At 43.6% G+C, this 72,089-nt stretch overlaps 1 protein-coding gene across 2 annotated transcripts; it reads right to left on the reverse strand.

Annotated features, from left to right (window-relative positions):
• Positions 1-1,254: 1,254 nt before the first annotated feature.
• Positions 1,255-46,869, reverse strand: LOC121567759 (serine/threonine-protein kinase ULK2-like). Of its 2 annotated transcripts, XM_041878014.2 has the most exons (26): positions 45,558-46,869; positions 38,153-38,245; positions 36,303-36,344; positions 22,083-22,115; positions 20,017-20,053; positions 17,979-18,152; positions 17,429-17,502; positions 17,155-17,256; positions 16,900-16,958; positions 16,714-16,796; positions 16,548-16,598; positions 16,319-16,407; positions 15,824-15,992; positions 15,242-15,296; positions 11,655-11,801; positions 9,674-9,822; positions 9,455-9,538; positions 8,335-8,606; positions 8,024-8,205; positions 6,680-6,789; positions 6,171-6,314; positions 5,509-5,723; positions 5,230-5,408; positions 4,861-4,979; positions 4,368-4,661; positions 1,255-3,917 (listed from the first exon to the last, which is right to left on the reverse strand). In XM_041878014.2, exons 1-26 carry the CDS (start codon positions 45,645-45,647, stop codon positions 3,853-3,855), a joined length of 3,111 nt encoding a protein of 1,036 aa, XP_041733948.2. In that variant the 5' UTR covers positions 45,648-46,869; the 3' UTR covers positions 1,255-3,852. The 2 variants fall into 2 exon arrangements, with proteins under 2 accessions (XP_041733948.2, XP_045074575.1); XM_045218640.1 differs by lacking the exon at positions 6,171-6,314.
• Positions 46,870-72,089: the final 25,220 nt, after the last annotated feature.

Below are 72,089 nucleotides of genomic sequence, written 5' to 3' on the forward strand. Positions count from 1 at the left end.
TGTTGATAAAATATGAAACCCCAAATAGCCTACTGTCTCTGCCTACAGTATCTATTATCTATCTAGAAACACTATTATTAAGGGAATGCCTAACAGAATTGAACAATGTTTGTAGCCTTTAGCCTAAATCTCAAGATGGCATTTAGGAAACCAAAGTAATAAAAGGCAACATATTTAGTTTGGGCAATGGCAAATGGCCAATAATGCAGACTAATGAATTCCATGCTTTTAGTTCTTTATATCTACTGCAGCCTCAATGTGGTGATGAAGGCCATCCATAGCAACTGACAAATGGTTGATGTAGACATAAACAGCAACGGGGGCACTGGGTGTTTACAAAGCTTTAAGAGGAAGAGGGAGGGAAAGGAAGGCCAAGTGGGAGAAATGATGATCAACATCTGCTGCTGCACAATATTGGTCGCCACGCTGTTCATCTGTGGGTTCTGGGCTACATTCAGTGTTTTCACAGTATGATGACAGAGAGTGGGTCCCAACACACGCACACACACACAGATGAAGAGGTATGAAAAACACTGAAGTGGAGAGAGAAAACAAAACAATGTCTATTCAACTGTGGGCTTACCTTCTCCTTTTTCTTCACAGAAGTGGTCCTGTTGTCAGAAGAATTTGGGAACCTGGCCGCACCTCTCCTCTAACTGAACTGGACTGGTCTGTAAAAATAAAACAGCTGAAGTTGAGATTAGAAGGTTGCCACAAACAGTTTGTGTACTAGATCCATTTGTATGCAGAATTTGTTTCAAAAATGTGTCCTCAGAAAACATAGGCAGTAACGCTGTCCTAAAATATCCCTCCCTCCCCATCTGTCACTTTCTCTTTGGCAGTAAATGTCTGGAAGAGTTAGAATAGTTCCATAGAGAACTGTGTAATTTTGGAATCCTGTTAATTTATTAGGTTCAGAGAATGAGCCCCTTGTGTAGCTATTTATGTTATCAGAATCTGTAGGGATGGGGATGCTTGCTTGTTATAGATGATAAAAAGTTACCCCAGCTGAGTGCTGGAGAAATTTAACCACCATCATAACTATGGACTGATGGTCCATGAGATTGACATGATGGTTTGAAACATATGTTGAAGCTGTATATTGATGTTTTGCAAAAAAATGATTTTGGCTCCATCTATTGAATGTTAGAACGTTTGAGTCAAAATGACTGCCCATTGGCTCAAATGGGGGTCCCTCGAGGACCCACAAATGTTATATTAGTATTTTCCATGAAGTAAGACAGACCATGCATGTAGTTCCAACTTTTCATTTTAATTAACAAAGGCTGCATTTGTAGAGTTCCATGAAGAAAGATGCCCTTTAACACACATCAAGTAAAACATCAACATTTCTCATTGAAAAATAAGTGTGTGGAAATTCAGTTGCATTTTCATGGTCGTTCCATCACAAGGGTTGGTATGCATTCAGCTTGAGGTGCAAATGACAGGGAGGGTAAATACATTCACTCTACAGGATATAACATGTGCTTACTACCAATGTGTTGTCTCTAAAACAGCCCATCGTTAGTACTCCATTCTTCCTAAACTAATGCTAGTGAGGGAGTGTGGCCTAAAACTACAGCGCTATAAATACATTTAGTAAGTTCAGACAGTTTCTGACTATTGTTTTAATGTATTTGTCCCTCAACTCACTGTGCAGAAAAGGCTTTTTGTGGTGCGGAGTGCTCACCAGCAGGAGAGAGAGGGCACAAGAAGAACAAAAACAAAATAAATCACAGAATATGGATATGTTTATGAAAACAGAACTTTACATCATAAAAAGAGCTAGTGGCCACCAGTTGCAAGTCTATGCATTTACACACTATTCACACTTGTACAATAGGAAATCAAAGGAGTCTGCCCACTTTTCAAACAGGCTTATGAGGCAGCTCTTCTTCTGTAATGGACTTTCTGTGATCACTGGCCATTTGCATACCTGACGTGTGCAGACTCACTAACACTATTGGATTGCGAGCACAGCGGATGCTTGGGGAGAGAGAGGAGCAGACTTGAATGGATGCTAGGCAGTGCCTTCTTTACTTCCAATACACAGTAGATTTGATCTCTCCACACAGAATCCCCATCCGGATTAGTATATGAACAGTCCTAGTATAAAGAGGAAGTTGTGTGGAGATGTTTGGAGCAGCTGCCTTGTGGTTGGCACCTTCCTCTGTGCCAGGGACCTCTAGCGGAGGTAGGTTGACTGAACCCGTGGCAGGCGTGGGTAAAAGGACGTATCAAATCTCTATGTACATAAAAATGTTTGTGCTCTTTGATTGAGAGGCAGGACATCCAATGGCATCAACTCGCTCACTGATCCCCTCACTCTCTCACTGTGCTCTCTCACACACACATTCACTCAGGAAAACAATATAACAAAATCACATGCACAACATACAAATATTTACACTCTTGCAAACATCAATTTACTTGGAAATTAGCTACAGTTATTCATGTATGAACATAAAAAAAGCTTGTTTCTGTATTATTTAGCGAAAATTAAACTTAAGGTACCTACTCAAGTAATTTGACTGTTTTGTCTTGATTAACCCTGGAGAGGGGGGGTGCTCCCTTGGTTAACCGATCAGGAACCCCTCCTCCCCAAATGCCTAGGGGCCTGTGCTGGTCACCACTAAAAGTTACAGTGGCAAAGAAAACATCAATTTGAGTATGATTCTCTGTCACCCACAGGCTTCTTCTTACCATAGCATTCTAAAAGCCCACCAGTAGTGTGGAGATGTGTAGAGACTGGATGTTTCTTACGACCCCTCACCCCATTTCCACGGCAGCACTTAGTCAGAGAGAATGCGAGCAGGTTGCCCAGCAATGAGAGGGAGAGCTGTGGCAGGACAAGTGGTGTTGCGGGCTGAGGAGGGTGTGAGAGACCCCCCCCCAACCCACCTGAGCTACAGCTCGCAGCCTTCACGCTTCTCTTTCCTAACCTGTCAGGGCAAAGTGTCCCGCCCACTTTTCACAATAAAGTGCTTCAGCTAACAAATGAACAAAACAAAAAGATCTAATTACAAATCTACAGGTTCCTTTGCTCTTCAGGCTTCTTTCCATGTGTGTAACAACGGTATGTGTGTATTCTTGTATGTACATGTACTGTAAAGTTTGTGTTTGGGCGTTTGAGTGTGTGTGTATTTGTTACAGTGTTGGCCAGACTGCCTGCTTTTAAGTTGACGAATCTCATATACTCCTTCCTTCCACTTAAATACTAAAGACTATGTCAGACGGGCATCACAACATCCTCCTTCACAACATCCTCCTTCTATCCCAAACCAATAAATAATCACAACAGCAATAATAATACAGAGTAAAAACCTTTACATTATAATAACAACTGTGATTTGCATTAAAAAGTTGTATTTTTCATGGGTGTATAAGTCTCTGGGCCCACAATAGATTGTCATTGTCCTCATGTCAATCTCTTTCTTCTGGTACAAAATTAAAAAATCCTGCAAGTCGGAAACAAAAAGCTGGGTAATTTGTGTCCTCCTCCCACTCTCTTCAAGGAGTCGGTTGACAGACCGCACGCGAGAAGATGCCTGCGTCTTGTTCATGTCCTGTGAATGTCTCAGTTCCAGGATCATTGGATCATCTTTGGTAGTGAATGTGTGCATCATCTCTCGCACACTTCAGCGTTCAGTCTGTGATGCCAAAGAAGGTGTAATACTATCTGTCGTGTTGTTGTTTGCTTAAACTCAGAAAAATAAAAGAAAATTGAAAGGTGCTTGGACTGCTACGTGCTTGTTCTCAAGGTTCTATTGTTAGGGTAGAGAGTGGTCCCTCTGGGCAGAGAAGGAGGGCAGGGAGGTCACAACTGCCCCTGATATGTGTGTGTGTGGTCTGCTACTCGTACAGTGTGACGGTGCAGTAGCAGAGGGCAGAGATCCTCCGGTCCACACTGGCCTTGTCTGTTGAGGAGACACAAACACAGTCAGATCACAGTGACTGGAGCTGCTGTTCTATGTCACAATGCCCTGGCTGCCATGCCACACTCTTTCAGAGCACCATAGTGCACTCTAAACCTCATCTGATTGAAGCCTTATCTGAATGCAGCTCAGAGCTAGACTAAGTGGTTGAAGTAAGCCTGTGAGTGCCGGTCTTTACCATTAATGATAAGAGGTCAATGAGATTGTTCTCAAGAGACTCTAGTTAACACACTTTACTTTCCATATTAATATCCATGTCCACTACACCAGAGTCTCTGATACACTACAATGTGATGAGCTGGTCTGGTCTCTGACAGAGCCTGTTAGGGGAGCCTGGTTGTCAGATGAATTTGTGCTTTGGCCATACATTACATAACAATGGCGTAGCAGAAACAGACAATCTACAGTTGAGGATGGCAGGTGGATACTTACACTTGGCCACATTTTCGATGTCTGCAGGGTCCTGCAGGATCTTGGACAGGCCATCTAGCAGCATGGCAGCCTTGTTGTAGCGGTAGGCTATGTCCTCCGTCTGCTGAAACATCTCATCCAGAGCTGCAGACTGCACCGTTTCCACAGCGTGGTTGTAGATTAGTTTCTCTGCAGTCACGCTGTTGATCTCGTCTACGAAGCGCTGCTTGTCTGAGAAGAAGTGGTTCAGCTTGTCTGTGAGCCGCCGACACAGGGAGATGCAGCTCTTGTAACGCTCGTTCAGACTCTTCACCACTGAGGAAGGGGAGGGAGAAAAAGTTAGTTATGCTCAAAATAAACTAAAATAATGATATCTAAGTATTATACATGCATATGGATACTATTGATATTTAAAGTGTATTAAGTTAGTATGCTGTTTTTTTTCCTGTTTTTTTTTTCTCCATAAATACTATAGTGTTTTGCCACTGTACCGGTCTGGGGACTTTTGTCTTACCCTGCTTGACGGCGCTGGAAGGGTTGAGCTTGGCAGATTTGATCTGGGCCTTGGCCAGGTGGAGCGAGGAGGCCAAGAGCTGGGCAGCCTTCATGTACAGCACCAGCTGCTCTACCTGCCTGTAGAGGACACCACAGCACACATTACTAACCTATACATCTTACTTCTCTCCATGGCTTTTCTTTCTAAAAAACATCATTTTCTTTCACAGCAATAATTTTTGAGACAAACTAAGTTTAAATTGTGATGAAACAACGTTTTTTGTGCATCACTATGATGAAATGCTACAGGTTTGGGTCCGAACTAAAACCAAAATACTTTCAGTTAAACTGTGAATGCCATCTCCCCCATTTTTGGTCTCTCCCTTACCCCCACTCCTTGCTGAGCTGGCTGATCTGGTCCACTACCACACTCTCCTGAGGGGGGTAGAGGGAGGCAGCCGATACACCCAGGTCTGCCCCTCCTGCTCGCACTGCTGCGATCTCCAGGACACAGTCAGTGAAGGACAGCATCATCCGCAGGTGCATCAGAGTGTCTGTATGCTCCCGCTGTAGTCACAAACAAATGATACAGGTCAGATATCACATAAAGACGTGTGCAAATAGAAATGCCCCACACACACACACACACAAGGGTCCCCTCTCTCACCTCCATGAGTGTCTCCTCAGGCAGCTCTGGGGCCTCGAAGGTGATGAATCCGTCCAGGCTGGGGGGAGAGGTACCATAGGGGACATAGCGTAGGCTGCTGGGACCTGCCTCTGCCCCCCCTGGGGGAGGGGTCCCGATTGCCATGCCCGGAGGAGAGCCCACGTACACCCGCCCACTGGTGGAGCACAGGGAGCCTGCCGAACTGTTGGAGCCCACTGAGAGAGAGAGAGAGAGAGAGCGAGAGGGATATAACTTTATTGTTAATGTGTGTCACTATGTAGACCTATCACTTTCACATCATTTGATTGCTATTTTCATTGGTTGAATTTGAATTCTAGAGAATTTAAGATAACAGATATTTTGAGAATTTTCCAGAACAAAGTTCAGTCTACTGAGACAGAGACTATTATCGATAGTACCCACTAAGATGGACAGCCCAAGGAGAGGGAGAGAGATTGCCCACTAAATAGCAGTTATGCACCTCAGGGGATTGGCATTGGAACCACTTCCACTGAGTGAGCGCTTCACTCCAGGTAGGCAACATTGAGTGGAGTCGTAATAATTAGCATTAGCAGGTTAGCTAGGAGGGTGTAGCTTTGGGAAGTGGGGTTTAGCAAGTGGTTAGCCTAGCAGTTAGCCGCTGGCGCAGTGAGCGGTCTCACCTGAGGTGGTGCGCGGCCGGGTGCCCAGGTGGCTGCACGTAGGGGGGGTGCTGCTGTTGGGGGGCGAGCCCACGGTGAAGAGAACGGTCCGGGGACTCGCCACCCCGCCATGAGGCTGAGCCAGCCCAAACGGTCCTGCCGGGGCTAGGGAGGGAGGGAGGGAGGGAGGGGGCGGTGATTCACACTAAGCCAATCAAGCTCTCTGTTACACAGGAAGTGCCTGTCAGAGCAGCCAATCCAAGCAGTTCATGCAGGGCGAGAAGCCATGAAGCAGATAGACTGGTGTGTGTTTGTATTTGTGTTGTTCTTTGGGACAACGATAAGTATCATCTACTAAACCATTGTTGTCCAGGTCAGTTTACTAGCTAGGTTATTTCTTACTACGCTCACTAATATCACAACACATTTTCTGTCTCCAGCTCTTTTCTAATTAATGGTAAAAACATCTGTTCCATTAATTATACATGGGAGGACAAACTAGGACAGTGTGTGTGTGTGTGTTTATTTACCTGTATCCATGGGCCGCTCTGTGTTGAGGCTGTCTGTGCTTCCCTGGTAGGGCTGTCCCCCTAGAGTGATTCTGATTGGCTGTTCAGACAGACGGCCAGTACTGACAGACCTGGGGAGAGAAACACATGGAGAACACATTGAGATGAGCAAGAGATACACTATATAACCAAAAGTATGTGGACACTGCTTCAAATTAGTGGATTCGGCTATTTCAGCCACACCCATTGCTGACAGGTGTATAAAATCGAGCACACTGCCATGCAATCTCCATAAACAGACATTAGCAGTAGAATGGCCTTACTGAAGAGCTCAGTGAATTTTCAAACTTGTCAGTTCATCAAATTTCTGCCCTGCTAGAGCTGCCCCGGTCAACTGTAAGTGCTGTTATTGTGAAGTGGAAACGTCTAGGAGCAACAAGGCTCAGCTGCGAAGTGGTAGGCCACACAAGCTCACAGAACGGAACTGCCGAGTGCTGAAGCGTGTAAAAATCGTCTGTCCTCGGTTGCCTCTAGAAGCAACGTCAGTACAATAACTGTTTGTCGGGAGATTCATGAAATGGGTTTCCATGGCCGAGCAGCCACATACAAGTCTAAGATCACCATGCGCAATGCCAAGAGTCGGCTGGAGTGGTGTAAAGCTCACCGCCATTGGACTCTGGAGCCGTGGAAACGCGTTCTCTGGAGTGATAAATCACGCTTCACCATCTGGCAGTCGGACGGACAAATCTGGGTTTGGCAAATGCCAGGAGAACGCTAGCTGCCCGAATGCATAGTGCCAACTGTAAAATTTGGTGGAGGAGGAAAATTGGTCTGGGGCTGTTTTTCATGGTTAGGGCTAGGCCCCTTAGTTCCAGTGAAGGGAAATCTTAACGCTACAGCATATAATGACATTCTAGACGATTCTGTGCTTCCAACTTTGTGGCAACAGTTTGGGGAAGGCCCTTTCCTGTTTCAGCATGACAATGCCCTCGTGCACAAAGCGAGGTCCATACAGAAATGGTTTGTCAAGATCGGTGTGGAAGAACTTGACTGGCCTGCACAGAGCCCTGACCTCAACCCCATCCAACACCTTTGGGATGAATTGGAACGACTGCTAGTCTGGTCTAATCGCCCAACATCAGTGTCAGACCTCACTAATACTCTTGTATTAGTGAGTCCCCGCAGCAATGTTCCAACATCTAGTGTAAAGAGTGGAGGCTGTTATAGCAGCAAAGGGGGGACCAACTCCATATTAATGCCCATAATTTTGGAATGAGATGTTCAACGAGCAGGTGTCCACATACTTTTGGTCATGTAGTGTATATTACCCACACAGAGAGAGAAAAACAATAGTGCTCACTTTACCTGCCAAAGGTGGTCCTGCTGGCCTCAGGGGCAGGCTGGCGCCCACTGGGGTAGGGGTTGCCGTGGTGGGCACAGATGTCCCGTGCGTCCGCCAGGGTCTTAATGGGTGTGGGACTGTCTGCCAGGGCCATCAGGTTACAGGACGCCTGCGTCTTAGGGATCTTGAATGGGGCCGAGATGGGCTGAACAGGGACATAGAGGTCAACAGTTACTGGGAATACTCACTCCAAGGTTGTGGTAAGTAGGACCGTAGCAAAACAGAATTGGTCTTATGATTAAAATATGCCAAAATGGTTATCAACTCAACCAACCTTGGTGGGGGAGCCAATGATAGTGGGCAGCGGTGACTTTGTCAGCCAATCAGAGGAGCGGGGGGAGGAGCCCAGGTGTTTGGTGGGGGAGGTGCCCAGGTTGCCAGGGCGACCCATGTGGGGGGAGTGGCTGAGGGGGTAGTTGGAGGTGGAGGGCTGGATGGGGTCTGACAGCTGCTTGTGGAGCTTCTGTCTGGTCTGGTAGACCTCGGTCAGGGTGGGGGCACTCTGCAGGCGAGCCCCCAGTAACTGGGACGACGACACTGGATAACCTAAAGGAGACGCACAGAGTTATTCATACAAGTAATTTATTTATCACTTAATGTAAAAGTTTAAGTTTCACATGAATAATTGTTTTAGTGGCGATCATTAGTTACATTAGTGTTAGTATAGTGTAAGTGGAGTTGGCTGCAACTAATCTAGAGAAGATGTACAATTCACCACTAGATGGCTCAACAGTCTTGAAATTTGTATTTTTCCACTTTAAACCAAGTCAAAAATAGCAGCAGTGAAGGGCCACTAGGTTCATGTTTTTATGAGCCTCTTGTTCATTCACAGTGTTGCTGCTGAGAAGTTCAAAAATTTCTGTTTTTTTCTTTAGTAGGTCATCAAGTGTGTGTTGTTAATCTCCAGGTTTTCCCGAAGGAGACAAAGTACTAACTGTATCTGCATTGTTTTGCTCAAGCCAAGTCCTTCCCATCACACGGTGGTTGCCATGGATACTGGCCCCTTGACACAAACAGTGACACACTTCTGAAAACTGCGTGGACGGGTGAGTGAAAGGCTTCAACTCCCATACACACAACCTCCCTCCCAGAGTGTTATTGGAACAGCTGTTATTTAAAAAAAAAACCTGACTCATTGCTTTTGTCAATCATATACATCCGCCTCAGGGGAGGAGGGGAGAGAGGGAAGAAAATGTAAACACTTCTGTAGATGCCTTTGTCTGTCTCTCTTTAAAAGTAATCCTGGGCTGGGTTTCCCAAGAGCATTGTAGCACTAAGATCATATTTTGTCCATTTAGTTTCAATGGAATTAAGATGATCTTAGTGCTACAATACTTTTGGGAAACCCAGCCTTTTTCTATCTGTCTGTATGTCTGTCTGTCTACTGAACTCACCTCCTGAGGAGCTGCGGCTGCGGGACTCGTGGCCCTGAGGGTGTCCACAGCAACAGTGACCCAGCTGCTCTGGGATGGTGCCCACTTAAAGAGAAACACACACAGACATATTAATGCAGTTTTGCATTAGATGTCAACAGAAGGTTTCAATGTAAAAGGATTATGATGCCAGGCGTGTTGAATGATATGAGATGGGGACATGTTGGGGCATGTTCTTACCCAGAGGTGAGGGGGAGTATGGGCGGGAGCTGCCTATAGAGAGACGTCTGCCTGTCATCTGAGGGCTGCAGTCTGCAGAGCTGGGGGACCCAGAGCCAACCTTAGGGAAACCCATGGGACTGGTGTTGGACCGCCTCACTGTACCAGACCTGCATAGACAAGCACACACAATGGAGGTTTAGATATCACAAATATACAGTACATACATAACAAAAATGTTACACACATTCATTGTTAGTCCACCAGAACCAACACTACCTACGGTTCATGAACCCCCTTTTTATTGCAGCTTACAGCGATGCTCTAGTTTCCAACCACTATTCTTCATGTTTATCATCACATAACACTTGAATAACCTTTCTAAAACATCTGAAAACATTAACTTATGTTTAATAAAACTTTTGGCAATGAGCTTAGCTAGATTCCAATCCCTCAGCTCAGTGTCTAACGGTTGCCTTTATTCGCTTGGCTCTAATTTCAACTTCCTGAGTTATTCAGCGACCGTCAGTTTGCTGCCAAAACAACCCTGTCACGCTGCAAGCACTTCAAACACGGCTGTTAGCCTACTCCCGCTAAAAACAAGCATGTTGGAACATTGGTTGAGCAACTGTTGTGCTGATAGCGAGTACTCTTCCACTCTCTCTCTTTCTGCCTCACTTCCTCTCTTGAGCTTTCTGGAGTTTCAAAAAAGATATGTCTGACAGAGAAAGAGTAGGCAGCAGGCGGGCACATATGGAAGCCAGTCCTCCCCTGAGATGTCTGCACACTGTCTGTCTGCTAGCCTGCTGTGCTAGCTCTCTGCATTCATCTCTTCTTGATCATAAAGAACCAGCGCTAAACGCTAACTCGTTAACTAGCCCAGACACATCAAGTGACAGGGTAGTCTGTCTATGACAGAGAGCTTAATCCTTCTTGAAGGACACAGAGTAAGACCCATGGCCAATGGAAATGGGGCAGCAGTTGGGGGAGGCTGGCTACTAGTACCCGCTGTCCAGGCTTTGGGGCCCTGTGGTGAGGGTAGGTAGAGGGTTCACTGTGGAGCTACTCCAGTACCGCATTCCCATTGTGGATTTAGCCCAGTGTTTTACCCAAAAAGCTCAGACTTTTCTGTTTCCATCAATGCGGGCCGGCACCCATGTCTCACTGGGCTCCGGTGGACCTGCTCTAACTTGTAGCCAAGGCAAGGCCACAATAACATTAGAGCTAACATTAACATAAAACCCTGGCGGCCCACTGGTGTGGGGGTAAATCTCATTGGAAAAGCACCACAGGAACATTTTACTAATCCCTGTGGCAATGTTCTTATCTCATCTCACAACAGTCAATAGAAGAACAACAATACAACTAATTTGCCTCTAAAGGATATTCGAAACCGCTTCCTATTTCCCTCCCTTTCTATATGTATTGAAAAACTTCCCCCTACCACACCACAATATAACACAAGCAATATCCACTGACTGAACTGATGAAACTTAGTGAAACTTTACCTGATGCTATAACTGACAGTTGTAGGTTAATTTTCCTGTTCCCACCCAAAGCTTAGTCAGAGATCCAACAACATGAAAGACTAGTCTCTGATCAGCCAGGTGTGAGGACTGTATGTACCCACAAAACAAAAAACTTCTTAACCATGACAGTTGTACTTCGAGAACCACCCAGGACAGGGGCACCTCAAAAAGTTATACAGCTGCACCATTGAGAGCATCTTGACTGGCTGCATCACCGCTTGGTATGGCAACTACTAGGTATTCGACTGCAATGCGCTACAGAGGGTAGTGCGTATGGCCCAGTACATCACTGGGGCCGAGATCCCTGCCATCCAGGACTTATTATACCAGGCAGTGTCAGAGGAAGGCCCAAAAAATTGACAAAGACTCCAGCCACCCAAGCCATTGACTGCTCTCTCTGCTACCGCACGGCAAACGGTACCGATGCACTAAGTCTTTTCCCCAAACCCTTTTCCCCAGACAGTGTCTCTTACCTGGGGGAGCCGTAAAGTGTGGTGGTGGGGCTGTTGTAGAGGTTCTGCTTGATGCGCTGGTAGTTCCGCACCTGGGTGGGCACAGGGATAGGGGTGGTCTCTGCCCGGGGGGACACCATGGGGGTCTGTCCGGTGGTCTGTGGCTGCCTGGAGGGGTGAAGTGGGAAGAGCAGGCCCGTTAGCCAGTCTGTCTGCTAGTTCTGCCAAAACTGCACCAACTGTTCAGAAATATCAACACCCATAGAACTCAATGTTAAAAATTACTTCAGTCCTTCCGAGACGACATTTGTATAAATAGAACGCGGGGAGCGCAACAGTTGGACTAAATGAAATACTAGGCTGACTAGAAGTTTATAGCTAGGCTATGTCTCTGAGTTCTTTGTTTACTTTTACAAATACAGCATTTTCAACTGAGGCTGGGTGAGTCACTAAACTTCAGTCCTGCTGGAAGGGGCTGGCCCAACCCAGAGGGGGCAGGGCCGTTGTGTAAACACACATGTGTCTGCCCAATCAGTGGGGAGTAGTCTGTGCCAAGAGGAGGAGTTATGGGCGGACCTGAAGAAACTGTGGTTTGTGGGCTAGGCCAATAGCATGTGCTGAGCCCTCCTCCTTTCTAACAGACACAGAGGAACAGGAGGAAAAAAAGCCAGGCTAATTTGCATTCCTTTGTTATTCGAATGGTACAAAATGTTCCCAGAGCAAAAGTCATACACGGGTCAACCATAGGGGGTTCACTTGGGTTTAGAATGAAAAAGGGAAAGAGAACAGAAGGGGAGGAGGAATATAAATGTTATAGAACAGGGCAGATTCAGCAGTAGCAGCGTTATGTAATAAGATGATTAGCGAGGGAGGGTCTAGACCAGAGAAAAGGGAATAGACTGAGGGATACACGTGAGGCACGCGACCATCCGTCTGTTCTGTACAGCAGAAACACAGACAAAGAGGGCTTTCTTTGTTTGCTTTCCACTCTGAGAAGCAAAGAAACACATTTTAACACAAGACACACATTGACATAGCTTTCCATTAGACACAATTGCCCTTCTAGTTCCAACGATGAGACAGCCTTTGGGAGGAGGTCAGAGACATGGCAGTGTGGTGCCAGGACAACAACCTCTCCCTCAACGTGAGCAAGACAAAGGAGCTGATCGTGGACTGCAGGAAACGGAGGGCCGACCACTCCCCCATTCACATCGACGGGGCTGTAGTGGACCGGGTCGAGAGCTTCAAGTTTTTTGGTGTCCACATCACCAACAAACTATCATGGTTCAAACACACCAAGACAGTCGTGAAGAGGGCACGACAACGCCTATTCCCCCTCAGGAGAAGGAAAATATTTGGCATAGGTACCTAGATCCTCAAAAGGTTCCACTCCAGCCACCCAAGTCATAGACTGTTCTCTCTGCTACCGCACGGCAAGCGGTACCGGAGCGCCAAATCTAGGTCCAAAAGGCTCCTTAACAGCTTCTATCCCCAAGCCCTAAGACTGCTGAACAATTAATCAAATGGCTACCTGGACTATTTGCATTGACCCCCCCCCTTAGTTTTTTAAGTTTTTACACTGCTGCTTCTCGCTGTTTATTATCAATGCATAGTCACTTTACCCATACCTACATATACATTTTACCTCAATTACCTTGACTAACCTGTACCGCCGCCCATTGACTCAGTACCGGTACCCCCTGTATATAGCCTCGTTATTGTTATTCTATTGTGTTACTTTTATTAACTTTAGTTTATTTAGTAAATATTTTATATTATTTTCTTAAAACTGCATTGTTTGTTAAGCGCTTGTAAGTAAGCATTTCACTGTAAGATCTACACCTGTTGTATTCGGCGCATGTGACAAATCAAATTGGATTTCATTTGAACCAAAAGTAGAAGGGCCATAAAGGTTCATCAAAGTGGCATTTAAAAAGGGAAAACAAACCAACTATTCCCGTGGTTTATTCTCTAACCTCAGTGCACTGTATTACCTCATGCAGTCATTCAGTTTAACACATTCATTTCTCCCCAGAGCAGGTCGTTAAAAGCTGATGTGTTCTAACAACAGAAGCTAATGGGGACATTGGAGCTACACAGGGTGCTCCCCCTAACAAAAGGCAGTTTGTAGGTCAGTCGTGAGTGTCTTCTTTGAGAAGAGAGAGGGAATCTGCAACCCAGTGTTGCTTTACTGTTGACCCGTTTGTCTTTACTGCATCTACCCAGAGGGGAATGGAAACACAGCACTGTCTTTTGCCTCTCCTTCTCTGTGTGCACTCCCACTCTCTCTGTGTGCACTCTCCACAGGGGAAACAAACTATGGAATAGACTAAATGAGGGTGAATACAAGACAGTGAGAGAGAATGGAAACGGAGTGATAGAAAACAGCATTACTGGAGGCTGTTTACAAAGACAGAAACAGGGAGAGGAACAGGGGGAGTGAAAAGAAAAAGCGAGTTATAGATGAGGGTGGAGAGCATTGTCTTGCTGCAGGTTATTTACAAACAGAGAGAGAGAGAGAGAGTGTGGGGGTCACAAGAGATGAGGAAGTGGTGTTTGTGTCTCTGCTCTCTCTGTGTGTGTGTGTGTATGTATGTATGTGTGACAGTCATTTAAGATGCCGTGACAACAACAGTCACGTTTGCCTACCGCGATTTCCTGTGTGTGTGTGTAAGAGATCTATTCTCATACCACAGGCCTGTCTAGTCTGGGTGGCTCAGGATATAACGGACAGTAGCCGTTTATCTGCGACGTCTACACAATATAAAAACGAATCAAATTGATTTTGACATGAACAAAATGCCTTATTTAGCTTCATAGAAATGGAAGAGTGATATTGCTTTCAGACACAAACAGCATGTCATTTATGACTAAAGAGTATAAAATAAACACAGCTGCTGTGCACACTGACAGACACACATGGACAGACACACGGACAGACACACTGAGCTGACAGCAGTAGACAGAATGCACTTACTCATGCAGAGCTCATTCACAGCTGACGCACGCACGCACACTCACACACAGACACACACGATATCTGAGGCTGAAATAGCAGCATGCACATCAGACTGGCTCATATTCCCATCAGCTATTCAGTCTGTTTTTAACCTTAATCCTTTCACCACACATATTTATTGTGTTACGTTTTGTGACAATCATTATTAGATCTGTTCAATGTGCTATAAATCAAATTGATCAAATACATTAAAAATAGTCGGACCGTGGAAATGTTCTGAAATATCCCGGCTTAGGGACACAGGTCAGACAGACTGTTTATTAATCCTCTCTGAGTTTAGGTTACATTTCCATGACGCAACAAGTCAACAGTGAAAGAATGATAGATTTCCATGGAGCATGGAGCAACACAGTCAAACACAGGGGAGCCAACAGAGAAACCAGGTCAGGTCATCTAGATATTCTGTTCCTGGGAGTTATTTTGTGTTCTGGTATTCTCTAGTAACTAGAGGAGGTGTAGGGACAGGGTTTATGTTCCTTTCTGAAATGGTGGCCGGCCAAAATCAGAAAATAAAGAGTTGGATAGCTTTAAATACTTCTTTCTCATCCATAAATACATACGCACACACAAACACATGTTAAGAGCTCACCCTCCACACCACTCTCCGGACGCCCGACGCCCCACTGCTCCCATTGGGTGGTCATCTGAGGAAGAGGAAGAGGAGGGAGAGGGAAGTGAGCCAAACAGACAAGAGTAGAAACTATGGCACATTAGTGAATTAACTGACTACCCATACTGCCACTCAAAATGTGTATATTTGGTCAACTGTCTGTGTAAAGTGTGAGTAGGTGCTCAGTGTGTGTGTTTTATAGCAAATCAAATCAAATGTTATTTGTCACATACACGTGTTTAGCAGATGTTATAGTGGGTGTAGCGAAATGCTTGTGCTTCTAGCTCCAACAGTGCAGTAATATCTAACAAGTAATATCTAACAATTTCGCAACATATCCCTAATACACACAAAACTAGTAAGGAGTGGAATTTAAGAAAATATACATATATGGACAAGCAATGACAAGGTGCTTAGTGTAAGTAGATGCTCATTGTATATGTAGTGCTACCAGTAGGCCTAATTAGTGTAATAAGGAGTAGCAAGTGTCCAGTGTTAGTGTGTGTGTGTGTGTGTGTGTGTGTGTGTGTGTGTGTGTGTGTGTTGTTCCTGCAGACTCACAAGACTCTGTGGAGAGGTGTGGCACCAGGACAAAGTCGTCCGTGTCGCTGGAGGAGTTCTTGCTGCTGGTGCTTCCTCCAGACTCCTTAGACAGCTGCAGGTAGTTGGGAGGGCCCAGGGGGGGTGACGACAGACAGTCCTCAGGTAATGTCTGCATGTCTGGGAGAGACTGGAGAAGGGAAGGGGTAGGTGGTGTGTGTGTGTGTGTTAGGAGGGTGGGGCAAGAGAAGGAAAGCGAGAGGGCTTGGGCTGTACAATTCAATTACAGCCAGACTGGGCTATGTAGACTGTCTGAATAATGCAATCACAGTGGACAGAGAGATAAAGTACATCCCTGGGAAACTCAGTTTGTCCGTTTTCCCACTGAGCTACTGTACAAAGTCTGGATTCTTCAGTGCTGAGTGTTGTGGTGTGGTGCTATGCCTTGAGGTACAGATAAACACACTTGCTGTGGAATGCAACTATGAGGTGTATAGGCAGTCAGGATGAACTTACGGGAGGAGAGTTGTAGCGAACAGAGGGCGAGCTGCCACAGGTGATGTCGGTCAGAGCGCTAGGGCACTTGGGTACTGGAACAGGACATGCTGGAGAAAAACATACAAATACACGTTTTCACACAAGACCTAAGTGCTCTCAACATCAACGCCATCTCACAATACAGTTCTGATACTACAACATGTATTTCCCTGTTATTGATGAAGGAAGTTCTCATCTATCTACTCACATTTTTTGACGGCAGACGCTGGATCTAAGAAAGGATGGCTGAAAAATGCATCTGCAGGAGAAACAAGACAGAAGTGTGAATGTTAGAGAAGTAATATCAAATTTATGGATAACAAACATGTTTTAAATAATTTCCTTTCTAGAAGGGAAGTGACGTCAGAACTGACCGAAGTCCATCCTGTCCTTCTGGTTCCTCTGCAGCAGGCCTAGCAACAGGTTGCCAAGGGGAGGAGACGTCTCCCTCGGGATGCTGGGTAATAGAGGCACAGACATACGTTCTAGTTAAAAACACGACTTTTCAGCCCAAAAGGCCTTGATCAGATAGTTAATCATTCCTAAATCCTATCACCTACATGGGCAGCAGCGACTTGTTCTTCTCATAGAACATCCTCAGGTCCTGGGGACTGTTGGCCTAGAGAGTGAGAGAGAAGAGAGAGAATAGAGAGAGAGATAATGAGAGATCGAGAGCACAGAGTGACAGGGGGTTTGTATACCATATCTATAAACACACACCATGGGTGACATTTTTGTCTTGCAGAGAAAGAGTTTAATTCTGCTTTGTGTGAGGAAAAAAGTTGCCCCATATCAACTCTCCCCCTCCATCCTACCTGGAAAGGCGGCTTCCCTACGAGACACTGGTAGACGACCGTCCCAATGCTCCACAGGTCTGCCTTGGCGTCATAGTTCTGTGACATGATCACTTCCGGGGCCTGGTTAAAGGACAGTGGTTAGAGGTCAAGCGCTGAAAAGACCGTTCCAGTTGCAGGTTGCTGAGTAAGCGGAGCCGTTGTCACAGGAGAACAAGAGACTGCAGACACGACACCCTTACACACACAACAAACACTAACACACACGCTTGCACACCCACCCGCACCCACTCACCATGTACATGGGGGAGCCACAGAGCGTGGCAGCCATCATGTTGCTCTGGAGGTATCGTGCAAAGCCAAAGTCAGCTGAAATAGAGAAGGCTGTCAAGTCAGTCTGTCTGTCTGTCTGTCTTATTAATAACGACTAGTGTCGGAGTGTCACAACTCCTATTCCCAAGCCTCTCAGGCACTAGACAATTGGGCACTCAACACACAACATGAGAGTCACCACACCTTATGGATATAGCGCTGTAGCAAACTAAATATAGCTGTGGGGTTCAAAACAACTAACCATGACCTGAGCTAGCGATCATTGTGGTGCATCGTGATACATAACATTTGATATATGACACTTGTGTGACACATTAAGACAAATCATATGATGGCTAACAGTTCATAGATAGGCCATCTCTAGATATACAGTATAAACACTATTTATATCATCTAAACATTATGAAGTTGTGTATATACAGAAAGAACACTATATACAGAATGAAAGGGATAGTTCTCTTTTTGAAGGTTTGTGTGTGTGTTGTGTTTGAGGGGCTGGGTTGGTCAGTCACCTATTTTGATGCGAATGCCGTTGATGCTGGATCTCTTGCGGCTCGTGTATGACAGTAGGATGTTCTGTGGTTTCAGGTCTCGGTGGATGATGCCTTTACTGTTGAGGATCCTCATGGCTGCTGCTATCTGCTGGAGGAACACCCTCAGGGTGTCTTCTCTCAGTGTCCCCTTGGCTAGGGAGAGCAATCCTTCATTATACAGTATCAATGTATTGGCACATAATGTATGATGACCAGGGATGTAGTGGTAAAAGACTACAACACCAACACTGGCTATTAGCATATTTTATCTATACAAAACTACATTACCCATACTGCACTGAAATCTCTATAAAGGACATTACCCACCCACTATGCACTAGTCTAGAGGCCACAGAGACAACTTTTTATAACACTAACGTTTAACCCACACTGATCATTAACATGTATTTACATTTTTAGATTTACATTTGAGTAATTTAGCAGATGCTCATATCCAGAGCGAGTGCATACATTTTCATACTTTTCCTTCGTGGAAAACGAAGCCCACAACTCTGATGTTGCAAGCGCCATGCTCAACCAACTGAGCCACATGGGACTCATACAAAACATTTGCCAGCAGTTACACACACTCAATACCCATCTCCCTGATGCTTTGCATTAATGACTGATTGCCTCAGTTTACATTTAAGTGATTGAGATGCACCGATATCAATGAGAGAAATGCATTAACACTTCTACATCAAGATGCATTGGGAGAGCTCTGTCACCACAACTACACCCTGAATCCAAGGGAAAACAGCCTGCACAAAATGCTTATTCTGCAAGTAGTCTACATCTTTTATGCAAGCACAACCGATTAGGGTAGTAATTGTTTGAATATTAGCAGCCTAAGTAATAAAAGTATTAACAGTGAATGTTAGCTAGCATAAGAGGTTGGCCAGTGGAGTGTGCCTGGTCCCTGCCTGTACTGATTGTAGTGAAACAACAACAACATTAGCTAATCCAGTGTGCTGCTAGCTAAGAGGATTTCTGGGTAAACCAAACCATTATGGTCACAATGGATCTTATTTCAATCTAACCGTGCTTACACACATTAATCAGGGATTTAACAACACTCTCTCTAAAGTACAACAGTGGCAATTTCTTCTAACGCAGCAAAGTTGTGCAATTAGTGAAATAACATAACATGGTTGTGTGGTGCCATTATACCAGGGTTTAAAAGGGAGAGAGAAAGAGAAAGAGCTAAAAGAGAGAGAGAGAGAGAAAGAGGGCGAGAACGACAGAGAGAGAGAGCGACAGAAAGGGGGAGAGTGCGACTGTGCGTGTGTGCTAGAAGAGAGAGGTACAGACACTGTACCATGCTCTGAGGTAACGTGAAAGCGTGCGCCTGTACAACAACAGTTCCCCTGATAACAAGTGAATCAGAACACAACTTGAGGACTTTCCTCTGTACACCAGTATCTACACTAAACCTGGTGCACCAGGACATTCTGTTCCTCAGTGCCTCTTAAGACTCCCCATTGACCTCTTGTTATGGTGTCCATTTCATGATGACCTCTCTCTTTCTCTGTTACTCAACTGTAGCTCTGCTGGGATTAACACATAACTACCTGCTGTTGACATTGATATACATATGGAAATATGATCCATATCAACAGGGAGACAGGTGTGTGTGTTATGCAATTCACTGCTGTAAACTGCTATATCCATAAAGTCAATTATATACCATGTAGACCTCCACAAGCAGCATCGTATTAAGACATTCAGTGGTTGGTGCTTTCTTGGGAAGCATTATGAGAGATGAGTGACCTTTGAGATGGCAGATTTCTAGACTGGCGTCAGAGCTGTGCTGACCTCGGTGCTAAATAAGGAACCCATTGTGTCATATCACTGTGACGGCTCCTACACACAGCACTCCCTTGCATTGGGAACACACACCACACACAAAAGGCAGACAGAGATGCACACAAAAGTACCCACAGTGCTCTCCACTGCTAGTTACTTTGTTTTGATGAATAATACCCAGTGTGTGTGTTGAGATTAGTGTGATGCTTACCTTGCAGATAGTCAGCCAGATCGCCACCATTGCAGTACTGTGGGGAGGAACAAAACAAACAAAACCATTCTATTAGCAGGCTGTGTAAGAACAACACGGATTAACAGTATCAAGCTGTGTGTGTGTGTGTGTGTGTGTGTGTGTATATGTGTGTGTGTGTGTGTGTGTGTGTGTGTGTACATGTGTGTGTTGTGTGTGACCACAAAGCCCAGATAATGATGGTATCATCAATTAATCTGATGAATGACTGTTGTTATCAGTACTGACAGTCTCTGTTAATCCTGGCATTAGTCAACACAGAGCGAGGGAAGGAGAGAGTGTGTGGGAGAGTAGTACATGAAAGACAGAGAGAGTTAGTGAGAGAGAGTTAGGGAGAGAGAGTTTGAGAGGGAGAGTTCGGGAGGGAGTTCAAGAAAAGGTGCGAGGGAGCAGGGGAGAGAAAGTGGAGGAGAAAGAGGGGCGCTAAGTAGTAGGCTAATTTATGCTAGCATCTACCCCCTGTCTGTCCATCATTTTCCAGTTCTGTCAGTTGAACCACCAATTAAGTCCTGTTGGTTACCAGAGCTTCCTCTGATCAAAGCAAAGACCCTCTGCTCTTTAAGGCCAGAGGCATTGAGCAAGGGTTTCAATAACACATTCTTAGGGGTCTGCCATAACCACACAGTGCTAGTGTAACGTTAACATATTTCACTGTTATGGGGGTGCCCACATTGATTGCTGTAAGGTTATGGGCTGCCATGATTTGTTTAGGGGCCATAATTCGATTCTAGTGAATCTATCTTATTCATTTCCGTGTGAGGACAACAATTTTAAAATAACATACTGCACATTAATAATGTTCGCTCAAATAAAGAGACTGCTTTGCTTCATACAGAAAGTCAATGTGGCAGCTGAAAGGGCATTGTTTCCCCTAAAACAGTGTCCTTTTCAATGTTTTCCAACCAGTGCCAAAATGCTGGAGCGTGAGCCCTGAGCGCTGACTGCTTAATAAGTAATAATTCATCTGATCCTTCCTCTAACCTTTGAGTAAGACAATACTTTCTTACTAAGCAAAACAAGCAGAGTCTGGCAAACACCAGCCGGATTAGCATCCATGCTAGCCTACTGTCGATGCTATCTATGCCCATCTCTCTGGTAGTGGTATAGCATTGATTAAGCAGCCTGCTAGCTATAAGACCAAAGCCAGATTTATGTCTGTTTCTCCTCCTGTGACAGCAGACCCTGTCTCCTTAGTGTCAGTGTGGCTCTCAGAACAACAGCCCTGTCTACAACAACAAGCTAGAACACCCCCTAGGCAGGCCAAGGTAACAGGTACCAGGGTCCCATGACACTTTTCACAGCCAGTTAGCTTAACAACAGCTAGAATATGAGAAGGGGCAGAATAAGTATTGCAGGGCTAAATATAAGGCAAACAAACAAAGTTTTGCTCTTGGATAACAGGATTCCTCGAAATCGGGGTGTATAGGTATATTTTTAGAGGGCTACTTAAGGTGGCATATAGTTTTTATTTTCTTCAGCCAGTTTGTGGAATTTTGGGAAGAAGAAGAAGAAGAAGAAGAAGAAGAAGAAGAAGAAGAAGAAGAAGAAGAAGAAGAAGAAGAAGAAGAAGAAGAAGAAGAAGAAGAAGAAGAAGAAGAAGAAGAAGAAGAAGAAGAAGAAGAAGAAAGAAGAAGAAGAAGAAGAAGAGAAGAAGAAGAAGAAGAAGAAGAAGAAGAAGAAGAAGAAGAAGAAGAAGAAGAAGAAGAAGAAAGAAGAAAGAAGAAGAAGAAGAAGAAGAAGAAGAAGAAGAAGAAGAAGAAGAAGAAGAAGAAGAAGAAGAAGAAGAAGAAGAAGAAGAAGAAGAAGAAGAAGAAGAAGAAGAAGAAGAAGAAGAAGAAGAAGAAGAAGAAGAAGAAGAAGAGACACTGGGTTTGCAGCTTCTCATAGAACTGAGGAAATAACCATGGGAACGTGGAGAGAGAGCGAGCATGGGGGGAAGAGGTATCAACACAAAGACAGAGACCCTGGCAGCCTACAGGCAGCTCGGTCGAAGAGGTTGCATGCTGACAGTGTGACACTCCACCTACCTCCATGACCAGGAACACAGAGTTGGGAGTTTCCTGGAAGAGAGAAGAGAAATAACATGGGTTAGAGTGATCATCTCTCTCAACACCAGTCACATCCACTACATAGAGGAACAGCTTCGTCAAACAGACTGACATGTATGTATGGCGCAGACAGATATAGCCTACATATACTGTATAGATGGATCATTACATTTACATTTACGTCATTTAGCAGACGCTCTTATCCAGAGCGACTTATGTGTACAGTTCGGAGAATAAGATTCCCTTGCCACTCAGCGTGAACTGAAGCCCATGGCATAACTGATCCACTGATTTGGATTGGGTCCGTACAGTACAATAGCTGACTCCAATCTACAACCACATTGACACCCTCATCCTCCATCTCACACTGTGCGACTGACATGGGGTTAAGATCAAGAAAACGTGCCATCCTTAGTGAACCCCTCACCTCCAAGCTGTGTCGTGCTACCGTCTACATTTCTGAGGGGAGAGGAATAGAGTTCATTACACAACAGGGCCAAGCGGAGGTTGTTGGGGTGTGTGTGTGTTCGGGGTATTGTGTTCAAGGGAACTGGGAAATGTGACAGATATAGGAGCCACCTTGTCAACATGGTGATGCAGGAGCTAAGAAGATGCTGGACAGAAGCCAAGTAACACAAGCAGGCCTCCAGGTTAAGCAAGCAAGCTCACATGTATTAGGGGGAGTGTTTGGGTGTGTGTTTGCCCATGTGTGTGTGTGTGTGTGTGTGTGTGTGTGTGTGGTGTCAGGTTGAGGGTACTGCAGCATATGGCAGATCAAGCATCTTGGCGTGCGCATCAAGTTCTCATCAACAACAACAACCATAAAGAACACAACTGTCGTCACACATTTTCCAATCCCTTCAGCGCCATTCTAAGTAGGCTATCTATGATTAGATCCAGAAGTGTTTCTTGTGACCATGTGACATGGCCAGGCAAAACCCATTTCCATAATTGATTCTAGGTATGAAGGCTTCTTTCCTTTCTAAGGAGCGTATGAGTTCAAATACATTTTATTGCATTATTTTCTGTGTACCGTACTAACAAATCAATGTGTCTCAGAAAATCAATTCCTTGACCACCAACAGCCATACTAGTCAGTTACTGGACTGCATTACTCTCTGGTTCTAATGGTCTCTCAGCCAAGGTCTCCAGATGGAGAGCAACCACCACTGCCTCTCTCCGCAAACCAGCCACCCATTAATTCCACTTCAGCTCATTCCTATCAGCTGACCTGTCAGCCTGCACCAGGCTTATTGGCTGGGCCCCCTCCTCCCTGGCCAATCCCATTGGCTCGTGGCTGTGGATAATAGGATAATGGGATTCTAGGATGCTGCTGTTGGGTTGTGGCAATGGGGGAGGGGAGACGTAGGGAGGCCCCACCACCATCATTATCCGCTCTGGTGTGTGTGTGTGTGTGTGGTGGCTGGTCTAGGCCTGGGGAAGATTACATAACGAGCTGTTTTCAGCCCCTGCTCTATACTGGTTGATGGGGGAGATGGGGACTGGGAGAGGAAGAATAGGATGAGAGGAAAGAAGGGAGTTGGTCAGGCTGGGCACTGTCCTGGAGGGGGAAGGTAACTGATACGTGAGAGGTACAAATACAGGACAGCCTAACCCTGTTCATCCTCCAGCCCTCAGTAGGTTGACAATGAACTGTCTATGCCACCATAAAAGCAATCCTACAATAGAGTCCAAAACCTCTTCCATGGTCCAGTATTTTCTAAGGCAGTGGTTGGTTACAGCTGTTGTTATTATCAACACGTTTACCACAAGAGAGGAGACACCCAATGAGTCAGAATGTACTGTCACACAAAACACTATCTGTTAAAGAATTGATGGACCTTGGACACAGACACACAAGACCAACTGCCAACAGGGTTATTCTACATAACCCTCCTTCCTCAAAGGAATACACCAAAACAACTAAAAACAATTCTGCTTCCTGTTATCCAACATCAGCAGCCCCTCACAAACACAGGCAGTCATATTCACAATCCTTCTATTCCCATCCACTTGTTTGATGGAAAACCACTGAGTCATGAGGCGATCCAGTCAGAGTTATGCCAAAAAAGAGCTTTGATCGATGCTCTTCTAGAAAACACTAGAAGGAACAGTACTACATCAGCTCGAAGAAATGTTGTCTTGAGGAGGGAAACTCAAAACATCCCCCAACCATTTTCCACCGCTTCAGCCCTCCACCTCACAGAAATGTTCAGAATGCCAACACAACTCTAGAGCTGGGCCAAAACAACAACGTATTGTCAGTGTGCCTGTCCTGCTTGTTGCGTCACACAGTTGACTCCATGAGTCCTGGGCTACATGAGAACGAAGGGGGGAAGGTAACAGTGGGAGAGGGGAGGGGAGGGGAGGGGGCCGGCTGGGCTCAGTTTAAAATGGCTGAGGACATTAGAGAATAGGGTTCCATATGTGGACTGGAAATCCACCCGGCACACATCTGTTACTCAAATTCAGAGTAGTCCTGAGAATTCTGAGACACAAGTATCTAGCCTAGTCTAATATTACTGCACACTAGATACATAGTTGTGTCACACCCTACGAGAGACACTGTGGTGATTAATTAAGCAATAAGGCAAAAGGGGGTGTGGTATATGGCCAACGGCTCAGGGCTGTTCTTATGCACGACGCAACGTGGAGTACCTGGATACAGCCATTAGCCATGGTATATTGGCCATATATCAAATCCACGAGGTACCTTCTTACTATTATAAACTGGTTACCAATGTAATTAGAGCAGTAAAAAGTAATGTTTTGTCATACCTGTTGCATACGGTCTGATATAACACGGCATTCAGCCAATCATCATTCAGGGCTCAAACCACCCAGTTTATAATATGATGTATGTTATGACGATTATAGGGTGCTGAGAGAGCTTTGTTATTTTAATGTGTTTCAGAGACAGGGTGAACCCTTAGGGCAGCAGGGGACATATTGTGTTGTTATTGGTGGCACGGGACCTGTTGGTGTTTTCATCACACGTGTGCGCAATACACACAGTGGTTATCTACTCGCAGTGGAAGGGCACAGGCAGTCCCTATGGGAGAACCTAATGTCCTGCAAAGGCATCACATCGGAGACAACCTTGCACTGTCCCTCTATGAGATCACTGTTTAGGTCACGAGTGTCCAGAAATTAGGCCAACTAACAAGAGGTATCCTGCTCCTCTTCCCTCGCCTTAGGCCAAGACAAGACAGAGGCAGTACTGTACAGTAAAGAATGTCAGGACAATATTGACTCAGACTGTTGTTGTTGTCAGAAAAGCATCTTGAAATTAGATGCCTCTAGCATAACACTTTCTCCTTGCTTGGTACATATGGGAAGTTAAAATCCTATAACCAAATATGCATGTGTGTGTGTGTCAAATAAGACACAAAGCTAATCATTTTCCCTCCCTCAGGACGAACAAAGCACACAAACTACCCCCAGCTTTTCTAAGAGCTACAGTATTATACTTTACCATACCGTCAACTATTTTCCGCCTTTTCTTTATATATGAAAGGTATTGCCGGTATCAAAACCTAACCTTTTATTTACACCAAACGACCTAGTTGCTGTAAATGAGAATGTGTTCTCAGTCAACTTACCCGGTAAAATAAAATAAATAACAATTATTTCGATAAAGTTCTGCCTATGGCTTAGTATGAAACATAGCCATAATGCTGAGGTGGCCTTGGCACACACTACGCTCTTAAACTCTATGCCCTTACATTTTTTTACATTTTTGTCATTTAGCAGACGCTCATACGTGCATACATTTTTTTTTTTTCATACTGGCCCCCCGTGGGAATCGAACCCACAAACCTGGCGTTGCAAACGCCATGCTCTACCAACTGAGCTACATCCCTGCCGGCCATTCCCTCCCCTACCCTGGACGACGCTGGGCCAATTGTGCGCCTCCCCATGGGTCTCCCGGTCGCGGCCAGCTACGACAGAGCCTGGATTCAAACCACTGCGCCACTCTTGCAAGCGTGGGGGCTCATCTTGATAAATCAATCTGTCAGATTTTTGTTTTCACTGAATCTTCGTTTGGATATTGGTTAGGCTACAATTAGGCTGGGGAAATGTTACCTAAGTTGAGGTGAGTACTGCTCATGACTAGTTGGCTCATTTATTAGAACATTTTGCCATGTTATGTAGTTTAACAAGTGGATTATTTTGCTCTTCACTCGCAGTCGCTTAGCAGCCTAGGCCTACTCCCAACCAAAAGCCTGTGACTTCACTGACTTGTCTGATAATCAATCAATCTGATTTTGTTTTACTGAAGCTCCGTCTGTATAGGCTATTTGGTCAATTGGTTTCTGTCTGGGCAAATACTGTAAATGGAGGTGGTAAAACATTCCTGTTAGTGAGCATTTCTCCTTTGCCAAGATAATCCATCCACCTGACAGGTGTGGCATATCAAGAAGTTGATTAAACAGCATGATCATTACACAGGTATACCTTGTGCTGGGGACAATAAAAGGCCACTCTAACATGTGCAGTTTTGTCACACAACACAATGCCACAGATGTCTCAAGTTTTGAGGGAGTGTGCATTAGCATGCTGACTGCAGGAATGTCCACCAGAGCTGTTGCCAGAGAATTGAATGTTAATTTGTCTGCCATAAGCCGCCTCCAAAGTCGTTTTAGAGAATTTGGCGGTACGTCCAACCGGCCTCACAACCGCAGGCCATGTGTATGGCGCCATGTGGGAGAGCAGTTTGCTGATGTCAACGTTGTAAACAGAGTGCTTCATGACGACGGTGGGGTTATGGTATGGGCAAGCATAACCTACAGACAACAAACACAATTTCATCAATGGCAATTTGAATGCACAGAGATACCGTCACGAGATCCTGAGGCCCATTGTCGTGCCATTCATCCGCTGCCATCACCTCATGTTTCAGCATGATAATGCACGGCCCCATGTCGCAAGGATATGTACACAATTCCTAGAAGATGAAAATGTCCCAGTCCTTCCATGGCCTGCATACTCACCAGACATATCACCCATTGAGCATGTTTGGGTTGCTCTGGATCGATGTGTATGACAGCGTGTTCCAATGCCCACCAATAACCACCAACTTCGGCACTTTTTTTTTTACAGGCAACTACCGTTATTCCTACGTGAAAGCAGTATGTGTGTGTGTGTGGAAGATTTGAGTGTGCTGGGTGGGAGTTTCTAACTCAGTCGAGGCTGCTGAAGGGAGGACGGCTCATAATAATGGCTGGAACAGAGCAAATGGAATGGCATCAAACACACCATGTGTTTGATGCACAGTGCATTTGGAAAGAATTCAGACCGCTTTACTTATTTCACATTTTGTTACGTTAAAGCCTTATTTTAAAATTGTTTAAATTATTTTTTCCCCTCAATCTATACACAATACCCCATAATGACAAAGCAAAACAATTTTTTTTAGAAACCCCCCCGGAAATATCATATTTACATAAATACTTTGTTGAAGCACCTTTGGCAGTGATTACAGCCTTGAGTCTTATTGGGTATGACGCTACAAGCTTGGCACACCTGTATTTGGGGAATTTCTCCCATTCTTATCTGCAGATAATCTTTCAGGTTGTACGGGAAGCGTCGCTGAACAGCTATTTTCAGGTCTCTCCAGAGATGTTTGATCGGGTTTAAGTCCGGGCTCTGGCTGGGCCACTCAGGGACATTCAAAGACTTGTCCCGAAGCCACTCCTGCGTTGTCTTGGCTGTGTGCTTAGGGTCGTTGTCCTGTTGGAAGTTGAACCTTCGCCCCAGTCTGAGGTCCTGAGCGCTCTGGAGCAGGTTTTCATCAAGGATCTCTCTGTACTTTGCTCAGTTAATCTTTCCCTCGATCCTGGCTAGTCTTCAGTGCTGCAGAGAGGGTTGTCCTTCTGAAAGGTTCTCCCATCTCCACAGAGGAACTCTGGAGCTCTGTCAGAGTGACCATTAGGTTCTTGGCCACCTCCCTGACCAAGGCCCTTCTCCCGCGATTGCTCAGTTTGGGCCAACTCTAGGAAGAGTCTTGGTGGTTCCAAACTTCTTCCATTTAAGAATGATGGAGGCCACTGTGTTCTTGGGGACCTTCAATGCTGCAGAAATTGTTTGGTACCCTTCCCCAGATCTGTGCCTCGACATAATCCTGTCTCGGAGCTCTACGGACAATTCCTTCGACCTCATGGCTTGGTTTTTGCTCTGACATGCACTGTCAACTGTGGGACAGTGCATGTCTTTCCAAATCATGTCCAATCAACTGAATTTACCACAGGTGGATCAATCAAGTTGTAGAAGCATCCCAAGGATGATCAATGGAAACAGGATGCACCTGAGCTCAATTTCGAAACTATTAGCAAAGGGTCTGAAAACTTATGTAAATAAGGTATTTCTGTTTTTTACTTTAAATAAATGTGCAAAATTTCTAAAAACCAGTTTTTGCTTTGTCATTGTGGGGTATTGTGTTTAGGTTGATGAGGAAAATGTTTTATTTAATCAATTTTAGGATAAGCCTGTAACGTAACAAAATGTGGAAAAAGTCAAGGGGTCTGAATACTTTCCGAATGCAGTGTATTTGATACAATTCCTGAAATCTCCCATGTGCGCCAAGAACAAGTTCTACTGCCAAGAGCCCACCCCTTCTTTTATCAAGTCAGTCCCCCTCCCCACCCCCTTTACCTCTCTTTACCTCCCCTTCTTTCAACACACACATGCGCACGCACACACACACCCTCTCTGATGCTAGGACACAGTGTTCTACCAGAGTTCAGACAAAGTTCAGGTTTTGTTTTGAAAGCTTCCACCAGGGACTGCCTCACAGACAAATGACTCTTCAACTTCATAAACAAACCCGCATCCTACCTCCTTTCCTCCCTCCCTCCATCTCACTCTCTTCTATCTATTTTACTTGTGGCTCTTATCTGTCAACCTCTCCCTCTCCTATTTCACATCTGGTGAATCAGTGTGGGCTGTGTACCAGGCTAGTGTCATAGATGCCAATTCAAGATGGACAAATACTATCTGTCTCGAATCCATTAAAATGCCTTATGGAATTCTGGTGTACCCCTTACACACTCTCACACTCCCTCTCTCAATCTCTGCAGTGAACCTTTAATGAAATAGCGGGGATGTACCGAGCTATGCTGTACAGTACAGCGTGGGCTGTGTCAGCCTGCAGAGAGAGAGAGAGAGAGAGAAACACTCTACCCTGTGATTACTGTTCTCTGCATCGCACTGCTGCCTCCCTCTCCCACTTAATGATAACAGCTCCATAAAGAAGTGCAGGGACAGACGTAGCCTAGCGCCTAGCTTGTGTTGCGCAGGCCTGTTATTATGCTATAAGCCTAATGAGCAGAATACCTTAGAATCTGACTACAGTGAGGGAAAAAAGTATTTGATCCACTGCTGATTTTGTAAGTTTGCCCACTGACAAAGACATGATCAGTCTATCATTTTAATGGTAGGTTTATTTCAACAGTGAGAGACAGAATAACAACAAAAAAATCCAGAAAAACGCATGTCAAAAATGTTATAAATTGATTTGCATTTTAATGAGGGAAATAAGTATTTGACCCCTCTGCAAAACATTACTTTGTACTTGGTGGCAAAACCCTTGTTGGCAATCACAGAGGACAGACGTTTCTTGTAGTTGTTCACCAGGTTTGCACACATCTCAGGAGGGATTTTGTTCCACTCATCTTTGCAGATCTTCTCCAAGTCATTAAGGTTTCGAGGTTGACGTTTGGCAACTCGAACCTTCAGCTCCCTCCACAGATTTTCTATGGGATTAAGGTCTGGAGACTGGCTAGGCCACTCCAGGACCTTAATGTGCTTCTTCTTGAGCCACTCCTTTGTTGCCTTGGCCGTGTGTTTTGGGTCATTGTCATGCTGGAATACCCATCCACGACCCATTTTCAATGCCCTGGCTGAGAGAAGGAGTTTCTCACCCAAGATTTGACGGTACATGGCCCCGTCCATCGTCCCTTTGATGCGGTGAAGTTGTCCTGTCCCCTTAGCAAAAAAACACCCCCAAAGCATAACGTTTCCACCTCCATGTTTGACGGTGGGGATGGTGTTCTTGGGGTCATAGGCAGCATTCCTCCTCCTCCAAACACGGCGAGTTGAGTTGATGCCAAAGACCTCGATTTTGGTCTCATCTGACCACAACACTTTCACCCAGTTCTCCTCTGAATCATTCAGATGTTCATTGGCAAACTTCAGACGGCCCTGTATATGTGATTTCTTGAGCAGGGGGACCTTGCGGGCGCTGCAGGATTCCAGTCCTTCACTGCGTAGTGTGTTACCAATTGATTTCTTGGTGACTATGGTCCCAGCTGCCTTGAGATCATTGACAAGATCCTCCCATGTAGTTCTGGGCTGATTTCTCACCGTTCTCATGATCATTGCAACTCCACGAGGTGAGATCTTGCATGGAGCCCCAGGCCGAGGGAGATTGACAGTTATTTTGTGTTTCTTCCATTTGCGAATAATCGCACCAACTGATGTCACCTTCTCACCAAGCTGCTTGGCGATGGTCTTGTAGCCCATTCCAGCCTTGTGTTGGTCTACAATCTTGTCCCTGACATCCTTGGAGAGCTCTTTGGTCTTGGCCTTGGTGGAGAGTTTGGAATCTGATTGATTGATTGCTTCTGTGGACAGATGTCTTTTATACAGGTAACAAACTGAGATTAGGAGCACTCCCTTTAAGAGTGTGCTCCTAATCTCAGCTCGTTACCTGTATAAAAGACACCTGGGAGCCAGAAATCTTTCTGATTGAGAGGGGGTCAAATACTTATTTCCCTCATTAAAATTCGAATCATTTTATAACATTTTTGACATGCGTTTTTCTGGATTTTTTTGTTGTTATTCTGTCTCACTGTTCAAATAAACCTACCATTAAAATTATAGACTGATCATTTCTTTGTCAGTGGGCAAACGTACAAACTCAGCAGGGGATCAAATACTTTTTTCCCCTCACTGTAAGCCCTGTAACCTTCCCGTCATCCAGCCCTACTCCTACACCCATACTGGCTTAATAAACATGACTCCTTTATGAAAAAACACTCAAATGAATTACAGTTACAGTACGTTCGGCAAGTATTCTGAAAAATCTGGCCTTCATGAACATGTAGTGTTACAATCTCCACCCGGCACAGCCAGAAGGGGAGTGGCCACCTCTCAGAGCCTGGTTCCTCTCTAGGTTTCTTCCTAGGTTTCTGCCTTTCTAGGGGGTTTTTCCTAGCCACCGTGCTTCTACATCTGCATCGCTTGCTGTTTGGGGTTTTAGGCTGGGTTTCTGTATAGCACTTTGTGACATCTGCTGATGTAAAAAGGGCTTTATAAATACAATTTGATTGATTGATTGATTGATATTCAGACCCCTTGACTTTTTCCACATTGTGACGTTACAGCCTTATTCTAAAATGGATTAAATTGTCCTGTTGGATGGTGAACCTTCGCCCCAGTCTCAGTTCCTGAGCGCTCTGGAGCACGTTTTCATCAAGGACCTCTCTGTACTTTGCTCCGTTGATCTTTCCCTTGATACTGACTAGTCTACCAATCCCTGCCGCTGAAAAACATCCCCACAGCATGATGCTGCCACCACCATGCTTCACCGTAGGGTTGGTGCCAGGTTTCCTCCAGACGTGACGCTTGGCATTCAAGCCAAAGAGTTCAATCTTGGTTTCATCAGACCAGAGAATCTTGTTTCTCATGGTCTGAGAGTCCTTTAGGTGCCTTTTCGCAAACTCCGAGCGGGCTCTCATGTGCCTTTTACTGAGCAGTGGCTTCCGTCTGGCCACTCTACCATAAAGGCCTAATTGGTGGAGCAATGCAGAGATGGTTGTCATTCTGTAAGGTTCTTCCATCTCCACAGAGGAACTCTGGAGCTCTGTCAGAGTGACCATCAGGTTCTTGGTCACCTCCCTGACCAAGGCCCTTCTGCCCCATTGCTCAGGTTGGCCAGCTCTAGGAAGAGTCTTAGTGGTTCCAAACTTCTTCCATTTAAGAATGATGGACACCACTATGTTCTTGGGGACCTTCAATGCTGCAGAAATGTTTTGGTTCCCTTCCCCAGATCTGTGCCTCGACACAATCCTGTCTCGGAGCTCTACAGACAATTATTTTGACCTCATGGCTTGGTTTTTGCTCTGACATGCACTGTCAACTGTGGGACCTTATATAGAAAGGTGTGTGCCTATCCAAATCATGTCCAATCAATTGAATTTACCACAGGTGGACTCGAATCAAGTTGTAGAAACATCAAGGATGATCAATGGAAACAGGATGCACCTGAGCTCAATTTCCAATCTCATAACAAAGGGTCTGAATACTTATGTAAATAAGGTATCTGTTTTTAATTTTTAATAAATTAGCTAAAATTTCAAAATAACTTTTCGCTTTGTCATTATGGAGTATTGCATGTAGATTGATGAGGAAAAAAATTATTTCATCAATTTTAGAATAAGGCAGTAACATAACAAAATGTGGAAAAAGTCAAGGAGCCTGAATACTTTCCGAATGCACTGCATATTGAGTCGTTGGTTTCGTTTCCAGAGTGACTTGCAATACGTGCAGAAGGAGGTAGAAACAGTCAGAAATCTCACACGCACGTGTTCACAAAGAATGTGTGTGAAACTACTCAGTGCTTGGTTAGAGACCACATTCACACTAATATGTCACTGTGGTATTAGCACATGGTGTAGGCCAGAAGACCAGGAAAAGCCACAGTGTGATTGTGTGCGAGCGCGTGTGTGTGCGTGATTGATTGAGGAGTTGTGAGTGTGTGTGCCTAAATGTGTGTGTGTGTACTAGTGATTGCTGTGTGTGTGTTGAGCCATGACAGATTAATTAATTTGAGTGTGCATGCTGTGTGTGTATGAGTGGAGGTATCTGTGTATAGCCCTCATTGGGTGCACTGTATACTACAAATGAATGATTGATATCACAACGTCTGTGATGTGTGTGTCTATAGGCTAGGCTGTATGTTTTGCCCGCATTGAGATCTAAAAGGAGCTCTCACCGTGCAGCGGGCCTTTCAAAGATCAATGTTCCCCAGCAGCGTTCTCTAACGAGGCACCACCTCACACTCCTACAAACACCCAGTGACAGTGCTCCTACCCTCAGCTAATGACCGTTGACTGCAAACAGACCACACTTGCTTAATTGGCCTTTCAGCGGTGTGGCATCGATAACCACCAGTAGCCCTCCACCTCAACTGAGATTGAAGAGTAGGAGTAAGGATAGGCTAATATCTAGGCCTATATCTGAATCCATATGCTGGGCCAGGGGTCTACAATATTTGTAGTTATTGAAAATATATTTCACAGCGGTTTAGATAGTACAATAATTAGCTACACTCAGTGCTTGTTTTGTCACATAAACTGAAATAAGCCGAACTATTAGAATTATAGCAATCAGGAAAAGCCATCTTCTATTGGAAAGATAGGGTGGCAGCTGTTTTAGGCATTTGTCTCACAACAGTGACCTAGCCAGCTCTAGCCGACAATAGCATCAGTCAGAGGGAGAGGGTGCCCCAATGCCCCCCCAGGACACTTCCGTAACTCTGTCTGGTGGTTGTTGCACTAGCCCTGTCATTTACAGCTCTCTGGGTAAACTAAGTGACACAGAGCACGTGGTGCAAGCCAGAACAGCTGAAGAGGCTGGGCAGAGGCCCACTAGCAGAGAGAGAGAGAGAGAGCGAGAGAATGGCTAGAGAGAGACATGGAGAGAAATAAAAAGGAGAGAGAGAGAGAGAGAGAGAGAGAGAGAGAGAGAGAGAGAGAGAGAGAGATTAGTTGCCACAAGAAAAGGGCAACCAGTGAAGAACAAACACCATTGTAAATACAACCAATATTTATATTTATTTATTTTCCCTTTTGTACTTTAACTATTTGCACATAATTTGACATTTGAAATGTCTTTATTCTTTTGAAACTTTTGTGGGTGTAATGTTTACTGTTCATTTTTATTGTTTATTTCACTTTTGTTTATTATCTACTTCACTTGCTTTGGCAATGTTACCATATGTTTCCCATGCCAATAAAGCCCTTGAATTGAATTGAAATTAAGAGAGAGAGAAAGATAGTGGGAGAGGGAGAGAGTCGACAGAATGGATAGAGAAAGAGAGAGGAGAAAGACAGGGAGGAAGGGAAAGAGAGAGGAGAAAGACAGGGAGGAAGGGAAAGAGAGAGGAGAAAGACAGGGAGGAAGGGAAAGAGAGAGGAGAAAGACAGGGAGGAAGGGAAAGAGAGAGGAGAAAGACAGGGAGGAAGGGAAAGAGAGAGGAGAAAGACAGGGAGGAAGGGAAAGAGAGAGGTGAAAGACAGGGAGGAAGGGAAAGAGAGAGGAGAAAGATAGGGAGAGAGAAACCTAGCAGCCACAAGGCCAGAAGCCAGCGGTCGCCCACTCTTCTCCATTACGGCCAGGCAGCACATTCAGATGGTCACAGACAGGGGAATAAACAACAACATAACACCAGACAGAAAGGCCAAGACTGTGACTGGAGAGGGAGGGGAGGAGAGAGGGAGGAGAAGGGAGGGAGGAGAGAGGGAGGGGAGGAGAGAGGGATGGAGAGAGAGAGGGATGGAGAGAGAGAGGGAGGGGAGGAGAGAGGGAGGGAGAGAGAGAGGGAGGGAGAGAGAGAGGGAGGGGAGGAGAGAGGGAGGGAGAGAGAGAGAGAGGACTAAAGAAACAAAGACTGTGGGAAGAAACAAAGAAGAGAAATGAGAGAGAGTGCAATAGAAAGAGAGACAGAGAGTGAAAAGAAAGCCTAGAAAGAGAGGATGCTTGGAGGCCTAACACCCATCAATAACACTGCAACACTATCTTCGTCTCCCTCTAAACGCCAAAGCCGCTGTCTCTCCTCTCTTTCCTTTCAGACGGCATCTCTAAGCCCCACTGCCTGTGTGCCAAAGGCGACAGCTGCAGAGGCAAGAGATGGCCCAGGGAGAGTACAGCCCTGACAATGGGGGGAGAGGAGAGGAGAGAGAGAGAGACTGACTAAGACACGTTACACAAAAAAACAAATCAGTGTCTTCAGTTATGGTGAGTGTTCTGTGGCATTCCTATTCACTTCCAGGTAGAAGTTGCCCCTCCCCCTAACCACATATCTAGAATCAGATTCCCTGACCCCCAATCCTAATCTTAATCATAAGGGGTATGAAAAGATATCGGCACCTAGTGCCTGTAATAGTGGGTTTAACCTACTTCCATTCATCCAGTCTGTTCAGCATTGATAAGGGACTTTAGCATAACGGAAACGTCTGACTCTATAAGTGGTGATTACATCAGGGGCGCGGACGGAGGGATGACGGGAGGAGGGCCGGATGGATAGAGCAGCAGGGTCGCGGTGGGAGGCTTACATAAACACAGGAAGTGCCTCACCGTGTGGGCAGCGCTGCTTGATCATCACTTCAATAGCTCTCTCTGTACCACTTTTCCCATCTCTCCCTATTGGGTGGAACACTACCGGAAAGGCTTTTTATAGCTAGAGAACGCAGAGAGACTCACAGTGCTACCTGCTAACCATGGAGTGAACAATGAAACCCACACACACAAAACGCTCATGGACTGAGGAGGGCTGAGCTGGTGTTTCAAAGGCCATTTCCTGTTCTTTTATATCAGGCGCTCAGTGATTTCCATGCTGAACCAAAGCTACAGGTCTAGTAGTCACCATGAAGTAAGGTCATGGTGAGCTAGACTAACGCCTGACCTTTGGTGGCGGCCATTTTGTCTCCCACCTTGGACGACCCTGCCCCCCGGGCCTGTTACATCACTGAGGACGGTCGGTGTTGAGTGCTGATTGGCGACCAGCGGAGATGATGGGCGGTACAATGCATGCTGCTGGTGTAACCATGGCCAGTCATGTGGTGTCATGTGACTGAGAAGCTCCACAGCTCCACCAGTCAGTCAGTGGTCACAACCTTGGCCCACCAGTCAGTGGTCTGTGTGAGTTAATGGTTACACATCATGTCCACTGACTTTACACACAGACTTCTGCTCTGGACATTTGCAGCCAACTCCACATGGACCGGACAAACAGAGAAAAGTTATACTCAGGAGCTTGGCAACCCATTCTAATGTGTCTGTCTGTCTGGCTCACTGGTCAGCTAGTGATTGGGAGTGTTCTGCTGGTATGCTGCTGTATTGCCCTGCCCCTGCACTGTCCCATTTTGCTAGTTATAATGACTCAAATAATTTGCTTCTAGCCATTTAAGGACTTACCTGGACATCATAAAGCGCCACAATGTTCTCATGCTGAAGTTCCTGGGAAAAGTAATGAAGAAAACAAGTACATTAGTGATGCATTAGCTACTGTCCTGTTGACGTGACGACTGGCTTCTATTTACATTTATAACAAGGAAGTCAACGCCTTTCAGTCAAACATGCTGACTTATAGAGGATCGATCATTCTTTAAATATGTTTCCAAGATACAGTGGGGGAAAAAAAGTATTTAGTCAGCCACCAATTGTGCAAGTTCTCCCACTTAAAAAGATGAGAGAGGCCTGTAATTTTCATCATAGGTACACGTCAACTATGACAGACAAAATGAGAAAAAAAAATCCAGAAAATCACATTGTAGGATTTTTAATGAATTTATTTGCAAATTATGGTGGAAAATAAGTATTTGGTCAATAACAAAAGTTTCTCAATACTTTGTTATATACCCTTTGTTGGCAATGACACAGGTCAAACGTTTTCTGTAAGTCTTCACAAGGTTTTCACACACTGTTGCTGGTATTTTGGCCCATTCCTCCATGCAGATCTCCTCTAGAGCAGTGATGTTTTGGGGCTGTCGCTGGGCAACACAGACTTTCAACTCCCCTCCAAAGATTTTCTATGGGGTTGAGATCAGGAGACTGGCTAGGCCACTCCAGGACCTTGAAATGCTTCTTACGAAGCCACTCCTTCATTGCCCGGGCGGTGTGTTTGGGATCATTGTCATGCTGAAAGACCCAGCCACGTTTCATCTTCAATGCCCTTGCTGATGGAAGGAGGTTTTCACTCAAAATCTCACGATACATGGCCCCATTCATTCGTTCCTTTACACGGATCAGTCGTCCTGGTCCCTTTGCAGAAAAACAGCCCCAAAGCATGATGTTTCCACCCCCATACTTCACAGTAGGTATGGTGTTCTTTGGATGCAACTCAGCATTCTTTGTCATCCAAACACGACGAGTTGAGTTTTTACCAAAAAGTTCTATTTTGGTTTCATCTGACCATATGACATTCTCCCAATCCTCTTCTGGATCATCCAAATGCACTCTAGCAAACTTCAGACAGCCCTGGACATGTACTGGCTTAAGCAGGCGGACACGTCTTGCACTGCAGGATTTGAGTCCCTGGCGGCGTAGTGTGTTACTGATGGTAGGCTTTGTTACTTTGGTCCCAGCTCTCTGCAGGTCATTCACTAGGTCCCCCCGTGTGGTTCTGGGATTTTTGCTCACCGTTCTTGTGATCATTTTGACCCTACGGGGTGAGATCTTGCGTGGAGCCCCAGATCGAGGGAGATTATCAGTGGTCTTGTATGTCTTCCATTTCCTAATAATTGCTCCCACAGTTGATTTCTTCAAACCAAGCTGCTTACCTATTGCAGATTCAGTCTTCCCAGCCTGGTGCAGGTCTACAATTTTGTTTCTGGTGTCCTTTGTCAGCTCTTTGGTCTTGGCCATAGTGGAGTTTGGAGTGTGACTGTTTGAGGTTGTGGACAGGTGTCTTTTATACTGATAACAAGTTCAAACAGATGCCATTAATACAGGTAACGAGTGGAGGACAGAGGAGCCTCTTAAAGAAGAAGTTACAAGTCTGTGAGAGCCAGAAATCTTGCTTGTTTGTAGGTGACCAAATACTTATTTTCCACCATAATTTGCAAATAAATTCATAAAAAATCCTACAATGTGATTTTCTGGATTTATTTTTCTCAATTTGTCTTTCATAGTTGACGTGTACCTATGATGAAAATTACAGGCCTCTCTCATCTTTTTAAGTGGGAGAACTTGCACAAATAGTGGCTGACTAAATACTTTTTTCCCCACTGTAAGTGAGAAGCAATTAGGTTAAGCATACTACTCACTTTGAGGATTTTGATTTCCTTGCCAAGCAGGATCTGGGACTTGGAGAGGTTCTTCTTGTTAATGCTCTTGACAGCCACCTCCCAATCCGTCTTCTGCAGTCGGAGGAAGGAGAGAAATAAAGAAGGAACAATTAGTTAAAATCCCTTTAGACGTGTTCAGTTCCCCCATCACTCACACTAATGCCAAGGGAAGCGTGTGTGTGTGTAAAGCCCAGGACAGCTGGCCTTTAATTGCTTTGTGTGCATCATTGTTTGTGAGAGAGAGATGCGGGGGAAGAGAGGACATCTTAGACAATAACCAACACAGGTTTCTTGGGTTTCAAATCAGATAGGCCTCTGTGACACTGAATGACACACTGACTGACAAAACAGTCAAACGAATACTAGAACACAGTTATCATGTGAGGTAGCCCACTCCCACTAAAACATGAGACCTATTTTCTACTCAAGTTCAGAGAGATAGTTTCCAGGCTTTCTTTATCCACATGAACCCTTAGTGTGAGTGAGTAGCCAAAAAAAATAACACTATTCAAGCTCACATGACTGAAAAGGCTTGATTTCTTTGCCCTTGAGCTACAGAGAGACACTGAGCTTGAATAATGACCACAACTCCAACTAACGTAAAAGGTTCTAGCCTAAATTGTTAGGCTATGTGGAATGGATGGTGCATTGTAAGACTTGAATAAAAAGAGCTGCTGCTTTCCAAATGAATCTAGGTTAATAGGAGATGTTTTCATTCCGCTAGGCAGGGTTGTACTGGCAGTGGCACAGGGAGGCAGCACGTGACAGCATGCCCCAGCCAACCGTGACATATACCGAGGAGGGGCAGCAAACAGAAACCCCATACAATAGAATGACCCCATTGGCCTATGGTGTAATGCTGAGCAGAGGGGGGTGGGTATTGTTTGCACCAAATCAAGTTAATGACAAGGCTCCTGCCATGATGACACAATCACAGTCAGAGAGACTGAAGGGCCAAGTAAGCACTTTCCATTCCAGGTTTTTTCGGCTGTTTGTGTAACAACAACAAAAAATCTCGAGGCAAGACGAATTTCGGTAGCCGAAGTCTATGCCCCTTCGTCGGTCATTGGTCAACAGTAGGGATTCTTCAATGAAGTGTTTGTTGTCATTCAACGATAGACGACTCGTTTTAATGCTAAAATATTTGTCACTTGAGAAATACTGCACCCAACATATTAGTTAGATGTAAAATTGCGCGACTAAGATCTCCTTGGCAAAAACTTCTAAATTAATGACCAATTTCTTGAGTTATTTTAGATTAATTCTGACTATTTTGAGGAAGTGCATACTGGCTACGGCACCTCAAGATGGACTATTGCAGCTTTTTTCTCGTCTTTCAAGCGAAGGTCTTTTAAGGGAGTATGTGAGCACACTTGATCGGTTCAACTAGCCGAGTGAGGCTAGGTGCCAGCCAAACCGAAGCATGTGGAAGCCTTAAGTGTCAGCAACATGTTAGGGATGTGCATCTTTCCCTTTCAAGATGATTCGATATGTATCTAGACACATGGGCTCCGATACGATACAGGAACGATACTTTTTAGTTTGAAATGATTTGGTGGGATTTGGTTTGACTAGAGAATGAATCGATGCGATGCACTAACATTTGTTGCATAAACATTAATTTTCCATTCTAAAATTAAAATATTCTGCTGATGGAGCTCATGAGCTGGGCCTCGCTTAGCTGGATCTGTCTGAGCTGACTAAATCACCATCACCCACTAATTAACTTGTCATTTTTGCAGATTAAGTGTTTGAGCTAGTAATGTATAAATATTTATCGTTTACACAAATTAGCTATGACATAGCCAATGAATATATAGCACAACTTTGGATTTCAGCCCCATCTCAAAATCTAATGGTTTTGACTGTTTGGATGTTTTTAGGGCGTGATCTTCTCTTCTCGCTTCCGCCATGCAGTGCGCCTCGCAGAAGTGATTGGTATCCTAGTTATGAAATTATCAACTTTACCCTATATATCTAAAAATGACCATATACACTGATTGTTTAAAGCAAAACTATTACTGATGGTGAACCTGAACAATCCAAACAAAATCTATTGTATAAGCCCCGTTCAGCAGGTATAGCCAGATGAGAGTTGTGTCTCCAGTAGCCTACTTTTATTCCGGTAAAATAATAGCGCATTGATAACAATAACCTAGCAAATGACATAGGTTGTCACTCAACTAATAAAGCCTAATATCACGCAAGCCATTTAGCATTTGAATGCTGAAGGTGCCGCGCAGAATGCCAAGAGTGTGCAAAGCTGTCATCAAGGCAAATGGTGGCTATTTGAAGAATCTCAAATATAAAATATATTTTGATTTGTTTAACACTTTTTTGGTTACTACATGATTCTATATGTGTTATTTCATAGTTGTGATGTCTTCACTATTATTCTACAATGTAGAAAACAGTAAAAATAAAGAACAACCCTTGAATTAGTAAGTGTGTCCAAACTTTTGACTGGTACTGTACATTCTAAGTGATTTCAATGAGTCTTTCTCCATTCTGATTGTTTTATACTGTTCAATTCAACCCAAAATAATTTTCAGCATTTTCATCAATTTCTGCATTTCCACACTGCCACATAGTGCTGCAGAATATGGGCAAACAATCTATGCCTTATTTTTAACTAAATGTTGCAATTTGCAATTTAGAGCAAAACACTTGGGTGAACTGTTGGAATCATGGGAATAGAATGATTATTCTAATTCTATAGTTAGAATATAATAGTGTGCACTTTGAATACAGTGTTGTTTGACATGTCAACTAATGAAAATGCCAGGGAGGAGTTATTGTGACAGGGTGGGAACCAAAGTAATCTTTGCCAACATTGACTTTTTTCTCTTAGCTACTTAATGTAGCTAACATATTCATCCTTTGCGCATTCCTCTTTGCTTTATAAGATACTGTTGAACAAACAACATGCTGATTTAGGTCTACACCATCACTGGTATTATCAGGCTGTATAGCTAATTACGTTTGTGCTGACTCAGTACATTTATTAGCTAGCTAGCTAGCCAGCTAACTAACGATTAGCATTAGCGGCTAACAAGATTTAGGCCCAACTAGCTGTTTGCAGATGTACCATAAGAAACACAAACTAATAGTGTAATTATGGAACGCTAGTGGAGTTATAGGGCGGCAGGTAGCTTAGTGGGTAAGAGCGTTGTGCCAGTAACCGAAAGGTCGCTGGTTCTAATCCCCGAGCCGACTAGGTGAAAAATCTGTCGATGTGCCCTTAAGCAAGGCACTTAACCCTAATTGCTCATGTAAGTCGCTCTGGATAAGAGCGTCTGCTAAATGACTAAAATGTAAATGTAATGTTATGTTAAGAAGTAAAGTGAAAACAGCATTGTTGCATGTGTTGCATTGACCATGCAGACTGAACGCAAGTGTCTCGTGGTGGAGGAAAAACAAATGCGCTCCTTGAGTGACAGGGGGCGAGGCTAGGTCTGTGTGGTCAGCAGCACCGAGATTTGGAACCAAGGACTGATCACCCCAATCCACAAAAGTGGAGACAAATTTGACCCCAATAACTACCGTGGGATATGCGTCAACAGCAACCTTGGGAAAATCCTCTGCATTATCATTAACAGCAGACTAGTTCATTTCCTCAGTGAAAACAATGTACTGAGCAAATGTCAAATTGGCTTTTTACCAAATTACCGTACGACAGACCACGTATTCACCCTGCACACCCTAATTGACAAACAAACAAACCAAAACAAAGGCAAAGTCTTCTCATGCTTTGTTGATTTCAAAAAAGCTTTTGACTCAATTTGGCATGAGGGTCTGCTATACAAATTGATGGAAAGTGGGGTTGGGGGAAAAACATACGACATTATAAAATCCATGTACAGAAACAACAAGTGTGCGGTTAAAATTGGCAAAAAACACACACAATTTCTTTCCACAGGGCCGTGGGGTGAGACAGGGATGCAGTTTAAGCCCCACCCTCTTCAACATATATATCAACGAATTGGCGAGGGCACTAGAACAGTCTGCAGCACCCGGCCTCACCCTACTAGAATCTGAAGTCAAATGTCTTCTGTTTGCTGATGATCTGGTGCTTCTGTCACCAACCAAGGAGGGCCTACAGCAGCACCTAGATCTTCTGCACAGATTCTGTCAGACCTGGGCCCTGACAGTAAATCTCAGTAAGACAAAAATAATGGTGTTCCAAAAAAGGTCCAGTTGCCAGTACCACAAATACAAATTCCATCTAGACACCGTTGCCCTAGAGCACACAAAAAACTATACATACCTTGGCCTAAACATCAACACCACAGGTAACTTCCACAAAGCTGTGAACGATCTGAGAGACAAGGCAAGAAGGGCCTTCTATGCCATCAAAAGGAACATAAAATTTGACATACCAATTAGGATCTGGCTAAAAATACTTGAATCAGTTATAGAACCCATTGCCCTTTATGGTTCTGAGGTCTGGGGTCCGCTCACCAACCAAGAATTCACAAAATGGGACAAACACCAAATTGAGACTCTGCATGCAGAATTCTGCAAAAACATCCTCCGTGTACAACGTAAAACACCAAATAATGCATGCAGAGCAGAATTAGGCCAATACCCGCTAATTATCAAAATCCAGAAAAGAGCCGTTAAATTCTATAACCACTTAAAAGGAAGCGATTCCCAAACCTTCCATAACAAAGCCATCACCTACAGAGAGATGAACTTGGAGAAGAGTCCCCTAAGTAAGCTTGTCCTGGGGCTCTGTTCACAAACACAAACAGACCCCACACAGCCCCAGGACAACAACAACAACAACACAACTAGACCCAACCAAATCATGAGAAAACAAAAAGTGAATTACTTGACACATTGGAAAGAACAAACAAAAAAAGAGAAGCTCTCAAGAGAAGACAGGCTATGTGCACACTGCCCACAAAATGAGGTGGAAACTGAGCTGCACTTCCTAACCTCCTGCCAAATGTATGACCATATTAGAGACACATATTTCCCTCAGATTACAGCGATCTACAAAGAATTTGAAAACAAACCCAATTTTGATAAACTCCCTTACCTACTGGGTGAAAAACCACAGTGTGCCAACACAGCTGCAACCATTGTAAATACAACCCATATTTATGTTTATTTATTTTCCCATTTGTACTTTAAACTATTTGCACATTGTTACAACACTGTATATATACATAATATGACATTTGAAATGTCTTTATTCTTTTGGAACTTCTGAGTGTAATGTTTACTGTTAATATTTATTGTTTATTTCACTTTTGTTTACTATCTACTTCACTTGCTTTGGCAATGTTAACATACGTTTCCCATGCCAATAAAGCCCCTTAAATTGAAATTGAAATTGAGAGGTGCCTCAAGTAGGAGAGAGAGATGCCTCAAGTAGGAGAGAGAGATGCCTCAAGTAGCTTAGTAAACTATAAAAATGGACGTTACACACGGCGTATCCCATTTTAACAAACATTCAAATACCAATATAGCATTTCAAGTAAAATCCCAAACCGGTCCATGCATCAATAACGGTATATCGTAAAATACAGTATACCGCCCAGCCCTAGATCCCACCCTGGTCACCAACGTAGCTGCCCGATGTAGAGAGAGACATTTACATTTGAGTAAATTAGCAGACGCTCTTATCCAGAGTGACTTACAGGAGGAACTAGGGTTAAGTGCCTTGCTCAAGGGCACAGACAGATTTTTCACCTAGCAACTTTTCGGTTACTGGCCCAACGCTCTTAACCCACAAATAAAAGACAACAGGCAAATGCATATGTGCTCTCAATCTCTAAATAGTGACGGCAGGGCTAGTTCACACTGCAGGACTTGGTGAATAGATCATTGGGAGACAAAAGTGGGAGACAATAATGAATAAAAATGCTCATACAAGCACATGCATCTGTAGTGGGTGTTCTCCAACTCTAAAATGCACTAGACTGTGTAAGTCAAAATCCAGAATAGAACAGACAACAGGCAAATGCATAAGAGGTCCCATTGTGTAAATCAGGGATGGGCAACTGGCAGCCCATGGGCCGCATGAAGGCCCTCTGATCAATTTCCAGTTTCAATTTAGCAACTAATTCGGGGTCTCAACTTACTGTTGCGAGTTAGAATACACAAGGTGCAATTTCTAAATTTGGTTTTGCATTAGCAGTTTTTCTCTTGTTATGTAAGTCACTGACAGTCAGTCATTTAGCACATATCAGCTAAAATGTTTTAGATTATCTGGCTGCAAAACTATCTAAACTTGTTATTATCATAGAATTACCTGCTGGGGGGCCCCCATTGATTTTGTCAGTCTCACTCAGATATAATATTAAACATTTCTCTCCACCCTATGGCAAAATGTGTAGAATTGCACGAAATTAACTATAAAACGTAAAACAAATGTATCTCCACTGTCAAGAGGGGAGACACTACAATGTTTTGATGGCAATGTGGTGTGGTGGGGGGGTATGAATGTGGATACACAGACCCGCGAGCAACTGTGGCAATAGGGTAGCATGGTGACATCATCCCTGGATGCATCACACAGTGAGATAGATGTGGAGCAGGCTCAGACATATGTAACATTCTCTCCTCTCTGACCATCCTTCAGCTGCGCCTTGATCGACAGAACACTGTTTGGTCCACATCCCCATCATGGACAGTTACCACAGTCCTGTCAGTCAGTCAATATGTTTTGTTATCACTGTGAGTGTGTGGCCAATCAAGCTAATAGGATGAATGTATCTTCACTAGACTATCATCTCATTCCATTGTTGATATAAAAATGTAAAAAAGCAGTCAGGATTGCATTGATGTGTAGACTATTGCTCATATCATGACTGAAAATGGAGAAAGAAGACCTCTTGAGGAGGAAAAACAAGAAGACATGCTCCTTTCTCTTCACCTTGTCTAGGCTGGCTGGCTACATCAGCAAGCTATTCACTGCTGTTTGAGTCATCCGTTTCATGAATGAACGGCTCGCATCTCTCTGCACCCCAGGGCCAGACCATAACGCAAGATTGCACAACATCATCACATGATCGAGGCTTATGAAACACAATCACATGCATGAAAAACATGTAAATAACATTGTTATATTTGAATAAGGTGAAGCCTATAAATGTATAGACTTGTATTTAATTGCAATTTTTGCATCACTATCGTAACTAATATTTATAATGTCTAGTTAGTTGAAGGAAAACTAAACAAAACTATGCCAAATGACAGTTTATTTACTGCAGTGCAATGCCATTGACACAGATTTATATAAACATCACTACTCTCACATAACCTCAGAGAGAAAAAAGAGGAGAGGGGAGGTAGGGATGGAGGAGGGAGGGAGGGGGCAAGCAATGCAATGGGAAAGATGGAGATGCAGACCTTTAATGTTCCAGATATTTACCTTTCTGTGCCTTCCTTTGAACACCACAGCAAAAGCCCCATGTCCCACCAGGTCCTTTCTGCTGTATTCAAAGTCTCCCACAGTCTCCATTGTCAAAGTAACTGTCCAATTTAGGTCAGGTGTCGAAAGGTTCTTTCTTCAGTGATGCACGTTGAAGGATGCTCTCTTTTGATAGCAGAACCCTGGTGCAACAATGTATCCACCCAAACGTTGCTTTAGCTGTCAATCAAACTAGTGCTTGTGGCGTTTACAAAATACAAGTCAGTTTTACAAGGACACGCATATTCCAGTCCACCTTTGATATTGCCTGAGAAATAGCCAGGTGATGATACAACTGATCACGTTTAAAATGGGATGCAAAACTGGAGCTAGTGTCAAATTCTTCCATGTCAGTAGCCAAGTACAACAGATTATGTAAGGCTTGACGTTGAACTATTTCCACAATCAGACACTGCAGTCAGCTTTACGCATGGCTGGCCACAATCCCAAGGTAATTTACACAATGTCAGTCCCTACTGCCAGCTGTCATTTTCTGACCCAGATTGCTAGCGTTGCAAGCTGGCTAGCTAGCTAATTATATATGCATGTAGTTAGCAAACAAAATAGCTGAAAACAGCTTTTCTTGACATTCTACATGATGTCAAGTGTTCTGGATAAATAGATTGCAAGCGTCAAACACCCACAGACACTTCAACTATATAACCAGAGAGTGACATGCTGTGACGACAAGCGTCATGTTGCCCATTCATTGTTGCTGGCAAGCAACCATGCTAACAACATATTATATAGCTACCTAGCTTTAACATTAGCTTCATGCTAGCTAAACAGAATATCAATTGAATTGACGGACATCAATTTGTAAGGATCAGATTATCTCAGGGTATCATAAGAAAAGAAAAAATACAGGCTTATTTATTTGCCTGAAAAGCAACACTACTGAGTTTGAATATAATTCGTGTAAATCACAGCTAGCTGTCATAATAGTCCTCTTGTGGCGAGATGTTCAATACAGATGACGTCTCTCCTCTTCGAAAACATTGACTTCCGTGCGATTCTCTTCAATGTAATCCAAATTGCATCTATTCAAAATCCTTGATTTTCATCATTGGTCATCAAATCTCAGTCACAGGGAGAACATAGTTGGGTCCGCAAGAATATGGCAACCGATTCATGTTCACCTTTACAGTACGACAAGTAAAACCACTGAATGTATGTCCCTTATTAAGGTCCATCTGCTAAATTGTTTTGGTTTCGTCTTGCCCCTTCGCTTCACATTGGCCAAGTACAGCGTTGTCTCCTGACGCGTTACCAATGTCAATACAGAACAAATCGCGAAAAGAGGACCGTGACAAATAGTTTATACCATATCCCTCCGCGGACTACGTCAATGCGCAATATACCCTCCGCCACGAAGGATAGTTCTATAGGTAATCTCGGTTAACACAGAACTAAAAACTCGCTTTGTAGCTTTGATTTCATTTGAATAATAATATATTACATAATTCATTGTAAATACATGGGTCGTATTAATTACTTAGCTCGCTCCAAAATAAGTTCACAGAGTCACACTCTTAAACAATGTGTATAAAAGTTTCCCCTTCCCCTACTGAATTAATAGTTAATTTCTTCATTCTCTATGGTACATTTTCCATAAAAACAAATATTTGAAATTGGTCCCCAAATGCAATATTTTTTTTACTTGAAATCGAATATTTAATACAATCTCTAGAATTAGTTAATGACAAAAAACAATATGTATTCTTACAACTCTACCATAGGTTTATACAATTGTAACCCCTGACCTTGTTCTTTGTATTTTACTGGAGGTACTTTCACTTTAATGCAACTGTAGTCACTGGCAAATTCATGTGTAGTGATTTTGATTTCTTATTTTTGTTTTATTTCATTTTGTTTCATACGAATAAAATATATGTGTAGTGATGTCCTATGTTTATTTGTTATTGTAATTTGAATAATACAAAGAAAAAAAATACTAAAGTCTCGTGTGATTGGTCAGATGCTCGATGTATGTAGTCTGTCCATGAGAGATTATCATTAGGCTACTCATCTTTTGTTGTTAATTTAACTGTTATGTATCTACCAGAATCAAGGTATGCTTGATTTAAAAAAAAACAGAAACCATGCAATTGTTTGACTGACACCCATAAGATAAATGCTGTGTTCATGTGCCAGTCGGAACTAGGAAACTCGAAAATGTCCGATTTTCTAATTCGTTGAACGCGGCACGTGTATAACTGCAACCAGTTAGCAAGTCGGACATTTCCGAGTTTCCTAATTCCGACTGGAACAAGAACGCTCGCCAAAAGAAAACGTTTTATTCTTGAAAAATTACACAATAATTTCCAAGTGTTTCGGCTACATCATATAAGTGAGATATACGAATACAAGTATTAGCCTACAGCATGGTGTATTCAAATCTTACCCTAAAAGGTCCGGAGTCTGCTGTTTTCCTGTTCTACCTGATAATTAATTGCACCCACCTGGTGTCACAGGTCTAAACCAGTCCCTGATTAGAGGGGAACCATAATAATATGCCATTTAACAACGCTTTTATCCAAAGAGATTTACAGTCATGCGTGCATACATTTTTTTGTATGGGTGGTCCCGGGGATCGAACCCACTACCCTGGCGTTCCAAGCGCCGTGCTCTACCAGCTGAGCTACAGAGGACCACATGTACATGAACAAAGCAGTGGAGATGGCTTCGAGGTCCATAGTTGAGTTTAAGGGACCTACAGTAGACCAGCGGTTAAGACCGTTGGGCCAGTAACCGAAAGCTCGCTGATTCTAATCCTGAGCCGACTAGGTGACAAATCTGCCGATGTGCCCTTGAGCAAGGCACTTGACCCAAAGTCACTCTGGATAAGAAAGTCTGCTAAATGACAAAAATGTACAGTATCAATAACAAATATAGCCTATCGACTGTCATCACAATGTGGACAGTTATATGATAGCCTTATCTCACAATGTCTTGAGATTATATTTCAAAACCCAGGTACCCCAATGATGTATAGGTACCCCATGCCATGGTCAGCCCCCTCTAGCATTGTAGAGACAGTGATAGGCTACCCGAGATTTACATTATCATTCGGGCCTCTTTTTGTAGCTCTAGACTGGTCCTTCATTCTTTTGCTTTGTATATGTTGCCCCCTATTGGATTTATTCAGGTATGACATATATCCATTGAATGCGTTTGAAAAATAAAAACAGTTGACTCCCTTGTCACTGAGTGTCCTGGATCCTTTATTTTTTAATTCGTGCATAAACTAAATAGGCCTATAGTTTATTAGTGTGACTTGCTCTAGACATTCCACTTACTTCTTATTAATGTGACTTGCTGTTCTTAATGGAGATTCATTTTCATTTGACAATTTTTTTTATGTATCATGATAATTAGATTTCCATGCGGTTACAGACATGGATTTAACAGGAAAACGAAGACAGAAATGCCATCAATGCAATTATATTTAATCATTGGCCAATACATTAATTGTGTTACTTGCTCAATGAGGAGCGTATGAATAGCTTGGATAGGCCTTTGGAGATGATGGAAAACATCCTAATAAGAAGGGACGTTTGCGAGGCTTCTCCTGATGAAATGTGGAGGGGAGGTCCTCTGGGATTCCAGACGTGGCAGCATATGTCACTATGTTGGGTGCTTTTTGAGCATCTACAGATCCTCAAAAAGTTATTCAGCTGCACCATCAAGAGCATTCTGACTGGTTGCATCACCGCTTAGTATGGCAACTGCTCAGCACATCACTGGGGCCAAGCTTCCTGCCATCCAGGACCTCTATACCAGGCGGTGTCAGAGGAATGTCCTAAAAATTGTCAAAGACTTCAGCCACCCAAGTCATAGACTGTTCTCTCTGCTACCGCATGGTAGTCATCGGCAAGTCTGGGACCAAAAGTCTCCTTAACAGCTTCTACCCCCAAGCCATAAGACTGCTGAACAGTTAATCCAATGGCTACCCAGACTATTTGCATTGACCCCCTTATTTTATTATGATTTATTGTTATTTTCTTTACTGACTCTCTTGCACAGGCACGATGTACACTCACTGGACTCTTACCACACACATACACACACATGCATATTGACGACACACACACTCACATTCCTTCACACTCGTCACATACGCTGCTGCTACTCTCTGTTTATTATCTATGCATAGTCACTTTACCCCTACCTACAGTTGAAGTCGGAAGTTTACATACACCTTAGCCAAATACATTTAAACTCAGTTTTTCACAATTCCTGAAATTTAATCCTAGTAAAAATTCCCTGTTTTAGGTCAGTTAGGATCACCACTTTATTTTAAGAATGTGAAATGTCAGAATAACAGTAGAGAGAGTGATTTATTTCAGCTTTGATTTCTTTCATCACATTCCCAGTGGGTCAGAGTTTACATACACAAAATTATTATTTGGTAGCATTGCCTTTAAATTGCTTAACTTGGGTCAAACGTTTTGGGTAGCCTTCCACAATAAGTTGGGTGAATTTTGGCCCATTCCTCAGACAGAGCTGGTGTAACTGAGTCAGGTTTGTAGGCCTCCTTGCTCGCACAAACTTTTTCAGTTCTGCCCACAAATCTTCTATAGGCTTGAGGTCAGGGCTTTGTGATGGCCACTCCAATACCTTGACTTTGTTGTCCTTAAGCCATTTTGCCACAATTTTGGAAGTATGCTTGGGATCATTGTCCATTTGGAAGACCCATTTGCGACCAAGCTTTAACTTCCAGACTGATGTCTTGAGATGTTGCTTCAATATATCCACATAATATTCCTTCCTCATGATGCCATCTATTTTGTGAAGTGCACCAGTCCCTCCTGCAGCAAAGCACCCCACAGCATGATGCTGCCAGCCCCGTGCTTCACGGTTGGGATGGTGTTCTTCGGCTTGCAAGCAACCCCCTTTTTCCTCCAAACATAACGATGGTCATTATGGCCAAACAGTTCTATTTTTGTTTCATCAGACCAGAGGACATTTCTCCAAAAAGTATGATCTTTGTCCCCATGTGCAGTTGCAAACCGTAGTCAGGCTTTTTTATGGCGGTTTTGGAGCAGTGGCTTCTTCCTTGCTGAGCGACCTTTCAGGTTATGTCGATATAGGACTAGTTTCACTGTGGATATAGATACTTTTGTACCTGTTTCCTCCAGCATCTTCACAAGGTCCTTTGCTGTTGTTCTGGGATTGATTTGCACTTTTCGCACCAAAGTATGTTCATCTCTAGGAGACAGAACTCCTTCCTGAGCGGTATGACGGCTGCGTGGTACCATGGTGTTTATAATTGCATACTATTGTTTGTATGGATGAACGTGGTACCTTCAGGTGTTTGGAAATTGCTCCCAAGGATGAACCAGACTTGTGGAGGTCTAAAAATTTTTCCCGGAGGTCTTGGCTGATTTATTTTGATTTTCCCATTATGTCATTCAAAGAGGCACTGAGTTTGAAGGTAGGCCTTGAAATACATCCACAGGTACACCTCCAATTGACTCAAATGATGTCAGAAGCTTCTAAAGCCATGACTTCATTTTCTGGAATTTCCCAAGCTGTTTAAAGGCACCGTCAACTTAGTGCATGTGAACTTCTGACCCACTGGAATTGTGATACAGTGAATTTTAAGTGAAATAATCTGTCTGTAAAGAATTGTTGGAAAAATGACTTGTGTCATGCACAAAGTAGATGTCCTAACCGCCTTCCAAAACTATAGTTTTGGGCCTCGCCCAAACCATGAAAAACAGCCCCAGACCATTATTCCTCCTTCACCAAACTTTACAGTTGGCACTATGCATTCGGGCAGGTAGCGTTCTCCCGGCATCCGCCAAACCCAGATTTGTCTGTAGGACTGCCAGATGGTGAAGCGTGGCCTACCACTTTGCGGCTGAGCCGTTGTTTCTCCTAGACGTTTCCACTTCACAATTACAGCACATACAGTTGACCGGGGAAGCAGGGCAGAAATTTGATGAACTGACTTGTTGGAAAGGTGGCATCCTATGACGGTGCCACGTTGAAAGTCACTGAGCTCTTCAGTAAGGCCATTCTACTGCTAATGTTTGTCTATGGAGATTGCATGGCTGTGTGCTCGATTGTATACACCTGTCAGCAATGGGTGTGGCTGAAATAGCTGAATCCACTAATTTGAAGGGGTGTACCTTGACTAACCCGTACCCCTGCACATTGACTCAGTACCGGTACCCCTTATATATAGCCTCGTTATTGTTATTTTATTGTGTTACTATTTTTCCTTTAGTTATTTAACAAATTTTTCGTACTTTTTAAAAACTCTGCATTGTTGGTTAAGGGCACGTAAGTAAGCATTTCACGGTAAGGTCTTCACATTTGACTTGATTTGATTTTTTGCTACAGAAAAGAGAGTTGACATGGACTTTAGAAATGATGTTGGATGTAGGCTAATATATAACTACTATTCTCAGTTACAACTCAACATAACTTTTATTAATAGATGAGAACCAGCATCTTGAGGTTTGGAAAATATAAATACTTTTAAACTGAACAAAAATATAAACGCAACATGCAACAATTTCAAGATTTTACTAAGTTACAGTTCATATAAGGAAATCAGTCAATTAAAATAAATTCATTAGGCCCTCAACTATGGATTTCACATGACTGGGCAGGGGCGCAGCCATGGATGGGCCTGGGAGGGCGTAGGCCCACCCACTTGGGGGCCAGGCCTACCCACTGGGGAGTCAGGCCCAGCCAGTCAGAATTAGTTTTTCCCCATAAAGGGCTGTATTACAGACAGAAATACTCCTCAGTTTCATCAGCTGTCCGGGTGGCTGGTCTGAGACGATCCCGCAGGTGTAGAAGCTGGATGTGGAGGTCCTAAACTTATTTTTTATATTGTATTAAATGTTTAGGGGGAAGATCAGCTTTAATATTGCAGATAGATTGTGGCTTCCATCATTGTGATTGTCTGCTGATCATTTCTAATTCCCCATTTTGTTTTGTAAATATATAAATTATATGTATTTAAAAATATATATATTTTCCTGTATTATTTTCCCCTAACCCTACCATCATTCCCCTAATTGGAGTAAACTAATGGACAACAACACTTAGGTTTCTACTTCCAGCTTATAAATACTATATACATTTTATGGACACAGTATATTTTACAATAGTTATCTAATAGTGAACTAAGCTACACCGGAAAAACTGGTGGTATCCATTTCTTCAGAACCTATGTTGGCCTCAAAGCCTCATGCAGCATTGGAGGTCTCACTTGTTGCCATGCTGATGGCAGAGAAAGATGGCAGAGAGGAGGACTTACCACTCAGTAGACTGCCTATATCCCTTCTTGTCATTCCTCTTCAGCTTAGTAAGGACTGTATCGGATGCACACTTTCCAGCCGCCACTGTCAGAACCAGAGGGGTCAAGTTGCTCTCAGAAATGATGCAGTTGACTTGATCAGGGTGGAATGCAGCCCTCCCTTCTTCCTGTGTATATACCTAATTTATGATGGTATCCACTATTGCAGACATGCCTTTCCTTGCATCACACACCAATGTTTTTGGTAGATTTGTTTTTAGTAGATTTGCCCATGTTGATGACTGAGCATCTCACAATGACCTGAGTAGTACTCTCAGGTAATTCAGAAGGCATGGGGGTGCCAGGTAGTGCAAATTCCCATTCTGACTTCTGTGATCTGGCAGTTTAACTTTCACAGCCACTTTCGAAGCAGTTTAGCCGATTCCGGCTTTATTTTTCCAATTCATCCACCATGTCTGCAATAACAGTCATCACCTCTTTCGTTGCAGGTGGAATGCTGGACTCAACATCTAATTCAGAGGTGGAGCTCTGGTCCTCTGGAGCAGTGTGATCATCAAAAAACGTCTGGACCATGTTGACCATCTGTTCAGTTGCCTGAGTACCAGAAGCAATAGAGGAGGACTGCCCTGAAATGGTTCTGCTGATGGTCAACGAGAGGGCCGAGTTAAGCTGTTCGTTCACCTCCTTGATAAGACCAACGGTCAGCTTAGGTGGGCAGGAGGACAAATCTCATTTTTAGAAAGTTACTTGTGGACACTTCTGATAATACTGTCCTCTGGCATTCCCTGGTGGACTTTCACTGAGGTCTGGGAACTTTAAAACAAACAAGCAAAGCATGATTATTCCTGTCTGAAGTTGGCAAATCGATCTATTTACTGCAAACAAATCTAACAAGCATTGTAATTCTACTATTATAATACAATTGACATGTGTTCTTTTGATCCCTTCATGCTCATTCATTCAAATCTGCTCAAAGGTTGATACATTACATTATGTACTGTGTTAAAAGGCATAAATGCATTGGCTTGCAAATTGGGATAGATATTCATTTTAATGGAGAAATTACTGCTCATCCATTTATGAGGTTAGTGATATCCATATGTGTACATGTTAAAACCATAGGAGGCTGGTGGGAGGAGCTATAGGAGAATGGGCTCATTGTAATGGCTAGAATTGAATAAATGGAAGGGTATCAAACACATCAAACATATAGAAACCACATGTTTGACTCTGTTCCATTTATAACCTAAACAGCTTTAACATATTTTCTCACCAGGAGCTCAATTACAGATCCTCTGTCCAGGTGTTTCTTCCCGGAGACTAAAGATGTGAGTGCCTTAGAGGAAGTAGAAAGAAAATTAAAGAAAAATCTGACATTTTATATTTTAACAATATATGCTCTGATAGAATTGTTTGTATGCTTTTTCGATATGTAACCTTTCTTACTGACTACATTTCGACTACAGTTTGACTACAGATCCATTGAAAATGTATAACACAACCTGCACATCACAGACACATATGGAGAACCATTGTAATACTACAGAGGTAAATCTCTGACCTGCATCATTGTTATCCATAATTAAACAATTTTCCCGTCAAATATTTTCCATACCCGCCAGCTCTAGGCCTACATCAAATATGTATCAATCGAATTACAGTAGGAATTACTACACTGCAAATAATCGGCACTCTCTGCACTGCAGGTCTATGGTGAAAACACAGACATGTAACCCAATAGTCCTTCCTCTGTCATGTGTATGCCGCCCTCTTGTGGATATAATTTTATACAACATGTATTGTGTATGGTCCAGTTGATTGAACCAGTAAATCTGGACTCGCCTAGTCATCATAAACCGAGTATAGTGTGAACCCTAAAACTCGGACGTTAGACTACATCTGCTGGCTTTTTGTGTGTGAATATCGTTCTCTTATTTGATTAATTCAAAACCAGCTTTTCAATCAGCAGCAGCACCCACCGGATCGCACGCTATATTGTAGGCTATTGGCCTAAATTTACTGTGGATTCGCGCACCAAAATTCAAGAGGAGACAAGCGTAAATGGCTTGACTGCGTTTTGCGAGTGTCGGCTCACTTGACCGCAACTAGTGGTAACAAACAACTAGGCCACTCAATTTGAAAGATATCGATATAATTGGCTAATTTTCATGATAAAGATAATCTTGTTATGGCATCAGTGTCTCTTGGCAAATTAAATGTTACATCATAACCATAGCCGGCGCATGAGTTTTAAGTTTGTGCAAGCAAAATGCACCTTTATAATAAAGCATTCCATGCATCAACGCATTTGAAGACTTATGTAAAATGGCCTACTATTCATAATGTGATGAGTAGATTGGATAGTCGTAATTTAGGCTAATAATTTATCTCAATCACTGCTAGCAAAAAAGACAATTGAATGCATGGCTGAGTGCTTAGAGTAGGCCTACCAGATACATTTCTTCTTTCTTTGCAAGGAAAAGGTGTGCAGGGCAGATTAATGCAGGGGGTTAACAGGCTAAAGCCCCTGGGCCCAGGCCCATGGGGGGGCCATAAGGCAGCAAAATAAAAAATAAATACATGTTCAACAAAAGTACAAAAATAATCATAATACATATATACAGTATGTATTTGATATGTAGAATATATTTTACTTTTTTTTTACTGCAACCACCAACCACAGGAGGATTCAGGAGCCTGTTCTCAATGAGTGTAGACAGCCTGCTGCTGCCTGCTGCCGCTCTGCTAATCGTCAGATGGGAGGAGGAGAGGAGGTATGGGACCCACACGATTGGGTAACTGATTAATAAAAAAAAGTAATAATAAACTGCATAATAAATCAATGTGACTGGTCAATTGTGTGAGTCAGGGGCTGGACCCAAGCTGGGCCCAAGAGGCAAAAAAACAAAAACAAAAAAACAATTACGTTAGTATTATTATTATTTTTATCCAACAACAGGAGCCTGCTCTCAATGTACAAAATACACCAGAGAGCATAATTTAGCCACAGAGGATCAATAGTCTCTAAAAAAATAACTGTGGGTTCAATTTGATCACAAGCACATTCAGGTAACTGCCAGAAAAAAGGAAACACCAACATAAAGTGTCTTACAAGGGTGTTGGGCCACCACGAGCTGCCAGAACAGCTTCAATGCACCCTGGCATAGATTCTACAAGTGGACCATTCCAGGAAAATGCACCCCACACATCATAACATAAACTTTGGATCCCTCATTTACTCAAGTGTTTCCTTTATTTTGCCAGTTACCAGTTGCCTACAGTCGGGAAGGCCGCCATTTGGGAAGCATGGGTGCCAAATATACAGCTTGTTGTGTTGTGGCCATAGACATACAGTGCTGCTTGAAAGTATGTGAACCCCTTCTGAATTACAGTTTTTTTTTCAGTTTTTACCATGCAATATTCATTTAATCAGAACCAGTCCTTTTGATCTAACATAACAGGTTTATATTTATCAAAACCATATGTTGGTGTAGAGGAAATCATGCGTGTAGTTGAAAAACAAAATTAAAAAGGAATTAGTGCAGGTGCAAAAATAAGTGAACCCCAAGTTTTATTGGTTAAATCAAGTAGGTAAGTAGAATCAGGTGGGTAAATAATTAGCTACTAAATTAATCAATCAAAGGAGAGATCGTTAGGAAAGAGTTTGGGCGGGACTCTGATAACTAGAGATAAGAAACCTGGTCAGTTTGGTGTTACCCTTCCAGGTGAATGCAAAGCACACCATGCTGAGAGGAAATGAGATCTCAGAGGACATCAGGACGAGGGTAGTGAGAGCACATCAGTCTGGGGAAGGCTATAAAATCATCTCAAAAAGATTTGAGCTCCATCAGTCCACTGTGAAGCAAATAATTTACAAATGGAGAGCATTTAACATGACAGCAACTCGGCCTAGAAGTGGACGCCCTTCCAAAATATCCCCAAGAGCCACAAGAACAATAATAAATCAGGTAAAAGCCAACCCAAACATAACATCTAGAGATTTGCAGACCTCCCTTGCTGCATCTCAGGTAACTGTGCATGCATCAACAATAAGAACACTGAATCGAAATGCCATTCATGAGAGGGTTGCTAGGAAGAAGCCTCTGCTGTCAAAAAAGAACCAAACTGCCCGTCTTAACTTTGCCAGAGACCACCTGGACAAACCTGAAGGTTTCTGGAAGTCCATTCTCTGGACCGATGAGTCCAAAATTTACCTTTTTGGTCACAATCAACACAGCTATGTTTGGCGAAAACCCAACACTGCCTACCACCAAAATAACCTTATCCCAACAGTCAAGCATGGTGGTGGGAATGTCAAGATCTGGGCTGCTTTTCCTCCTCTGGACCTGGACGACTCCATATCATTAAGGGAACCATGAATTCTAAGGTATACCAGGAGATTCTTGAACAGAACGTCAGGCCATCATTTTGGACTTCCATCAGTCAAGGACCTAAAGCTGGGCCGAAAATGGGTCTTCCAACAAGACAACGACCCAAAGCATTCAAGCAAATCTACCAAAGAATGGCTCAGGAGAAAGAAGATTTGCGTTTTGGATGGGCCAAGTCAAAGTCCTGACCTAAATCCAATCGAGATGCTGTGGCAGGACCTGAAGCGAGCAGTTCATGCCAGACACCCCTCAAACCTCACTCAATTGACTGAGTTCTGTAAGGAGGAGTGGGAAAAAATCCCTCAAAACAGATGTCAGAGACATTTAGTCCAAGTCATCGCTGCTAATTGAGGTGCCACATCGCTGCTAATGGAGGTGCCACAAGCTATTGACTGAAGGGGTTCACATATTTTTGCGCACATCAAATCTGAGTTTCTATTAAATAAACCACTTTTGTTAAATAAACAATGAAAATATCACATGTTTTTGTTTCTGTCATTTACTTGGAATGTCTTCATTACAAATTGGGGTTTAAGGATTATATGTTTCTTTTAATATTTTATAGCAAAATAATGACCAGCCCTGTAGTGTTCACATACTTTCAAGCAGCACTGTATAATCCATAGAAGGGTTTTGGAACCTCTTACCCTGGCAATTTGATTGTTAAACTCATGGCACACTAGCAATGGCTGCTAGTCCTGACTTGAATGGGAACTACCATATGGACTATATTTATATGGTTGGTTGTGGCTGTCTGTTTGAAATTTGCAAATTTCAAAATAGGCTACAATCACAGGAAAAACGTACAGTTTGGAAGAAATGCCTACCTCTGAAAAGAGAATCTTAATCTGTCTGTAGAACCAATAGAAACCATTTTTTTCTCAACAACTCCCATTTTTTAGCGAACAGCGGCACTGTTTTCAAAATAGCTCATCTTGAGAGAGGCTATTGCCAAGAGGAGCGCATTGGCCATCACCGTCAGTAGTAGCCTATGGCTTCATCTTCATCATAAGGTGAGTCAGTCTGCCACTGGAAATTGAATTTTGGAGCCTACTGTAGCCTATAATATATATATACACTACCATTCAAAAGTTTGGGGTCACTTAGAAATGTCCTTGTTTTCAAAAGAAAAGCAAATTTTTGGTCAATTAAAATAACATCAAATTGATCAGAAATAAAGTGTAGACATTGTTAATGTTGTAAATGACTATTGTAGCTGGAAACGGCTGATGTGTAATGGAATATCTACATAGGCGTACAGAGGCCCATTATCAGCAACCATCAGTCCTGTGTTCCAATGGCACATTGTGTTTGCTAATCCAAGTTTATCATTTTAAAAGGCTAATTGATCATTAGATAACCCTTTTGCAATTATGTTAACATAGCTGAAAACTGTTGTGCTGATTAAAGAAGCAATACAACTGGCCTTCTTGAGACTAGTTGAGTATCTGGAGAATCAGCAATTGTGGGTTCGATTACAGGCTCAAAATGGCCAGAAACAAATAACTTTCTTCTGAAACTCGTCAGTCTATAAATGTTCTGAGAAATGAAGGCTATTCCATGCGAGAAATTGCCAAGAAACTGAAAATCTCGTACAACGCTGTGTACTACTCCCTTCACAGAACAGCGCAAACCAGAATAGAAAGAGGAGTGGGAGGCCCCGGTGCACAACTGAACAAGAGGACAAATACATTAGAGTGTCTAGTTTGAGAAACAGATGCCTCACAGGTCCTCAACTGGCAGCTTCCTTAAATAGTACCCGCAAAACACCAGTCTCAATAGTATTGAGAAACTTTTGTTATTGACCAAATACTTATTTTCCACCATAATTTGCAAATAAATTCATAAAAAATCCTACAATGTGATTTTCTGGATTTTTCCCCTCATTTTGTCTGTCATAGTTGACGTGTACCTATGATGAAAATTACAGGCCTCTCTCATCTTTTTAAGTGGGAGAACTTGCACTATTGGTGGCTGACTAAATAATTTTTTTCCCCACTGTATGTAAACTTCTGACCCACTGGAATTGTGATACAGTGAATTATAAGTGAAATAATCTGTCTGTAAACCATTGTTGGAAAAATTACTTGTGTCATGCACAAAGTAGATGTCCTAACCGACTTGCCAAAACTATAGTTTGTTAACAAGAAATTTGTGGAGTGGTTGAAAGTTTAAAGTTTTAATGACTCCAACCTAAGTGTATGTAAACTTCCGACTTCAACTGTATAAAAGATAAAGAAAGTTATCAATATAAAGGATATTCCATGTTGAAATCTTCATAATAAGCAGCAATGATATTCACAAAATTGATAACTTATATTTAGGTTAATATTTTACAGTTTTGGGATTCTATTTTTCATATAAAGGTGGCAGGTAGCCTAGCAGTTAAGAGCAATTGGCCAGTAACCGAAATCCCAGAGCCGACTAGGTGAAAAATGTGTCCTTGAGCAAGGCTCTTAACCCTAGTTGCTCTTGTAAGTCACTCTGGATAAGAGCGTCTGCTAAAATTAAAAATTATTTAAAATATTGTATCTTTATCATTTTTCATCATCTTACATTTTATTGAAAAAATCCCAAAATTCTTGATTACTGGTAAATTTCTAAAGTTACTGGGAATGTTCCCTCTCTTTGCACAACCCCAGTAATGAATGACAATCAGCTGACCTGAAAAAGTTCAATTCGATCGATAGTAGAGGTGATCAGAGGGGCAGAGTTTCCACTACGTTTACCAGGGCAGAAGTATGGATAGAGTTTCTCAGTGAAGGTGTAGTCAATGAAAGAGTGGATAGGAGACTTGGCCTCCACATCATAGAAGGAGACCTGACCCTCTTCATAATCCACAAACACTCCCACCTTCTGGGGCTTCTCTCTCAGGGAGAGGGAGAGAAACGGGGAAGCACCAGCGGTGTACTCATCTTCATTCCTCAGTGACAGAATCCAGTATCCATTCCCAGGGCTCAGTGTAATCCTTCCCTTCCTGTTGATGGAATCTCTGGCCACTCCTATAGACCAGTCAGTCTTCCCCTTAACCTCCAACTCATAGTAGAATCTCCCTGAAGAGAAACCCTCCTTTCCCAGGACACAAAGAGTAGTATCAAACCTTGCTGGTTTGTCAGAAAGATGTTGTTTTATATCTCCAAGTCTTACTTGTTTCCCATCCTCAGACAGGACAAGTTTGCAGTTTGCCTTATCAGGGTCCAGAGTCACATCCACTGCATACTGCTGCATCCTCTGGTGCTCAGAATCACACAATAACTTATGTAAAGTCTTCACTGTATCCAACAGCTGGGGCATGATTCTCAGAGCCTCCGCAAGCTGACACAGTGCTCTCCTCTGGTTTCCTACACACAGCTTAGTGTGAATACTGATCTGAGACCAGTCCATTGTGGGAGGAAAACTGCAGAGGGATGCAGAGCTCTGGAGAAGGTGGACGTGGTCTTCAGTGTTTGAGAGCTTCTCCAGCTCAGTGCGTCTCCTCTGTAACCCTGCGATTTCCTGCTCCAGCTCTCAAATGAGCCTTTCAGCCCACTCTCTTCTGCTTTCTTCTCCTCCTCAACCACCTCCATGTAGTCAGTCTGGCTTTTCTGAAAGCTTCGCTCCAGATCAGTGAAGAGTTGAATGGTTTTTGTATTCTCTCTCTCTGTGTATTTGTTTCTGAGATCTACTGAGTGTTTCATCTCCTGAATCTTCTGCAGTCGCTCATGGATCAGATGCTGCACTTGTGCCTCTGTCTTCCCCAGCTGAGCCTTCCTCTCTACACACTCTTCCTCTAGAGGGACAGTGTGGTGATCTTAGTGGTCTGTCTCAGTGCAGAACTGGCACACACATATCTGGTCAGTCCTACAGAACAGCTCCAGGAATTTGTTGTGCTTCTTACACATCCTGTCTTCTTCCAGGTTGTCCACAGGGTCAATCAGCGTGTGTCTCTTTAGGGCTGGGGCTATCTGATGAGGCTGCAGGTGAGTCTCACAGTAAGAGGTCAGACATACCAGGTAGGACTTCAAGGCCTTGAGCTTTGTCCCAGTGCAGATGTCACAGGCCACTTCGTGATATCCAATTGGTAGTTACAGTCTTGTCCCATCGCTGCAACTCCCGTACGGACTCGGGAGAGGCGAAGGTTGAGAGCTGTGCGTCCTCCGAAACACGACCCCGCCAATCCGCACTGCTTCTTGACACAATGCTCGCTTAACCCGGAAGCCAGCCGCACCAATGTGTCGGAGGAAACACGACCGTGTCAGCGTGCATGAGCCCAGCCCGCCACAGGCGTCGCTAGAGCGCGATGGGACAAGGTCATCCCGTTCGGCCAAACCCTCCCCTAACCAAGACGACGCTGGGCCAATTTTCGGCCAGCTGCGACACAGCCTGGGATCAAACCAGGATCGGTAGTGACGCAGTGACAGCTGCACCACTCGGGAGAATTAGCCAGTTTTTGAGTAAAATATACATTTCAGTTATATTTTCATCTAGGCCTTAAAGAGTTTACGGTAGGCTCACTATAGGCAGAGAAAGCAGGAAAATATAGTCTCTCCATCATTTACTCACTTGTGTGTGTTGTTGTTGTTAACTTGATCCTGTCCTTAGATATCTTTTTTAAAGAACAAAAAGAGACTCAGCGTAGCGTCGAGAGATCTCTGAAGAGCTGGGCTTGTTTCTGCATCCGATCCTTTGGTCTGATCTAGTTTCAATTCAAAAGGTGACATTACTCAGCCACTCCCCATTCTCGATGAATACTGCGTGTGTGTGAGTGCCTGCCCCTCCTACTGCTGGTTTTAAATCATCTTTATCTTTACACACAGCTGGTGAGTGCGCACTCTGCATTTTCACTCTTAATCATTGTTGTGTCAGAGCCACTTAAAAGTTGATTTTTTAGGCTACAATAATTTCCTCCTCCAGCTTAGATGGATGTCATATTCTATTTGTGTCTCCCCTTCTCATAGGCCTATAATATGTACAACGTCGTTTCTATTGATCTGTTTGTCAGTGTCAGCACAGCAGGATACCCTGTAATTTGTCATATAAAAACAATTATGCTAATGTCTCTAGTCATATAAAGTGTAGTAGAAATGCATGAAATGTGTTTATAAAATGCCACATTTTCAGGGCCATAATAAGACATCAGTTTATTAAATACTTTTTTTTTTTTTACAAGGCACACTGACTCACCTAATAATGAAGATGAAACCATAGGTTACTATGTGGTCCTCTGTAGCTCAGCTGGTAGAGCACGGCGCTTGTAACGCCAAGGTAGTGGGTTCAATCCCCGGGACCACCCATACACAAAAAATGTATGCACGCATGACTGTAAGTTGCTTTGGATAAAAGCGTCTGCTAAATGGCATATTATATTTTATTATATTATTCACGGTGATGGCCAATGAACTCCTCTTGGCAATAGCCTACCTAAAGATGAGTTACTTTGAAAAACAGTGCTGCTGTTCACAAACAACTGGGAGTTGTTAAAAAAAAAAAAAAACTGGTCTGATCTAGTTCACCAAGGTGATGTTACTCAGCCACTCCCCATCCTCAATGAATACCGCACGCGTGCGTGTTGTGTGTGTATGTGTTTGCCTGCCCTTCCTACTGCTAGTCATAAAGGAGCAGGGTTTATCTTTACACAGAGCTGGGCCCTCAAACAACTTTAATCTTTACAATACTAGAATGATAGGAGTATTTCAAAACTGTTATTAAACCTATGTACAGTTGAAGTCGGAAGTTTACATACACTTAGGTTGGAGTTTTTCAACCACTCCACAAATTTCTTGTTAACAAACTATAGTTTTGGCAAGTTGGTTAGGACATCTACTTTGTACATGACACAAGTAATTTTTCCAACAATTGTTTACAGACAGATTATTTCACGTATAATTCACTGTATCACAATTCCAGTGGGTGAGAAGTTTACTTACACTAAGTTGACGGTGCTTTTAAACAGCTTGGAAAATTTCAGAAAATAATGTAATGGCTTTAGAAGCTTCTGATAGGCTAACATTTTGAGTCAATTGGAGGTGTACCTGTGGATGTATTTCAAGGCCTACCTTCAAACTCAGTGACTCTTTGCTTGACATCATGGGAAAATCAGAAGAAATCAGTCAAGACCTCAGAAAAGAAATTGTAGACCTCCAAAAGTCTGGTTCATCCTTGGGAGCAATTTCCAAACGCCTGAAGGTACCACGTTCATCTGTACAAACAATAGTATGCAAGTATAGGACCTTGTAAAGATGCTGGAGGAAACAGGTACAAAAGTATCTATATCCACAGTAAAATGAGTCCTACAGTGGGGAAAAAAGGATTTAGTCAGCCACCAATTGTGCAAGTTCTCCCACTTAAAAAGATAAGAGAGGCCTGTAATTTTCATCATAGGTACACGTCAACTATGACAGACAAATTGAGAATTGTTTTTCCAGAAAATCACATTGTAGGATTTTTAATGAATTTATTTGCAAATTATGGTGGAAAATAAGTATTTGGTCACCTACAAACAAGAAGATTTCTGGCTCTCACAGACCTGTAACTTCTTCTTTAAGAGGCTCCTCTGTCCTCCACTCATTACCTGTATTAATGGCACCTGTTTGAACTTGTTATCAGTATAAAAGACAACTGTCCACAACCTCAAACAGTCACACTGCAAACTCCACTATGGCCAAGACCAAAGAGCTGTCAAAGGACACCAGAAACAAAATTGTAGACCTGCACCAGGCTGGGAAGACTGAATCTGCAATAGGTAAGCAGCTTGGTTTGAAGAAATCAACTGTGGGAGCAATTATTAGGAAATGGAAGACATACAAGACCACTGATAATCTCCCTCGATCTGGGGCTCCACGCAAGATCTCACCCCGTGGGGTCAAAATGATCACAAGAACGGTGAGCAAAAATCCCAGAACCATACGGGGGGATCAAGTGAATGACCTGCAGAGAGCTGGGACCAAAGTAACAAAGCCTACCATCATTAACACACTACACCGCCAAGGACTCAAATCCTGCAGTGCCAGACGTGTCCCCCTGCTTAAGCCAGTACATGTCCAGGCCCGTCTGAAGTTTGCTAGAGTGCATTTGGATGATCCAGAAGAGGATTGGGAGAATGTCATATCGTCAGATGAAACCAAAATAGAACTGTTTGGTAAAAACTCAACTCGTCGTGTTTGGAGGACAAAGAATGCTGAGTTGCATCCAAAGAACACCATACCTACTGTGAAGCATGGGGGTGGAAACATCATGCTTTGGGGCTGTTTTTCTGCAAAGGGACCAGGACGACTGATCCGTGTAAAGGAAAGAATGAATGGGGCCATGTATCGTGAGATTTTGAGTGAAAACCTCCTTCCATCAGCAAGGGCATTGAAGATGAAACGTGGCTGGGTCTTTCAGCATGACAATGATCCCAAACACACCGCCGGGGCAACGAAGGAGTGGCTTCGTAAGAAGCATTTCAAGGTCCTGGAGTGGCCTAGCCAGTCTCCAGATCTCAACCCCATAGAAAATCTTTGGAGGGAGTTGAAAGTCTGTGTTGCCCAGCGACAGCCCCAAAACATCACTGCTCTAGAGGAGATATGCATGGAGGAATGGGCCAAAATACCAGCAACAGTGTGTGAACACCTTGTAAAGACTTACAGAAAACGTTTGACCTGTGTCATTGCCAACAAAGGGTATATAACAAAGTATTGAGAAACTTTTGTTATTGACCAAATACTTATTTTCCACCATAATTTGCAAATAAATTCATAAAAAATCCTACAATGTGATTTTCTGGATTTTTTTCTTCTCATTTTGTCTGTCATAGTTGACGTGTACCTATGATGAAAATTACAGGCCTCTCTCATATTTTTAAGTGGGAGAACTTACACAATTGGTGGCTGACTAAATACTTTTTTTCCCGACTGTATATCGACATAACCTGAAAGGCCTCTCAGCAAGGAAGAAGCCACTGCTCCAAAACCGCCATAAAAAAGCCAGACTACGGTTTGCAACTGCACATGTGGACAAAGATCGTACGTTTTGGAGAAATGTCCTCGTTATATTTGGAGGAAAAAGGGGGTTGCTTGCAAGCCGAAGAACACCATCCCAACCGTGAAGCACGGGGGTGGCAGCATCATGCTGTGGGGGTGCTTTGCTGCAGGAGGGACTGGTGAACTTCACAAAATAGATGGCATCATGAGGAAGGAAAATTATGTAGATATATTGAAGCAATATCTCAAGACATCAGTCAGGAAGTTAAAGCTTGGCCGCAAATGGGTCTTCCAAATGGACAATGACCCCAAGCATACTTCCAAAGTTGTGGCAAAATGGCTTAAGGACAACAAAGTCAAGGTATTGGAGTGTCCATCACAAAGCCCTGACCTCATACTTATAGAACATTTGTGGGCAGAACTGAAAAAGTGTGTGCGAGCAAGGAAGCCTACAAACCTGACTCAGTTACACCAGCTCTGTCAGGAGGAATGGGCCAAAATTCACCCAACTTATTGTGGGAAGCTTGTGGAAGGCTACCTGAAACGTTTGACCCAAGTTAAACAATTTAAAGGCAATGCTACCAAATACTAATTGAGGGTATGTAAACTTCTGACCCACTGGGAATGTGATGAAAGAAATAAAAGCTGAAATAAATAATTCTCTCTACTATTATTCTGACATTTCACATTCTTAAAATAAAGTGGTGATCCTAATTGACCTAAAACAGGGAATTGTTACTAGGATTAAATGTCAGGAATTGTGAAAAACTGAGTTTAAATGTATTTGGCTAAGGTGTATGTAAACTTCCGACTTCAACTGCATATCTTTGTTGTAATTTGTGGGGGCCGAAGTGGTGTCAGTTGTCTGTGTCAACAGTTAAATTCTTGCAGAATTGCTTTCAAATGCCATCATTTTTGATAAGATGCTTGTTTAATGAATAAGACTATTTTCTCCTGAACCATATGGTCTATCCACTAGAAACACATGTACAATATGAGCACAGACATAAAGAATCTGAAAAAATATGTAGAATTTAAAATAATCAAGTGTACATTTTCAAAGTTTCCATTTCCAAAATTACCTGTTAATTAATTATAATTTATTTCTGAAAAATTCCGGAAACTTAGGTAATTACCGGAAGTTTTGCAACTCATTCGTTAGAGAGGAGATTGCAGTGTGTAATGAAATGCCACAAATGACTGATCTTTGTCTCTCATATCAAGGAATAATACAACTAAACATATCAACCTAAAATAGTATAAGAACATTTACTTCCTACTCTTTCTACTTTTCGTTTGAGTTCTTGTACGTATTCTGTACCAACAAATGGCAAGTTTGTTAAACTATTTCATAAAACGATTTACTTTTTACTCTGATTTCATGATGATCTTTTAGAATGTTTCAAGGGAACACCTTACAGATTCAGGTATTGCCCTTCAGAGTCTCTCTGTAGTCATTACGAAACCCTTGGTACAGTGCCTTGCAAAAGTATTCATCCCCCTTGGCGTTTTTCCTATTTTGTTGCATTACAACCTGTAATTTAAATGGATTTTTATTTGGATTTCATGTAATGGACATACACAAAATAGTCCAAATTGGTGAAGTGGAATGAAAAAAATAACTTGTTTCAAAACATTCAAAAAAATTAATAACGGAAAAGTGGTGTGTGCATATGTATTCACCCTCTTTGCTATGAAGCCCCTAAATAAGATCTGGTGCAACCAATTACCTTCAGAAGTCACATAATTAGTTAAATAAAGTCCACCTGTTTGCAATCTAAGTGTCACATGATCTGTCACATGATCTCAGTATATATACACCTGTTCTGAAAGGCCACAGAGTCTGCAACACCACTAAGCAATGGGCACCACCAAGCAAGCGGCACCATGAAGACCAAGGAGCTCTCCAAACGGGTCAGGGACAAAGCTGTGTAGAAGTACAGATCAGGGTTGGGTTATAAAAAAAAATATGGCACCACAACAAACCTGCAAAGAGAGGGCATTAATCAGAGAGGCAACAAAGATACCAAAGATAACCCTGAAGGAGCTGCAAAGCGCCACAGCAGAGATTGGAGTATCTGTCCATAGGACCACTTTAAGCTGTACACTCCACAGAGCTGGGCTTTACGGAAGAGTGGCCAGAAAAAAAGCCATTGCTTAAAGAAAAAAATAAACAAACACGTTTGGTGTTCGCCAAAAGGCATGTGGGTGACTCCCCAAACATATGGAAGAAGGTACTCTGGTCAGATGAGACTAAAATTGAGCTTTTTGGCCATGAAGGAAAACGCTATGTCTGACTCAAACCCAACACCTCTCATCAACCCGAGAACACCATTCCCACAGTGAAGCATGGTGGTGGCAATATCATGCTGTTGGGATGTTTTTCATCGGCAGGGACTGGGAAACTGGTAAGAATTGAAGGAGTGATGGATGACGCTAAATACAGGGAAATTCTTTAGGGAAACCTGTTTCAGTCTTCCAGAGATTTGAGACTGGGACGGAGGTTCACCTTCCAGCAGGACAATGACCCTAAGCATACTGCTAAAGCAACATTCGAGTGGTTTAAGAGGAAACATTGAAATGTCTTGGAATGGTCTAGTCAAAGCCCAGACCACAATCCAATTGAGAATCTGTGGTATGACTTAAAGATTGCTGTATACCAGGGGGGGGATGAATAGTTATGCACGCTAAGTTTGTTTGTCTTATTTCTTGTTTGTTTCACTTTTTTTTTTTATCTTGCATCTTCAAAGTGGTAGGCATGTTGTGTAAATCAAATGATACAACCCCCCCCCCAAAAAAATCCATTTAATTCCAGGTTGTAAGGCAACAAAATAGGAAAAATGCCAAGGGGGTGAATACTTTCGCAAGCCACTGTATCTGTTCACTGACTCTTTTATTCACATTTACCACCACTATTATACCATGCATCTGTTATACAGATGTAGGATCTTAATTTGAGCCAGTTTGCTATGCAGGAAAATAACCCTGCAGCAACAACAGATTTTAAATAATTATTTGGATTATAATGAATGGACATTATTATAGGGGTTGATGCATTTTCATAAGGTAAAATCAAGTCAGACATTTAAAAGTGAAAATTACAAACTTTATAAGCCTTTTTAAACATCAAAAACACTACACGTTTAACATGTCCTGCATTGATCAAATTAAGATCCTACATCTGTAATTGGAATATTCTCACTGCAGTATTCTAGTAATAGTTATTCTACTATATATGATTTATGGTGATAATGTCTTCATAGTGCATGATTTAGCCAATGCAACAAAGTTAAAACACATTCATATTTGTTGCCAATGTTGGAACGACCACCTTTTTGGTTGGTGGAGACAGCATATTCCATGCATGCTAGACTGAGCGGACAGATTTTAAAATTGTATTTAATGATTGCCTAATGGATATCAAATGGATATCTGTCATTGAATGATATCCATCAAATGGATGTCAAATAGATGCCATCTGCTTTGAAGACATTCGCAGAAACTGGATTGAATTCTCTCTTCAAACAGTAAGTACAAACAGTTAATAAGTGACCTCACCAGCCCCCAGCCCTTTCTTAATTATACAGTGCATTCGTAAAGTATTCAGAGCCCTTGACTTTTTTCACATTTTGTTACGTTACAGCCTTATTCCAAAATGGATTAAATAGTTTTTTCCCCTAATCAATCTACACACAATACCCCATAATGACAAAGCAAAAACAGGTTTTTAGAAATGTTTGCAAATGTATGAAAAAATAGAAAACATAAATATTACATTTACATCAGTATTCAGACGCTTTACTCAGTACTTTGTTGAAGCACCTTTGGCAGTGATTACAGCCTTGTATCTTCTTGGGTATGACGCTTCTTGGGTATGAAGCTTGGCACATCTGTATTTGGGGAGTTTCTCCCATTCTTCTCTGCAGATCCTCTCAAGCTCTGTCAGGTTGGATGGGGAGCGTCGCTGCACAGCTATTTTCAGGTCTCTCCAGAGATGTTCGATCGGGTTCAAGTCCGGGCTCTGACTGGGCCACTCAAGGACATTCAGAGATTTGTCCCGAAGCCACTCTTGCGTTGTCTTGGCTGTGTGCTTAGGGTTGTTGTGCTGTTGGAAGGTGAACCTTCACCCCAGTCTGAGGTCCTGAGTGCTCTGGAGCATATTTTCATCAAGGATCTCTCTGTACTTTGCTCCGTTCATCTTTCCCTCGATCCTGACTAGTCTCCCAGTCCCTGCCACTGAAAAACATCCCCACAGCATGATACTGCCTCCACCATGCTTCACCGTAGGGATGGTGCCAGGTTTCATCCAGACGTAATGCTTGCCATTCAGGCCAAAGCGTTCAAACTTGGTTTCATCAGACCAGAGAATCTTGTTTCTTATGGTCTGAGAGTTCTTTAGGTGCCTTTTGGCAAACTCCAAGCAGGCTGTCATGTGCCTTTTACTGAGGAGTGGCTTCCGTCTGGCCACTTTACCATAAAGGACTGATTGGTGGAGTGCTGCAGAGATGGTTGTCCTTCTGGAAGGTTCTCCCATCTCCACAGAGGAACTCTGGAGCTCTGTCAGAGTGACCATCAGGTTCTTGGTCACCTCCCTGACCAAGGCCCTTCTCCGCCGATTGCTCAGTTTGGATGGGTAGAGTCTTGGAGGTTCTAAACTTCTTCCATTTAAGAATGATGGAAGCCACTGTGTTCTTGGGGACCTTCAATGATGCAGACATGTTTTGGTATCCTTCCCCCAGATCTGTGCCTCGAGACAATCATGTCTCTGAGCTCTACGGACACTTCCTTCGACCTCATTCCTTGGTTTTGCTCTGACATGCACTGTCAACTGTGGGACCTTATATAGACAGTTGTGTGCCAAATCATGTCCAATCAATTGAATTTACCACAGGTGGTGTCACGGTTTCGGCCGAGGCTGCCTCTCTCCCTTGTTCGGGCAGGCTTCGGCGTTCGTTGTCTCCGGAATACTAGCTGCCACCGTTGTATGTTTCATGTTTGTTTGCTTTTGTCTGTTTGTTGTCACACCTGTTCTCATTTAGCCTATTAGTGTTCTATAAGTTTCTCGTTGTGTTTGTCTCGTGTTGTGTGGTATTGATTTTGTCAGTCGTGTATTTCGCTCGGTTGAGCTTCCCTCCACTGCGCTGGAGTAATTACGCACCTGTTTTGTGCGCTGTTATTTTGTTTCGCCTTCGTGCGTATTTCGCCTTCGGGCAAGAGTTGTCCGATTGCCGTGTTTGGCATTACTAAAGTCTGTTGGACTATCCGTCTGTGTCCTGCGTTTGATTCCACCACTGCACCCACCTACAGCACGCGTTGACAGAATACCACACCCACTATGGAATCAGCAGGAGCCGCAGCAGCCCAGGCGACGCTGGAGGACAGGGTCCGGGAACAAGGTGACCAGATCCTGCAGATGGGGACCGCACTGCAGGAGGTGATCACCACCATCCGAGGCTGGGGGACGCCTCCACCGCCACCCTCCCTGCCAGCACCATCGGCCAGTCAGCCTATTCCCGCACCAGAACCCCGAGGAGTCCGACTCTCGCTCCCGAGGGCTTACGATGGGACCGCGGCCGGGTGCCAGGGTTTCCTTCTCCAGGTGGAACTGTACCTGGCCACCGTGCACCCGGCGCCCTCGGGACATGAGAGCGTGTCCGCCCTGATCTCCTGCCTGTCCGGGAAGGCGTTGGAATGGGCCAACGCGGAGTGGAGGAGGATCGACGCGGACACCATCACTTACGACGAGTTCTCCCGCCGCTTCAAGGCGGTGTTTGACCATTCCCCGGAGGGGAAAGCGGCGGGGGAGCGTCTGGTCTTCCTCCGGCAGGGGAGGAGGAGTGCTCAGGAGTTCGCCCTCGAATTCCGTACTCTAGCGGCAGATGCAGGGTGGAATGATCGGGCCCTCGTCGATCACTACAGGTGTAGTCTACGAGAGGGACGTCCGTCGGGAGCTGGCCTGTAGGGACACCAGCCTCACGTTCGACCAGTTGGTCGACATGTCCATCAGGCTGGATAACCTGCTAGCTACCCGCGGACGTTCCGAGGGGGTCCGTCCATTTCACCCTCCAGCGCCTCCGAGCCGTGCCCCATGGAGCTCGGGGCGCTGGCGCTAGAGAGAGGAGGGGTCGGCTTACTAGGGGGTCCATCCCCCTGCACCAACTGTGGTTGGGGAGGACACACCGCGGCTAGGTGCTGGGGATGGCCTCCTAGGGGAGAGGACGACAGGTCCCGCACTGGGGATTCCCTCCAGGTGAGTAGGCGCCCCACTCACCCAGAGCTCTCTGTTGCACATTTTTGTATACCTGTGCGTTTTCCACAGGTAGCACCTCATTCCCAGCATAAGGCGCTGGTAGATTCAGGCGCGGCTGGGAATTTTATTGATAAGAAGTTTTGTTTAGCTTTAGGGATTCCCCTTCTTCCTGTTGATGTCCCTTTCCCCATTCATGCCCTAGATAGCCGTCCGTTGGGTGCGGGCTTGATCAGGGAGGTCACTGCGCCACTTAGGATGTGTGCGCAGGGGGGTCATCAGGAAATGATTCAGCTATTTCTGATTGACTCTCCTGCGTATCCGGTGGTGCTGGGCATGCCCTGGTTGAGTACCCATAACCCATCCATTTCGTGGCAGGAGAGGGCTCTGATGGAGTGGTCTGCCCGGTGTGTGGGTAGATGTTTAGGCGTTTCCGTAGGGGCTACCTCGGTGGAGAGTCCAAACCAGGTGCCCGCATTGCACGTTCCCCCTGAGTATGGGGATTTGGCTATTGCGTTTAGTAAGTCGAGGGCGACGCAGTTGCCGCCCCATAGGCAGGGAGATTGTGCGATAGACCTCCAGGCAGGAGCTGCGCTCCCACGGAGCCATGTGTATCCTCTGTCTCAAGAGGAGAAGAAA

This window comes from Coregonus clupeaformis, chromosome 6, assembly GCF_020615455.1.
Source record: "Coregonus clupeaformis isolate EN_2021a chromosome 6, ASM2061545v1, whole genome shotgun sequence".
Taxonomy (NCBI): Eukaryota; Metazoa; Chordata; class Actinopteri; order Salmoniformes; family Salmonidae; genus Coregonus; species Coregonus clupeaformis.

Excerpts from the sequence above, each read along its gene's own strand:
- LOC121567759 (XM_041878014.2), bottom strand. The coding sequence starts at position 45,647 with ATGGAGACTGTGGGAGACTTTGAATACAGCAGAAAGGACCTGGTGGGA. Across the intron at positions 18,153-20,016 it reads TCTGGCTGACTATCTGCAAG|CCAAGGGGACACTGAGAGAA; the intron begins GTAAGCATCACA and ends TGCTCTCCCTAG. Across the intron at positions 11,802-15,241 it reads TCCGGAGAGTGGTGTGGAGG|GCAGCCACAGACCACCGGAC; the intron begins GTGAGCTCTTAA and ends TCACCCCTCCAG.